At 42.7% G+C, this 72089-nt stretch overlaps 1 long non-coding RNA gene across 1 annotated transcript; it reads left to right on the top strand.

Moving 5' to 3' along the window:
- Positions 1-24106: 24106 nt before the first annotated feature.
- LOC149869126 (uncharacterized) lies at positions 24107-70236 on the top strand. The gene is made up of 3 exons (XR_016441133.1): positions 24107-24208; positions 38174-38237; positions 70103-70236. It is a non-coding gene; the product is annotated as an uncharacterized LOC149869126 (long non-coding RNA).
- Positions 70237-72089: the final 1853 nt, after the last annotated feature.

The following is a 72089-nucleotide window of genomic DNA, read 5'->3' as shown; positions in this document are numbered from 1 at the left end:
TTATTAAATATCAGGTGCATTTTGGCTAATACTTAATTGCTTCAATTTATCCTCATCCATATTGTATTGCTAGAATCCTCATTGGACCTAGAAAGAGAGACTGGGTCTGCTGAACGCTAATCGGGGAACTAAAATAATGATCTAGTATGAGCTAAGTATAAACAATGAAGATGAAAAAGAATCCCACATATGGACCTGTCAAACAGCAGACAAAATACTCTGATGGGTTTGTAATTTGAAAAGAATTCAAATCATCAGTAAAACAATAGGAAGCCTGGGACACAGTTTATCCCCTCAGACTGAAGCATTGATTGTATTAACTATGGAAAGTAATACATGGAAGGGAGGGGGAGAGAATGGCAATGCAATATTGTGAATAAAAGAGTGATGGAAACACAAATGACTAGAAGCAGCACACAAATTCCTGGAAGGTGTAGATTAATATACTCAAATTGTTGGAGTAGATTCATACTGAATGTCTGATTATTTCAAGTCACACAATGAAAGATCTTACGTCAGTTTAGCAGCCAGCACTCTACTATATAGTAGCCATCATTAGGCATAAAGATGGTCCTGAACCATTTTACCAGTTATCTAGTTATACTTTTAATTGTAATGCAATTACTAAAAACCTTCATTACTTTGTATGGGAATATGGTGTGGCTGGAAACAAAGTTCAGAAGAAAAATGGTGATCTTTCCATATTTTAACTTTTGCAGTTCATAAGCTTCCCTCTCATTTTCCAAAAGAGAAGGTTGTAACTCCAACTTTGTGCAACTTTGGGATGCAAATGCTTCAGACCCATCCCCTTGCCAGCTCCCTGCCTCTCAGCCATGGGGGGATGGGGGAGAATGGACCTCTGCTTTGGCCGTCCAACTGGGGTCTGCACAGTGGGGGAGAGGAGAGGGGGCTGCAAGGTGCAGGGGCTTTCTCCCCCCTGCAGCGCAGCTCCACCGGGCTGAGACTGTCGCAGCCCCACCCCCCGTGTTAGCCCCCTTCCTGCCAGCCTCAGGGGCTTTCCCCACACTGTGCAGACTCTGTTTGGGGAGATGGAGTGGGGGTCTTTTCCCCCCATGTCCCAGAGCTGACAGATGGGGGGCTGGCAAGGGGGTAGGATTGGGGCATTTGCAGCCTGGCAGAACCACATGTGGGAAGCCCCTGCCTCAGGGGCTTTCCCCCACCACCCACTCTGAAGAATCCAGCTGAGGGGGGGCTGTTCCCCTCTACCCACCCTCCCTGCGGCTGAGGGGTGGGGGTAAGGAGCTAGTGAGGGGGGGGTCTGGGGTGTTTGCAATCTGGCAGGGCTGGAAAGCATGTGCCAGCACTTCCTACCTTCTGGCCAGTGCAGGCATCTGCCTGTCTTGGCCAGCTGATGAGTGAACGTGTATTGCGTTCACCAGCAGTCCAATCTATTACGCTTAGAGAAAGTGGCATAGATTGAACAGATTCCCCCTTGGGCTTTTTGACTGTCTGTACTTAAAGCCATGGCATCCAATCCATGGCTTATGGGCTGAATCCTACTCAGGGCTGGAGGCCGAGCACCACCAGTTTTGTGAATAAATTTCAAAATAGTGAAGTTGTTCTCTGTCTTCATGAAATTGGCTTAAAACTACATTAATTTGTGTGTAAATGATACATAAAAGCAGATGTATTGCAGTGTTCTTTTGCCTTAAAATATTTTTTCTATTATTCTCTATTTTCCACTCCAGTCAAGTTTTCTTCTGGGTTTTTGTAGCACCATGCACATGTAATTTAGGCAGAAATTGGTAAAAATTCTGTTTGGCTCATTTACTTCCATTTTTATCTATTTTCATTTCAACTTGTAGCATTTCCTTCTTTTTCCTGCAAATGATTATAAAATACTGCTTCAGCTACTATTATGTATGGTAGCTGATTCATGCAAGAGATTACTACTATTAGAATTTAATGAAATCCTTACTTTAGCTTGCTTTATGATTTCACCATTAAAAGCATTCTAAGGAGTTAGTGCAGTCATTCACAATAGTGCTGGGGATTGGTTTGTGTATTTTGAAGCTTGCTGTAATCTGGTCAACTGTCCTGGTTGCTGAAGTGGCCAAGAGGTGGGGGAATAACTTGGGAAACCTCAGAAAAAGGAGCATGAGTGGCCTGAATAGTGCTAGCTAGTGTCTGCGCAACTTGCAGTATTCCTTAATAAAGAAGCTTTGCACCACAGTTATCAGTGATGTGGCTGCTGAAAGCTTTGGTGGCATAATAACATAGCTGATGATGGATGTAAATTAAACCACCAGTCTGTCTTAAAGATGTAGCTAGAGGTTGAGCCAGATGGCAAAACTGAATCAGAAATTCTCCCTTTGGGATTTGCCTTGATGAGGACAATTTTTTGGTAACGTCTAATACGTGCAATTTAGGTGACAGCATTTGGTAACCTCCTGACATTTTCTTGTTTGCCAAAGAGCTTGCATTTGATTCAGATTGTCTACACACATTTGAGACATCTACCTCCTGCATTTTAGAGGTATTTATTCCTACAGAATGCTTCAACATTTTTTTTTAAGTCTAATATAACAGCAAAATAAGAAACATGATCTGCTTATTTTCATGGCAGAACTGAATCAGTCTTCAAAACCCTTGTTAAATCCTAATCAAATCAACAACATCTAGCTAAACGGTTAAGACATTCACAAACCAACAGACTTGTAAAAGTGCCAGATGCTATATGTTTCTAGATTATAAACAGAATTAACCCTTTCCTCTCTTCACAGACTACTGCCTGAGTTGCACTTCCATGTCACTACTACCTCCCTTTTTTCTTTTTTGTACAAGGACCCAATCCCCTTGAAGCATCTCCTCCTCTCATTGTTGTCCATATAGTCTGTTTTATATTCTTTTTTTGTCACCCAGACTACTGTTCCATCCCTCTGGGAGCTACCATTTAGCTGCAAGCCTTGTCCCCTGCTTACCCTGAGCTGCAGTTCCTCTGCAGTTACTAAAATGGGCTTATCATCTAGTAACTGCTCAGGCTGTCTTGTCCCTAGCCATTTAATTTCCCCTACTCCAGCCTGCCAGACTGATGGGTATTGATTTTCTTCCTCTGCCTGCTTTTCAAACTTGTGCTCAGCTCCTGTTACTTTTCCACCATTTCTCCTTCTAGCTATACCAGCCACTCCACCAACCTCTTTCTCTGGCTTCTGGGTATTTCCAGCATCTCGTTCCTTGTATTTTAGCTCTTTCCTCAGCTGCTCCGAAATCTGTCTTCAGCTATCTTTACTCACTTTATAACCTCCCAGATGTGGACAGATTCGTAACATTTAAAAGCAGGATCAAATAAATGCTTTATCTTAAGGATTCTTAAAGAGGAATAGGGACTGATCACTTCCAGGTTTCACTTTAATCTGACAAAAGGCTACCGCAATATGTTCTTCATTTGTAATTTTTACCATAAAGCTGGCAATTTACTTTCAGAAGCTAAGAATTTCCAAACAACAATCCACAACTCACTAGAAGTAACAGCTTCTAATGCCCTGGAGTTTGAAAGCAGCACATGACTGTGCTGGGGAATGCTGTGGAAGAAAGACTGTGTGTAAAACAGCTTTTAACATGTAAATAGTGCAGAGAAAGGATAGTAGAAGACATTTGGCCCAAAGTGCACATTGAATGGAGAGGTCTGATTCCAAAAACTAGTTCTCTTTCTCCTGTCGTTTACTATATAATTCAAACAAGGATATGGGAAATAGAGGACATGTAGCCATGTTTGAGAACTGCAGTTGAACTGGGACAGTCTAAAACCACAATAGCTATCCAAGTGAGGACCTTTTCCACCAGTTCGTATTAGTTGCCTAAACACTCCAAACATCTGCAATTGTGAGTCCCCTCAGCTACAGGGCTCCCAGCCCCAGCTGGTCATGGTGCGCCCCTGTAGCTGGGAGCCCAGTCAGCTGACAGAGCTCTCAGCCTCGGGGAAGACCCTGCTACATGTGCAGAATTAAAGCTGGTTAGCAACCAGCTGTAAAATTAGTACACATTTTTGAGCTCTAACATTATAGTTGGTTACACTTTTTATGGCATGATGAGTACTTTGTATGTGTAGCTGGCACTGGTTAGTTGCACAATAACTGTAAGATGTAGAGGGGACCTAAGAAAATCCTGGCCACCATTTATAAAAAGCATATTGAATCTCATTCAGTGTATGAACATTCAGGAAAAGAACCGTGACTATCCATTCTCTGGGATTTTAGCTTTTTGAGGTAGAATATGACTGGGGAAGATGAATCATCATGACTGAAATAAAGAACATGAACATAATGCTACCGCAGGAAGTATTAAATGAATAGGGACATATTTGCATCCGTAGTGATTCAGTTAACTCCAGGAAGGAATGTGGGGAGGACTCAGAAGTGCAAAAAATGCATTAAAAGCTGTTGCAGGGCATTTGCCCATACTGCATCTACGTGGAAATGTTTAAATTTTTTTTCCAAAATGTGTTTGACTTCCTCATGCTCTCCAATGGATGTGTTAAGTATGTAGATGAACTCAGCACAAATACTTTGCTGAATACATTCTTCAGGACAGAAAACAAAAACATGATGATTGTAACAAAGAGACAAAAATATAGGTTTTTTTCAGCGCCAAAAACCAGACACATTTTTTGATTTATAAATGCTCTCTAGCGAATGGATTCCTTTCCTATAACATCCTAATTTGATAAGAAATGTGAACGCCTATATTCTAATATCAAGAGAGAAAGGAAAAATTCCACTCTGTGTTCTCAGATGCTTCAAATCACAAGATTTCCACAATTGCAGGATGTGGCTTAAATCAAAAGATGTGTCCTACACCAAGAACCAAATTTCCTGGTTCTGTGATTCCAACAGACGCTGATATAAGAGTTACACCAGCAGATAATTTGGCCTGAATGTGTTATGCTAACCAAAATCTTACTTGACAGTATATGCAGGGAAATCTTGGTCTGCAAACAAATTTCACAATTTGCCCTGGGATAAACCATTTTATTCCAGGATACAATGCAATTGTACAGGTATCCATGTTCATTGTCTTAGGCTAAATCTTAAAAAATATAGTTAATCCTGGAATATTGCGAAGTATATCTGTACAGTTTTCTCCGGATTGCATTACTGAATCAATGGCAGGAAGGTAGCACTGCATTCAGCTGCTCACTAAGCTCTTAATTAGAAGGGTGATGTGTGTGCATGCCAATCCTATGGTATTTTTGTTTTGGACCAAACACAGGTGCAAGTTATCCAGGGACAAATGCAATGTCTGTTCCAGGACTTGGTGGATCAGATTTTGCTGTGCTTACATTGGTAGATGTATAGTTCTAATGAAACCTACAGAATCTCCAGGGTTTTTGAATTTGGCTTCTTGGGCATCATCTGGTTCATTGAGCATCATTCTTCACATAGTTCTGTTAAGGAAAGGTTATGTGTAATGTGATCAAGCATGGTAAAAATCTAGTTTGGTCTCCCAACAAATTCTCCAAGGCCACAATTTTTGAAGAAGCGGTTACCAGGCAGACAAATTAGTGGTCACTGCCATTGGCACATTGGATGGATGTTGCCAATTTGGAAAAAATGACCATAATGTCCTAGTGACTGTGGTTGGACTGCCTTGAAAATTCTGCCCTGAGAAGGACTATTAGTGGAATATAAACTCTTTTGAAAACAGATTCAGTAGTCTGCCTGCCATTTAAGCTCTTGGAGTACAGCTCTTGTTTCTTTTTACAATAATACATAATACATGACCGACAATAACATATAATCCCTTACCAGTTTGGATGTTTGTAAAACTTTGCTGTGGTACTGTTCTTAGATAAACCATCCCTTCAGGTAAGATTTTTTTGCTCAGAATTTTAACGTTTTGGTGCTTCAGAAAGCATTTCCTCAGATTTTCACAGAATCCTGAACAAAAAAAGGAAAAGAAGAAAGATAGAAGATCATTATTTTTAGAAAAGAAAATTCCAGTAGTAACCAGATGTATTGTGAATATATCACACTTTTGATCTGTCCAATATTTTAAAGATATCTGACTCTTTCAGGCTTGAAACACAATTTTAAAACTTGATTTAGTGACTTTCTGTGTTTTGCTAACATCACTGTTTGTGATAATTAAACCTGTTAATCTTGTACTGATGTCATTTTTTTAAACAGTACAAGTACCATTTTTATAAGTATGTAATCTTGAACATACACTTAAACCTATAAACCATAATGTCTATTCTTATGTTTTATGAACCAGTTTAGCCACCTTCGGATTTTATGTGACTAGTTACAACTTTTGTGCTTCCATCTGTGCATTCATTTAGGTGATTTCTCTGGGAACCTTGTTTGTTGTTGTTGTTTCTGCTATATACCATTCTTCTAAATCAAATTACTTGCAGATGCAATATGAGACATTTATTCTTCGTCAGTTACAGGCATATTTTCTTATTAGCCAGCCTACACAGCACTGTCCTGTCGATCTGCATGGGAAATACAAAGGAATGATTAAGCACCATTTTACTTTTGCGAAACTGATTGGAAATGCCCATTTTCAGTGACTGGCCTTTACTGTATATTTTTTGTTAATTGATGGCTGCTAAGTCAGTTAACATCTTTAGTTGTTTTTGCTGTATTTGAACTGCTTTTTGGGTCATGATTTCTTGGGATCACCTAGGAAGTACTGACAACTTTTGATGCTGCTTGTTCTGATCTGAATTTTTTTTTAAAAGTAATTATTTTCTTTCCTGAAGGTTAGATGTCTAGGTCAGTTGTTCCCAAAATCTGACAGATTGTGCTCCACCAATTAAAAATGATACAACCTTAAGTACCACCAGCACCTAAGGTCGGGTGTGGGGCATGTCTGTGTATGGTGGGGGGGGTGTGTGTGCATTTGTGTGGGGTGAGGTGTGTGGGTGTGTGTCTATGGTAGGGTGTGTGGGAGGTTTGAGGGGGTGTGGCTGTGTGTGGGGAGGCATAGGGTATGCTGGGGGCTTGTGTACAGGCATACCTCGGAGATATTGCGGGTTCGGTTCCAGACCACCTCAATAAAGCGAATATCGCAATAAAGTGAGTCACATGAATTTTTTGGTTTCCCAGTGCATATAAAAGTTATGTTTACACTATACTGTAGTCTATTAAGTGTGCAATTGCATTATGTCTAAAAAAAAATGTACATACCTTAATTAAAAAATACTTTATTACTAAAAAATGTGAAGTGAGCAAATGCTGTTGGAAAAATGGCGCCGATAGACCTGCTTGAGGCAGGGTTGCCACAAACCTTCAATTTGTCAAAAACCGCAATATCTGCAAAGCCCAATAAAGCGAAGCGCACTAAAACGAGGTATGCCTGTATATGTGGATTGTGGGGGCAGGGTGTGGGTGTGTGGGATTTGTGGGGAGTGACTTGTGGAGACTTCCCTCGTGGTATGCATGCCCCTCGTGGGAGGAAGATTTGGGTGGGGCATGCGTACTACTGACAGGATGTCTGCATACCACTGGTAGTATGCATACCACCGATTGGGAATCACTGGTTTAGGTTGCTAAGGGGAAAGTAAAGCTCTTAGGGAAATTTGGTTTGTTCGGCTGGCCTAGTTTTGGTCTCATTTTACCTCATGTAAATTGAAGTATTTTCCCGTATTTTACTGGAGTTGCGCCAGTGTGAAATGCATATATATTAGCACTGAATTTGTAACCCAGATACCTTGTTATGGGTGGACCCAAACCCTCAGACCAGCCACGACTTCTCATTTGATAATAGGCTAATTTTATTGATATGCAGTGATAACAGATAATAATGCAAGCCAGGCAAACAAAACAACCCACCCCAATTCTATTTTTACCAGTTTTAGGGCTGTCACAGGGGGAAGGTACATCTGGACAGTACATGAGTTTCACCCTGAAGTTCTTTCTTGAATCTTGGAAGTCAGCAGCCTGGAGGTCCCCTGCCCCCAGTGGAGTGGATGAGACAGGCTGGTGATGTGTCCTCTGTCTGTGGTGGCCTCAGGTTCCCCTCTCAGGGACCTTTTGGTGCTCTGAAATCCCTTCTTTTGTATCCTTTTTCTCCCCTGATGACTTTTTATTCCTAGGCATCATTGACTAGTCTCCCTGTGGTCATCGTACTGTTTTATCAGCATCACACGCATGCATCTTAATTTGGTTATTTACCAGTCTCCTAATTTGTTCTATCTACCAAAGCTGGAAATCCCAAGGGCTCTGCAGCTGTGTTCTGTGACCTGGCACCAACGCTGCAGAGTCCATTATGTTTGGGTGCAATGTTCATGTTATAGAACAGTGTGGTAAATATCTTCAGTTTCCCAGGCTGTATGTCTACTGGCTTCAGACACAGTGGGCCTTGAAGGGAACTTTGTCACAAACAGGGTTTTAGAAACCAGTTAACTCTTGCTGTTCCCTTGGACAATTGTGCTAATGCATCTCTACTTTACCTACAAGCCAATTCCCAAAAGCAAATCTCTAAATATTATTTTCTAGCTATCAGTGTACTTGAGATCAAAACTGTTTGAAAACCTTCATGATATGAGTTAGGCAAGAGCCCTTTGATAGTGCTTAAGGGTAGACCTGGTTAAAAAAAAATAGAAGAAACTATTTTCTGTTAGGAAATGCAGTTCTCAAAATATAAAACTTTTGGAGGACCCTATATATTTTGAAACATTTCAATAGGAAAACAGTAGTTTCAGTTTTCTCATTAAATGTCATCAGATTGAAAACATTTAGCATCATCAAAATTAAATTTTGATTTTCGCATTCTGAGTCCTTTTTGCTTTTGGCCTTTAAATCATTTTAAAATATTCATCCAAATATTATGCAAATGTCACATGTTATATTAATTATAAAAGTCAAAATGAAATTAATCAAAAAGACCAAATTGAAATTAAACATTTTGGGCACTGACAGACATGTTAAAAAAACAAATAACTCCCCCCCCCACCCAAACCTCCCACTCTACTGGAAGCAGCAGCCCATTACTTCAGCCTGGTGCCACAGTGTCGGTATAGACTGGGCCCTTCAGCAGGGCTTTTTGGTGCTCTTAGCTAAAGATGAAAGCTCCAAAGAAGCCTCACCAACATGCCTGATCTTTACAGGTATTGGGAAACTGGGTGCAACTAAGGCATTGCCTCTTTTGGGCATGTTCTGGGCTCAGCACTGGAGCACACAGAGTTTCAAGTAAAATTCTTCCCCACCATGTCTGCAAGCAGTCTGTGACATTATAAACCGGAATGTTTTGTCACTAGTGAAATAATAAAATTACAGTTATCCTAAATGAGTTTTTATTTCAATTTGCAGGATTTTTTGGCTTTTCTTTTTTCTTTGGAACATTTTTGCTTTAAAATAGAATTTCGTGTGTCTGACCAGCTGACTAGAGGTGATCTGTTACTGCAAGGAGGCACTGTGATAAAAGTGTTTGGTTATATGATCTCTCTACTGTTGGATAAGGTCAAGATTAGGAAAATGTGCTTGTATTCAGTGTGTTTGAAGACTAGAACAAGCACAGTGCTCCATTCTTGGCATTATTCAACAGCAAGAAGGTCATGTAACAGCAGCAGGTTTTTGCAGTAGCACTTTGCAGCATGCTGTAATGATTCATTATCAAAGGGCATACTTGGTCTTCCATCTGAACCTCACATAGCTGTATATGTGCAAGGGACAAATAGGCTAATAGAAAAGTATCTGTGATTCATGTTCAGTAGTTTTGTATCTTTTTAAACACTGTAGATACAGATTTTTTGCTGTGGTCATCTCTTAGTATACCTCTTGCTATGTTACTGATTGAGTCCTAACTTTCATCTGTTTTTCTTAATGAAAAATGTGTATCTATCCAAATTATGCTCTCTTTAAGATGCATTATTATCAAGGAGAGGGGAAGCAACTTTTAAAACATTTTTGGAGTTCCTTCTACAAAATGGTTACTCTCTCCCATAAGCAGCCTATTCAGTGACAACGTTAATTAGACCTCCAAGATGCATTTACCAATTGGATTATATCTTTTTTTTGGCTTTGTTGATGGTTACCAGAGAATAACAGCTGTAAGAATATTTGTTCATAAGTAATCTCACTCTGTTAGAAAGTTCCATCACAGAGAAAATTGTATGTAATCTCTGTGTATATATTTAATATTTTGAAAGAGTTCAAAATCATGGCCATTTTGGATATTCTATTATTTCATGGTATACAATGTTTTCTGTCTTAGTATTTTCACTGTATTTTCTCACTACCCCTAACACTCTCATAAGCAGAGAATACCTTTTCATTACCATATGAGAGAGAAATTTAAATAAACCTTGTGGAGCACAGTTTTGGAATGTAAAAATAGTAGTAAATCATAGATTTCCTCTCACCTCTCAGGAATTTAAACCCAGGATATTTTAATGCAATAGTCCATTACAAAACTATGATTTTCCAATTAGGCTAGGGACAGCAATTACACACAAACTGGTGTAAGTGATTGGCAACTGATTCAAATCTGGAGCACAAAGGAAGTTCAATACACATAAACTGCTTTCAAGATGGACAAAACTGGTTTAAAATAAATCTGGATGGATTTAGTAACAGACTTAAATGATTTAGATTAAATTGATTAATTGAACTTCTGTCCCAGATCCCCTCCAGATTCAAGTTAACTCAGTGCCCCACAGCATCCCACCGCCAGGCCTAAGATCTGGGAGGATTGGGTTAGAGAGCTTCTGGAGGGGCTGGATGTGTTCAGATCAGCAGGTCCAGATGCTCTCCACCCCAGGGTGTTGAGGGAACTGGCAGGAGTTATTGTGGGGCCCCTGGCATGGCTTTACAAGCACTTGTGGTGCTCTGGCCAGGTGCCAGATAACTGGAAGAAAGCCAACATTGTCCCCATCTTTTAAAAAGGGAAGAGGGAGGACCCAGGCAACTATAGGTCTATTAATCTTACTTCAATCCTGGGGAAACTCTTTGAGAAGATTATTAAGGTGCACATCTGTGATGGGCCAGCAGTAGGGATGATGCTCAAGGGCAACCAGCACGGTTTCATTAGGGACAGGTCCTGTCAGACCAACTTGATTGCCTTTTATGATTAGGTCACAAAAGCATTGGATGCAGGTGTCGTGGTGGACATGGTCTTTCTGGACTTCAGCAAGGCCTTTGACACTGTCTCCCACCCCATTCTCATTAAAAAACTAGGTAACTGTGGCATTGATGCCTACACAGTCAGATGGATTGCAAATTGGCTGAAGAGTTGTACTCAGAGGGTAGTGGTGGACGGGTCTTTTTCAACCTGGAAAGAAGTGGGCAGTGGAGTCCCCCAGGGCTCACACTGTTCAATTTCTTTATTAGTGACTTGGATGACGGGGTGAAAAGCGGCCTGTTTAAATTTGCTGATGATACCAAGATTTGGGGTGAGGTGGGCATGCTAGTAGGGAAGGACAGATTACAGCAGAACCTGGACAGGTTACAGGGGTGGGCAAATGAAAATAGGATGGGTTTCAATACTGACAAGTGCAGGGTGCTGCACTTGGGCAGTAGGAACCAGCAGCACACTTATAAGCTGGGAAACTCCCTTCTTGAGAGCACGGTGGCAGAAAGAGATCTTGGAGTCATTGTTGACTCCAAGATGAACGTGTGCCGACAATGCGAGGTCATGGTCAGTAGGGCGAACCGTACCTTGTTGTACATCCACAGATGCATCTTAAGTAGGGCCAAAGAGGTGATCCTCCCCACTATCCAACACTGGTCAGGCCGCAGCTGGAGTACTGTGTTCAGTTTTGGGCGCCACACTTCAGGAGGCATGTGGACAACATCGAGAGTGTCCAGAGGAGTGCCACTTGCATGATCAGGGGGCAGCAGGGCAGACCCTATGAAGAGAGGATACGGGATTTTAACCTGTTTCAGCCTTCACAAGAGAAGGTTGAGTGGGGACCTGGTGGCCATCTATAAACTCACTAGGGGGGGACCAGCGGGGTTTGGGAGAGACCTTGTTCCCCCTAGCACCCCCCGAGGTAACAAGGAATAACTGCCACAAGTTGTTAGAGAGTAGGTTTCGACTAGACATCCGAAGGCACTACTTCACAGTCAGGGCGGTTAGGAGCTGGAACCAACTTCCAAGGGAAGTGGTGACAGCTCCTACCCTGGGGGTCTTTAAGAGGAGGCTTGATGTTTACTTGGTTGGGGTCATTTGAGCCCAGTTTTCTCTCCTGTCCAGGGCAGGGGGTCGGACCTGATGATCTACAAGGTCCCTTCTGACCCTACTTCTATGAATCTATGAATCCCACAATGCTTTGCACCTCCCCTGCAAACCTGCCCTCACAGGGTGGCAAGCTAGCCTTGGCCCAAGCTGTTTGCTCCAACCTGGCAGAGAAGTGTGCTGTAGCACCCTCTGGCTTCTGGCTTGAGCTACTGCAGGCATGTGGCTGCATTTTTGGAATGAAAAGTGAATTTCTGTTCCCTTGCTTATTGGTTCAAGTTACACTTAGACTAGCCTGTGAATAGTGAATTGATTCAGTATTGGGCTTTTTGACTGTCTGTACTTAGCCTAAAAATCTGTGCCACCTACCAGAGATAGAAGAACTCCTTTCTGTATTAAAAAAAATGTCCAAATCCCATAATAAGCTCTGTATGGGCCAGTTCTGTATTTTGACTTGTGTTCAACCGCACAGAACTCATTGTAGTGCAACCACTCAGTCTCTATATAGTGCAAAGTTTTATCTTATTTATTTTTTGGAATCTAAGTCCCCTTCTCCAGTTCCAAGCCAGGTTTTTTCCTGCCTGCTGTTCTCTGCTCTATTCTCAAACTCTTCTTTTGAAGGCTTTTTATTCTTTACATTGTATTTAAGTTTTGCTTGCTGCCTGGTTTCTCCTTAGCAGCAGTTAGGCTTTCAAACCTATATTTTCCCCTAGAAGTTCAGCAAAATGAATCCACCCACTTCTCAATTCAAATTCACAAACAAAAGATATTTCTATAGTGCAACCTGCATGTGTCTGAGAAATGCAAACTCCACAATATATGCAGATAAAACTAATCCAGGAAAATGTGTCTACTTCAGATGTCTCCATAGACTTTTACTGTCAGAGGTCAAATAAGTTAATTGTAAATAACTCCTTCCTCTTCCTTACACTGATACATAGACTTGTACAGCCTGAAAGCACTGAAATTATTGTTCTTTTCTTCAGTTCCTTACAGAACATGGTAGGGTAGTTAACTTTTTCTACCACAAAGTAGTTGGTTTCCAGTGGGTTCAGTCACAGTCCCACAATTCCTGACTCTGGAACCAGCTCTACTTAGGGTCTGACAAACCAGGGATAATGTTAATATTGCTGAGGTTTCTTTGCAGTGCAGGCCAGTAGAAAGTCTTCCCTGCTAGCAAAAAAAAAAAGAAAGGTTTTTTTGGTTTTTTTCCCCTGAATAGTGGGTAAGGTCTACACATTTTATTTTGTCATCTATGAAAAGAAAAATTAATCTCATGAAACAAAAATTTTTGTAACATTTCTAACTATTCAAAATTCAGTACAACTTTTTACAAGAACACATAGTATTCTTGTAATTTTTATGTTGAGAAATTTGAACATGAAAAAGTTTAATAAAAAAATGAAAAATATAAATCATAGCAGGCTGGCTTTGCTCCTACTGCCCCTAGCTCTTGTCACCTTTGATGGGGCTGTGTGAAGTTTCAGTTCCTGATTTGATTCGGCAGCATTTCGGCCCAATTCAGTGGCCAGATCTCTGAATCTGAATCAAATCAGAAGGCCCTTTAATCCCTCCAAATCGAATTGGAACCCTCTAAATTGATTCAGAGAGGTTCAGAAAGATTTGGCAGTCGGACATAGACACAGCTTTAAATGTTTTTTCTACATACCTCCATACCTCTAGGTAGCAGGCGGCTCATGAATGCTGAGATGCTGGGGTGGATGAAGCATCCGACAGGAGCATGGGGGAGGTCCCCAGCATGCTCAGCAGCAGACCTGGAAGTGAACCAGAAGCATTTCTGGTCCATTTCTGGATCTGCTGGAGAATGCACAGGCCCCCCCGCCATATCCCCGACTTGGTAACTGGTGCCTCCTGGGTCTGGGGGGGCACCCAGTGTCCCCCCACAGCCAATTGCCAAGACAGGAGGGGAGAGGCCCCCCCCTTGTGATCCCTGGTGGACCCAGAAGTGGATTGGAAGTACTTCCAGTCCACTTATGGGTTTGCCGCTGAGCACGTGGTGGGGCCCCTCTGTGCTTCTGTGGGATGCTCCATCCACCCCAGCATTGCAGCATTCATGACCCACACTGGTACCTTGAGGTATGTAGAAAAAACGTTTAAAGCTGTGTCTATGTTCTAATCACTGATTCTCCGAATCAGCTTCAAATCTTCAGATTGGATTTGGCTGAAAAATTGGGGATAGTGATCCGAATCAATTAATTGAATCACTGTCCCCAATTCAGGCTGAATCCAAATTGAATATTGCCCATTTTGTACACCCCTAATCTTTGACAGGAAGCCAGGAGCAGATAGATATTAATTTTCTAAACTTTTTAGATGCCCTGTGGGCTGAATAGAACGGCCTGCAGGCCAGATCTGACCAGCAGGCCGTATTTCCCTCCCCCTCCCCCCCTGCTATAAGGTGTCTAATTTGTTTTCATACTATATTTTATGCATTTAACAAATCCTGGTTTGCACTGAAAACAAATTTCATTTAAAATTGATATTCACTTCAAACATTTTTACTAGTCAAGTTGCTTTTTCCAACAAGCCCTACCAATAGACATTTACATTCCTATTGCTATAAGTGAAATTAAATGATATATTAACTCAAACTTTGAAAATCAAATAAATCAGTTGTTAAATCCCTTCCAACTGGATTTATTAATAAAAAAAAAAATTGCAGCAAAGTTAGTGTAGTTATATTATAGCTTTATAAATAACAGCCTATTAACTTCTGGGTGAATGTAACCTTTTATTTTGTCAGTCTTTAGACTAGAATATCATTTCTCTTGACCTGAAAATTGTACAGAAATCAGTGAAAAAATGGAAATGGATTCAACAAATTAAAACAAATGGAGAATTTTTTATTTTTTGAGAGGAAGGAAAAAAGACACAAGCAGCTTAATTTTGGAATAATTTATTTATAGAAAAATAAAGAAAATCTACAGCATTCACCTTCCTATACTTTTATATTGTACTAGTGAATTGCCCATCAAGAATGATGGGGGTGGGGAGGGGCAGGGAGCCTGCTAACTCTAATTCTGCGTGCTGCTGCTGCGACCCAGGAGCAGGTGGGGGGAAGCTTGCCCCTCTGTCCCCCACTGTCAGCACCCCACACTGCCACTTCCTCTGCCTCCAAGAAGGTGGGGGCGAGGCCAAAAATTACTGCGCAGCATGGGTGTGTGTCTGCATGTGCGCACCCGTATTGCACAGTAATTATGGTGACCATTGCCAGCTCAGGAGTAAATTTGCTACCTGCATGATGCAGGTAGTTACTGGGCAAAAAGGCCAGTGTAGAGACGTTAGTGCACAGTAACCCTGTTTGTATGGACTGACTTGGGAGTAACTGTTGTTGCACCATAATGGCTACATGTGGAGATGGCGTTCTAAAAACCACTTACTGTAAGTTATTCCACAGTAAATGCATGTGTAGACACATCCAGTCACATGGTTAGAACTCAATATTTGAACTATGATTCATGAGAACAGAATCATAGTATGTGAACGGGTAATGTGGGGCCCCTGCAGGATATGCTTGGCAATCTGGTGGTTGCACCACAGAAGAAAGCAGACCTCTTTAACAATTTCTTTGCCTCTATTTTCTTGTGCAGGGACTGGGACTCCCTTACTGAGATTAGGAACGGACTCAGGAGAAACTCTGCCAAGCCTAGGGTCAGGGAGGACCAGGTTAGAGAACTTCTGGAGGGGCTGGACGTGTTCAAATCAGCAGGTCCAGATGCTCTCCACCCCAGGGTGTTTAGGGAATTGGCAGCGGTTATTGTGGGGACCCTAGCCCAGCTTTACGAGTACTTGTGGTGCTTCTGGCCAGGTGCCAGATGACTGGAAGAGGGCCCCATGTGGTTCCCATCTTTAAAAAAGGGAAGAGGGAGGACCTGGGCAACTATAGGCCCGTTAGTCTTACTTCAATCCTGGGGAAGCTCTTTGAGAAGATTATCAAGGAGCACATCTGTGATGGGCCAGCAGCGGGGATGATGCTTAAGGGCAAGCAGCATGATTTAATTAGGGGCAGGACCTGTCAAATCAACCTGATTGCCTGCTACGATCGGGTCACAAAAGCATTGGATGCAGGTGTCGTGGTGGACGTGGTCTTTCTGGACTTCAGCAAGGCCTTTGACACTGTCTCCCACCCCATTCTCATTAAAAAGCTAGGTGACTGTGACATTGATGCCTACACAGTCAGATGGATTGCAAAATGGCTGAGGGGTTGTACTTGGCGAGTACTGGTGGATGGGTCATTTTTGACCTGGAAGGAAGTGGGCAGTGGAGTCCCTCAGGGCTCAGTCCTTGGGCCCGCACTGTTCAATTTCTTTATTAGTTACTTGGAAGACAGGGTGAAGAGCAGCCTGTTTAAATTTGCAGATGACACCAAGATTTGGGGTGAGGTGGGCACACTAGAAGAGAAGGACAAGTTACAGCAGGACCTGGACAGGTTACAGGGGTGGGCAAATGAAAATAGGATGGTATTCAATACTGACAAGTGCAGGGTGCTGCACTTGGGCAGTAGGAACCAGCAGCATACGTATAGGCTGGGGAACTCCCTTCTCAAAAGCACGGTGGCAGAAAGAGATCTTGGAGTCATTATTGACTGCAAGATGAACATGGGCCGACAATGCGAGGTCACGGTCAGTAGGGTGAACTGTACCTTGTCTTGCATCCACAGATGCATCACAAGCAGGGCCAAGGAGAGATCCTCTCCCTCTATGCGACACTGGTCAGGCCACAGCTGGAGTACTGCATCCAGTTTTGGGTGCCACACTTCAGGAGGCATGTGGACAACATCAAGACAGTCCAAAGGAGGGCCACTCACATGATCCAGGGAGAACAGGGCAGACCCTATGAGGAGAGGCTATGAGACCTTAACTTGTTCAGCCTTCACAAGAGAAGGCTGAGTGGGGACCTGGTGGCCATCTATAAACTTACTAGGGGGGATCAGCGGGGTTTGGGAGAGACCTTGTTCCCCCGAGCGCCTCCTGGAGTAACAGGGAATAACGGAAATAAGTTGCTAGAGAGTAGGTTTAGACTAGTCATTAGAAGGCACTACTTCACAGTCAGGGCGGCTAGGATCTGGAACCAACTTCCAAGGGAAGTGGTGATGGCTCCTATCCTGGGGTCTTTAAGAGGAGGCTTGATGTTTACTTGGCTGGGGTCATTTGAGCCCAGTTTTCTCTCTTGCCGAGGGCAGGGGGTCAGACTAGAACATCTACAAGGTGCCTTCCGACCCTACATCTATGAATCTATGAACATGCGAGGGCTGAATTTTGTTTAGGACATCCAGCATCTGGGAGGGCTAAACTAGCATATGCCTGAGTAATGCTGTCAGTCAGCCCCAAGTCTCCCTCTCCCAGTGTCCCAAAATTTAACTGCTTTATTCTGTTTGGAGGAGCCATGACTATCTCAGGAGTATAGAGCTGAGGGCGTCTGGTAGGTTTCCTATTTGCTTTGACAGCCATGATCTGTTGGCCAGATTAATTTCTTACTTAGTTAGCCTGTACTATGAGGAAGCCTAGGAGAAAAGCTCCTCTTTATTTGGGTTGTGTGAGCATGTCAGTAGCATAACTAAGGTGTGGGATCCAGTGCAGCAGCCCCAGGTACTGGGCTGGGGAGGAGGCATGGAAAAAGGACATGGTACCATTAGGTGGAAGTCATGACTACCTCATGCATTGTAGCTGCCCCAGGCACCCAACTGTCCTCATTATGCCCCTGGAGCATGGTCTCCTAAGAGAGGGTTGTTTAACACCTGTTGAATTAAGTGTTTTTGAAGGAATCGGGTAGATTATCATGAGCCACGAAGTTAGTTGAGTCTCCCACTGATGCCTCAATAGAAATGCTGCTGCTGCTGCTGCCAGGCAATTAGTTTGAAACTTTGGGTGGACCAGGAAACAAAGCAGGATGCAGTTGCCCCACTGCAACCACCTGGATCCACTTCTGCAAGCTGGCATACTGAATTGATTGTTGAGCTACTAATTTTAGGTGTAGGTCCTTTCATGCTGTGTATGTTTTGTTGTAAAGCATTGATTCTTAAGGAGGGTGCCCTGCCTGGACTGCCACTAGATCCTTTGAAGGGTGCTGTGGAAGTGTAAGGAGATAAACAGATTAGCTAAGCAGATAAGCCAGGATCAGTCTTGTCTGTGTCTGAACAGTCCCTCACCCCTTCTGCCTGGGCCCTTTGCAAGGAGGTAAACACTATGATTTATAGATTAGGTTTTTTTTTTAATTGGGTGCTACTCAATTCACAAAACTTGTCCTCGAGTCCAATGAGGGGTGCTGCGAGTCTGGTTAGCAGTGCCTCAATTTCAAAAAGAATGAGAACCATTGTTGTAAAACCAAGGGTTCATAAAACAAATGTATAGTGCAGACAACAAGTGGGCAAGAACAATCCCTGCCAAGGCTGTATTGATTCTATATTAGAGGTATAGCCTTGGAGGCTTGACATTTTTTCCATCCCATAGGCTGTTCTGTACCATGCAAGGATGAATTTAATTGCATAATCTTAACTAATGAAATGTTAAGGGTTCAAGCCTTCAGGTGAAATGGGACAAGAGGAGACATTTTGGTTTGGGGAAAATGCAAACAAGACAACCTTTAATTTACATGCACAAGTTTCAGCAACATAGTTGTTCCTCCTTTGGTACATAAGACAGATGATGTTTACTGAACAAATCATGCTAATGAAGTGAAAGAAATGACTGTTGGTAGGATCCTGTCACAGGGCACTAGGGTGCCCTGCTCCTTTAAAGAGCTGAAACTACTAGGGGAAGAGCCCAAGTGGTGAGTTGGAAGCCCCAGCTGCCGGTTACCAGAGCAGCCAGAACAAGCCAGTGGCTCACACCTGCCAGCGGCCAGCTGATGGGAAGGGGCAGGGACTGGCTCATATATAAACCCCAGGGCTGAGGCCAGGAAGGCGGTTCCCTGCCAGCAGCCAAGGGGGAAGGAGCTTTCCCAGAGCAAGCACAGGGGAGAGGCCTGACTGCAGGAACAGCTTCTGATAGTGTTGAGGGATGGAGCATTCCCCAGTAGGGTCTGAATGATGTTATAGCCAGACGGCTTGAATTTGTTACAGCCCAGGGGCTTGTGTTTTGTTTGTTGTTGTATAAGACCGGTGGTTTGGGTGAGGCTATTAGGGGAAGGAGGAGGCCTCATAGGGGGCCCACAGCAGTGTGGGAACCCCGATGCCAGAGAGGGTGCAGCATTTGGGTGCACCGACCCCAGCGCCAGAGAGGGCGCGGCGCCTTGCAAGGCTGTGGAGAGTCCAGGCGCCAGGGAGGTGCAGAGTGAGACAGGGCTGTGGAGAGCCCACGAAGGGCAAGGGGGCCAAATTACAATATGGCCCAGACCAAACAATGTTAGTACCATCTGCGAGGCTTGGGGCGTGGAAAAAGGGTGGTTGGAGCCAGGCATAGCCCATAAGGCTAGGGTGCCCTGAAACACCTGTTGTGACATCTATTTTGGAGCGGGACCCACTAGAGGTTTGAAAATCCATGGGGTCCAGAGAATCAATCAAGACCATGACCAAGAGGACTTAAAGGCAGCCTCCCTATCATTCATACCATCCAAGACATGGTGAGAATAGAGGGTGCCCATTGGGCCAAGTTGGCATGGTAAGGGGGCCTTGGGGAGATCATGGCCATCCTGCAGGACCCCATCCCATGACAGATTCCTACCTTTGAAAGATGTGTCATAAATGAGGAAGGAGTTTAGGCATTCTGCTTCTCTTCCAATATAAAACCTTATACTTTTAATTTAAAAAACAGATATTAAATTGATGCGTAGTATTACCAAGATGTTAATGTCCAGAATCGCTACAGACAGACTGTCCAACTGTGTAGTTGGGAAAGATTTAAACACACTTTCAAATACAAGACTTTTTTTTATCAGGTTTGAAGTTGGAAAGCTAGTCTAACTCTATCCCAACTATATAGTTGGTCCAATAAAAGATATTGCCCTAAGAAATCCTCGCCTTTCACATAATTTCTGGACCATCACAACTGCAGGATTACTCCAACACTACCACAAAAATGTTCCTAATTTAATGGTATTCTTCAATTTGTAAAGTAAAAGCTTTGCCAATCTTAACTGGACTTTCTTTAGATTTTCCTTTTGTGTTTTGTGCAGCGCATGAAAAATCAAAGGTTTGCAGTTATACAGGACATTTCTCACATACTGTTGTATATAAGTTACCACAGTTTTAATGATGTGACTTCCAGCATTCTTACAATTGTTGAATTCTTTAAAATATAAATCTCTGAAAAAAGCTAGAGAAATGTGTTAGCTCTTGTAAAGAGAGGCTTTGCAATTCATTTTGTGCGATGGATAATTTATAAAGTGTACATTTGGAGAAGGTATGTCTATCTTTTCTTTGTGGAAATCATGCCATGCAGTGCAGAAACCATTATTTAAATAAAATAAAAATTGCATCTAAACTGCAAGTATATCATTAACACAGTGTTCACTGAAGAGAAAGGAAAGTGAGATTTCGTAACGCACGCCTTTTGCCCACTATAGTCCTTGAGTAATAAAATTTCCAATTGCTTCATAGAGGACTCTCAGCTTTTCAGGATGGATTTCATGGAATACTTCTGAGCTTTCTCGAACAATATCAACCTCTTCTAGTAGACCAGTTAGTAGTAATCCCAGTTTAAACCCAAGCCTTGCTACTTTTATTCATAAGGCAGGGCAGTGGGGCACCTTAGAGTCGATCAGATTGCAATATATGATGCTCTTTTATTTGCCCATTCATAAACATGGACCGAGGAGAGAAATTTGTAGCTCCATGGAGCCTTTTAGGTATCTGAACCCCCCCCATAATTAAACTTCTAATCTTGAAATAATTCACTTACGCTTCCTTATTACTAGAAGTCTCAACTCTCCCCTTTGAAGTAAGAGGCAGAATCAAATATTAGATACAAATATTTTTTTTGCATGCTGTGCAATTTGGAGAGCAAGAAGTGAAGACTTTTGTGTACTAGGTTTAATCTTATCCAATACAGATTCCTTTACTGAATTAGTGCAATATGGTAAAATTTCCCAAAGCCTCCCCAAATGGATTGCTTCAGGTGAGATCCTGGGCTTCTAAATAATTTCCTAAAGGCAAAAATCTTATTAAACAGCATAAGACCTCTCTTGTTCTCTTATGAGGAAGGTACATGGATGTCGTGCCTTGCTTACCTACATTATTTATTTGTATTTTGGCTACAGCTACAGATGACTATACATTCAGGAAACTGATGCTTCTTTCTGAAAAGTCAGTGTTATCACATGATAGAACAGTGAGAAAACAAACAAAGTACAGTTGGATGAATAATGGATTTTTCAGTTTGGCCAAAACGAAACAAAATGTTGGGGTGGCAAGAGGCAAAGAGAAGTCGGACTGAACCAAGACAAAAGTGTTCTTTCGATAAATGAGGGAGTGAGTAGGGGGAAAAAGGTGGGGGGAGGAAAAAAGCATTTTGTATTATCCTAACATGTTTTACTTATCCTGAAATAACCCCCAAAAGAAACAAAATGTTTTATTTGACCTTTTTAAAAACTCAGTCACTTTGAAATGTAAAATGCCTTTTGAAGTGAAAAGTCAACATTTAGTTTAGAAAATGTCCAAAAGAGCAATTTCATTTCAAAATAATATTTCTGACATTTCCTTCCTCTTCCCTTTTCCTTTTGCCATTTTTTGCACCAATTATTTGGCTGAAATTTGCAAATGCTATTGCCATGACACTCCTTTTGTTCAGAAAATTTACTGTCCCAATGAGAAAAATATTGCCCGGCTTAAAAAAATAAGGTACTTCTTACCAAATGCAGAAATATTGAACATAGAATCAAATGTCAGCTGTAAGGCAGAGAAGTTAGTGTTCACTTTAAAATACAGAATTCAGTCATTAAGTTAAACTTTAGTAAACTTTGGAACTCTTATAGCGTATATCTATTAAGTTAAATCCACAGTGTACTGTATATGTATATAAAGCATATGTATGTACACACATATTGTATATTGTGTGTGTGTATCTATACCTATTTATTTATATATTTATTACTAGCAAATTGCCCATCAAGAATGATGGTGGGGGAGAGGCAGTGGGGACAGAGCCTTTCATCTGGCCCCACTCTACTCCCATCCCCTGCTGGCACTTTGGCTCTGACTCTATTTCCTCCTGCTGCTTTGGGTCTGGCCCTGCTTCCTCACTCCCCTCCCTCCTTGCCTCCCCCCGACCTTCCGGCTGTTCTGGTGGGTGCCTGGGCCAGGGGGTGCCGCTGCTGTGGTTCCCTCCCCCCCTTGGCCATCAGGCAGGGAGGCATGGGGAAGCCCTGCTGCTCGGGTGTCTGGGGCGTGTTCTCTGCTGACAAACTTCCCCAGCAGCAGTGCAAACTTGGGTCCACACAGCCCGGGCCACCCAGCCAATCATTGCCCAACCTCTTGGGTGTGCATGCGCAGTTGTCCAGAATCGCTACAGACAGACTAAGCCTTTTATTATATTAGAATTATGTGTATGTATATGTGTGTGTGTCTATGTATATATGTGTGTGTGTCTGTAATATCATGTATGTATGTGTATATAATGTAGTAGTGAATTGCCTGTCAAGAATGACGGATGAATTTCAAGGAACAAAAACGAACAGATAGATAGATTTTACTTTTTATATTTATTAAATATTTATAAAACTTAAATTAAATAGGCTGAACATTGGACGATACCAATCTCTTCCTGCACTTGCTCTCATCCAGCGGGCTGGAGGTGGACCCACTCATGCTGCCACCTGGTTGCCCCCTGCATGCCTCTTTGCTGGGCAAGGGCAGGTGAGCTCTGCACCTCGCAACAGCTGCCCATGTTCTGGGGTTTCCTCTGCACTGCTCCAGGGCTTCCTCCTGTTCAGGGCTTGGGATGGGCCTGCTGCTGCTTGCCCACTGTCTTGCGCCTCTGCCAAGCTCCCTCTTTTCCTCAGCTAGCTTCTCCCTCTGCCCTCCCTGCTGCACCGGGCTTGCCCCGGGCGCCTCCTTCCCTGCTTGGGGTTTGGGATGGGGATGCTGCTGCTCATCCACTGCCTCGTGCCCAGCTCCTACTTTTCCTCAGCTGGTCCCTCCCTTTGCCCTCCCCTCTCTCATGGGCTCCTGGTGCCCTCCCAAGAGGAGCTCAGTAGAAACACCTGTGGCCCCTGTCTTTTTTTCCCAGTTCTGGAAGTTGGGATCATCCTGACATGGTCACTAAACAAATGTTAAGGTTTAGCAAAGGGGTTTTTTTTTTTTTTTTGCAATTTCTCAGTTGGTCTAATAAAAGATATATCATTTTGGAACCAAGAATTCTAGATTTTTTGCATTTCTTTTTGTCTTAGACCAACACAGCTACCACATACATCCCTGAAACATGGAAGATGCCAAATTTATCTGATTTTGGATTATAAACTTCATGACTGAACAACAAGAAAGATTTCTACACCTCCCTGCCTGACACCACTAGGGAAGAACTGCTGCTTGATCTACACAACAAAGAGCAAGTTCACAAAGAGACTGTCATGGACCCAGAGGGACAGTTTTCCAGTTTCTGCTTCCTGTGTGTAAAAATGAAGTTTATTTCCTACATATGGGGACTTTTTACCATATTAAACTTTTCCTGAGCCTGATGAAGTGTGCATGAGCCCAAAAGCTTGCAGAAAAAGGTATTTTTTTGTAATTTCTCAGTTAGTCTAATAAAAAGTATCATTTTGGAACCAAGAGTTCTAGATTTTTGCATTTGAAGGTTTAGCAAGGAAATTTCTCTGAAGACACAAATGTTTTCTATCTATTCATGTTTAAAGAGCATTACAGACAGATGGACTAAGCCGTGTGTGTGGATAGAGAGAGAGATTAAAAAGATAACTGTATAATTAAAGTAATTCAGGCATTAAGCAAAGCTCTTATTTATATTAATTTGTAGAAGTTAACATATGAATTCAAGAATGTATACGTGTGGATAAAAGGAATGAATTATAACGACACAAATATGAATGTTATCATCAGAAGTGCTTACATGCTCATGAAATAGAGGCAGAAATGATGCCATGAAAACTCTGAAAGGTAAGGATGATATCCCTTATTGGACCAAGTGCATGCTTAGGATAGACTTAGACAAGTTTTCAAATACAAAGCATCCTTCTTCAGATTTCTGCCTGGTCAAAGGTACCTGGCCAATTGCAGTTCCAGATTGTATAAAGGGAAGCAGATGTGCATCGTCACAATAATATGTGCAATGATGTAGGTTACATTCTTGCTTGTATCACAGTAAACATGGTTTTGTATGCATTTCAGGGATCCAGCTTCTGTAGGTGAATTTTAGCCATGGATAATACCTATAATGTTATGGTATGCTGGAGAAAAAATATCAGTTGTAGAAAGATCTCATCAATCATAGACCTTTCCAAATAAGGGGAGGGAGAGGGAACTATGATGAAAACAACAGCAACTCTAAGAATTTTTCTACTCAGTGGGAACATCTACATGTCATTGTATGACAATGTGCTTCTGGACATATTAAAGCACAACACAGTAATCGCCCATAGTGCTCCATGAGTATGGTTAGATTTCTCTGCCGCTACAGTGAAGTAGCTGACATTCACATGTAGACTTATGTGATCGCTGTATCACCATGGCATGTCATATGGCAACATACATGTGATGTGTAGACATGCCCAGAGAAGCTTATTTAGGTGAAGGAATAATGGCAATTTAAAACAGAATAGCTATTCTTCATAAACTCCCTCTGGGCTAAATAGCTCTACTAAAGTAGCAGAGTTTGTCAGATAACACTTATCGCTATGTTAATGTAGCTCTGCTGCTTCTGATTCCAGAGTTGGTACATGCAGAGTGAGCTCACATATCTCCACATGGCAGTGTCTTACATTACATAAACTTTGATATATAAACTACCATGCTCACTGGATTATGATGTGTAGATATACCCTTTCCAACCTATATAGGAGCATCTACATAGGGGAATTAATCAGGAATAACTTCCTATGTAGGTATGTTTAATTGGAATAGATATCTAAATAGATGATGTATAATATAGGCAAATGCATGGGTGGATACAAGACTTACGAAGTGGGGCTTCTCAGACGAGGGGAGGACATGGGCCAGGCATGGCTGAACACCCTGTACCATCAGAGGACACTAGAGAGCTGGGCAAGGAGCAGGTGAACAAAGTGGGTGAGGAGGGACCAGCCTGCTGCCACTGCTGTCCCCAGGTAGCCTACTGCCTGGGATTGCCCTAGAGTCTCTTCTTTCCACTCCAGCTGGGTGCTGAGGGGAATAGTTGTGTAGGGAGCTGGGCTTAGCTAAGGACAGTGGCAGCAGTGTATAGGTTGCTCTTTTCAGTGTCTGCTCCTGCCCTTCCTCCCTACAGCTCCCCCTGTATGTCCTCTACTGGCCAGGAGGAGGCACTAGAAGGGAGCATCTGTGCCCCACTACCACTATCCCCAGGTAAGCCTGGCTCCCAGTGTAGCTGTTCCCAGAGCCTGTGTTTGGAACAGGGCAGGAGAGGCTTTAGGGCTCTCCGGTGTCCCTGCATCAGCCAGGGACAGTGACAGCATTAGGTTTTTTCTTACAGCTAGTGGGGAGACATGGAGGGGTGGGGGAGGTCAGAGAACAGGTGCAATTAGAGGAAACCTGCTTGCTACTGCTGCCCCTTGCTAAGTCCAGCACTCCGTAAAGCTACTCCTTGAAGCCCAGAGTTGGAACAGGGCAGGGTTGGCTCTGGGGCTCCCCTTGTGCAAAGGTCAGCCAGGGACAACAGTGGCAGTGGTGGAAGGGAGAGTGCAAGTATATCACTGTAGCCCCTGGATCTGCCCTTGGACAGATGTACCATTTGAAGCATTTCAAGTACCTGGGGCGGGGGGCACTTTGAACTACTACAAATGTTGCATCTGTCCAAGGCCTAAGGGAGAGAACTAAAATATTTGTTTGCTTTGATCTTTTGTCCTTGTTTATCTGGAATTTTACTCTCTCATGATACTGATGGCTGTTTTGGAACATTGATCATTTATTATAATTGACCATAGGATGTGTTTTGTTTCCCAATAATTGAAGTATGTTAATTGAAAATACAAATGGAAAAAAAAAACCTATTTCATAATAGAATGAATAGGAATGGATACTTCATTTATAACTGTTAATAATGTATTATAGAAAGTACTGAAAAAGAAGCAGCAGTATTGAAAAAGATGAAGAAATTATGATACTTGTGAATATACAGAAGTAGGAAGTAAGAGAGTGTTGGAAGAAAACGATAAATAGTTAATATAAAGAAAAAAAACTTTAAGAGGTATTTTAATGGAACCTAACTCACGCCTTCAAAATCCCACACCCACACCTACACCCACGCACACACTGGAAGTATATGAAAAGTTACTCATAGTATACTCCTTGATATCTCTTTTTTACTTCACCCAATTTTCACACCAGAAATTAAATCTGCACCTAGCCATTACATTTGAAAAATTGTTGGTCAAAAATTACAAATAACTAAATAAAAAAAATCCCATTTCTTATTAGAGTTCTTTTTACATGCCATGGGGCTGAGATATACTAAATATTAAAAAAAAGAAAAAACAAAAACCCAGATAAAGCAGAAGATCCTTACATATCACTGCACAGTTGTTAGACACTCTCCCCACACTATCATGTAATCTTATCCCTTATGTAGCCTACACAGTTTAAAATACCTCCATTCATATTTTAATCCAGCAAGACACTAATTCCAAGGCTTATCAAGTCAGTGTTAAGTGGCTTGCCTTGTGTCACAAAGAATCATGGCAGTGCTGCAACAGGGGCCAGATGTCCTGACACCTAGCACTCTTCTCAAAAATGTGTAAGCAGTGTGTCCAGAATGTTAATCTCCAGTATTATCTATGGACAATTTGGCATGGTGACTAGCAGTCACCCTTTCTGTAATGAAAACATTGCTGTGTAGGAAAATCCCCACAAAACAGATGCCTGATGCTTTCTTAGTACAGACAAGCAAACTAAAAATACATTCCTCTTTTCCTCTTCTCATGTATGTCTTCTGATCTATGTTCCTATTTGCCAATAAGGAAAAAAAATGGTAAATGTGGCCAGTCACATTCCTTTCTAGTTAAGCTGGCTTATAAAAACATGCCCTACCACTCTAAATATTGTATGTATTGAGCTTGATTTTTTTTTTAAACACTTAATGTTACTAGATATTCAAAGTATTCCTTAGTGAGTGTTTTAACTCTTTGCCAATAATGTATAAAGCTGACTGCATAATGTGCCCAGCAGGTAGACATTTTAACTGTTAAATTTCCTAGAGTTGAATTGAAACATAGCATCTTTATTTTATTGTGCCAAATGTATTTTTTCATTGGTTAAATATGTATAATTCTTCTTGAAGATGGGGGTACTTAAATGTTGGGCATAAATAACAAATGGTTTTTTAATGTATTTTTTTCTGAGAGTAAGGAATGGTAATCAGGAATAAGGGTTTACTAACTTTTTAATATAAAAATGTATGGGTTATAATTGTAACATACCTGTCCTTATATGTTCCAGGATACAGAGTCAGAAAATTAGGGTTGGTAGGGACCTCAGGAGGTCATCTAGTCCTCAAAGCAGGACCAACCCCAACTATATTATCCCATCCAAGGCTTTGTCTATGTGGCTCATAAAAACCTCTAAGGATGGATATTCCACAATCCTTCTGGTTAGTCCATTCCAGTGCTTCACTACCCTCCTTGTGACACAGTTTTTCCTAATCTTTAACCCAAACTTCCCTTGCTGCAACTTGAGACCACTGCTCTTTGTTCTGTCATCTGCCATCACAGAGAACAGTTTAGCACCATCCTCTTTGTAACCACCTTTCAGGAAGTTGAAGGCTGCATATAGTCAGTCTATTAAATCCTAGACTGACTATATGGGGCAAAGTGAGAACTGGGATGCTGCCTGGGTGCCTGCCCCAACTGCTCTATCTGCACTCTGACTCCCTTTATGGCCCATTAATGACCCATTGTTCTTTACTTCAGGGGTATTAACACTCACATGTGAAGTAACAATTAGTGTAAATAGGGCTTCCTATTTCAGAGCTACTGCCCCTGTGCCTGCATGCCCTGCATTCTGTGCCTGGGATGCACTTAAATTTTTACCAGCTGGCTAGGACTCTGTTGGGCAATCCAGGACATATGGTCACCCTATTAGGTTCCCACTCAGTTTTTTCTTTTCCAGACTAAATAAGCCCAGTTCCCTCAGCCTATTCATAAGTCATATTCCCCAGCCCTCTAACCATTTTTATTTCCCTCTGTTGCCCTCTCTCTCCAATCTGCCCACATCTTTTTTTAATGGGGGGCCCAAAACTGGATGCAGTACTCCTGATGTGGTCTCACCAGTGCGAAATAGAGGGGAAGAATCACTTTCCTCAATCTGCAAGCAAGCTCTTACTAATGCTGCCTAGTATGCTTGACCTGTGGCTCTGGAGCGAGACACATGGGTAGAAGCCTGTTGCGCTCCCATGAGCCCTGGGACCCCCAGGACTCCCAGAACTCCCAATGACCCCCAGCCTAGCCAGAGTTAAGTGGGGGCCTCTCGTGGGAGGGACATAGCCCAGCTGAGAGGAGCTGAGGAAGGTCATGCCCCTCCTGGCTTGTACTTTGCCCAGTCCCCCAGGGAACCATGCAACCAGAGCCTCACAAACAGGACGCACAAACAGGTGTGCTTCTAGGCTAGGTGCACAGGTTAGTGCAGAAGTGTGCAGGAGGGCACACGGGCCCCAGGCAAAGAACCTTAAGGTGGCGGTTGGCACAATAGTAGCTCAACTACTACCAATGCAATGGCGGGTGGGATGTGTCACACCCTGAGGTTCTTCTCAGTGGCTGGATTCCTCTGCTTTGGTACTTCTGAGGCCTCTACCCAGGTGGAACCCATGCTTCTGGCCACCATTCAGATGGAGCACTTGGCTCTCAGCTGTGGGGGCTGCCTGGCATGACTCCAGGCATATGGGATCAGGAGCATTGCAACCTCCCTATGTGAGGTTTGCTCCATATTGGAGTCTCTGGAATCCCAGATAGTGGAGCTCCAGACCATGGTGCAGAGGCTGCAAGCCATCAGGGATTGTGAGCAGGAGATTGACGCCTACTGCCAGGCCCTTCCAGCACAGAAGAGTGTCCTAGGTCCCCTGCCAGGATCAGGGAGGCCAAGAGGCACTCCCATACTGTCCAGCCAGGGGGCTAGACAAAGGTTGTCTCTGGCCCCCAAGGCTCACTGTACCAGGGTCACCATTCCCCTGGATCTTTGCAACAGATACAAACCTCTTGCAGCATCAGCAGAATCTGCAGAGCTGACAGCTGCTGCAGGTGACCAAGGAATACAACTAGCTATCATCCCCCAGATTAAATGCAGAGTGGTCATTGTGGGTGACTCCCTCCTTAGCGGGACTGAGGGAGTGATCTGTCGCTCTGCTCCCTTAGCCCGGGAGGTCTGCTGCCTCCTGGGAGCCTGTATCTGGGATGTGGCTGAGAGGTTCCCAAAACTTATCCAGTCTTCCGACCACTACCCTATGCTCCTTATCCATGTGGGCACAAAAGACACATTTATGTGTCTGTATACTAATGCTAGGAGTTTGGGGAATAAACAGGAGGGGCTAGTCCTTCTGCTAAACAGAAATGCCTATGATCTCATAGGGATCGTGGAGACCTGATGGAACTCCTCCTATAACTGGACAACTGGTATAAATAGCTATACCCTGTACAGGAGAGATTGTGTTGAAAAAGGGGCTGGGGTGTAGCTCTCTGTGTGAAGGAGAGCTACACATCCCTACAAGTTGCGATTGGCACCCAAGGAAGAAGACTGGAGACCCTTTGGGTCAGAATACTGAGGGAACATAGTGAAGGGGATACAATGGTAGGAGTCTACTACAAACCTCCAAATCAGGAACAAGTGCTTGACCATGAACTCACTAGGGAACTATCTGAGGCTGTACACTCTCAGTGCATGCTCATTATGAGAGACTTCAACTACCTGGAATTCTCATGGGTTGAGCACTTAGACAAATCTGATCAGTCACAAAGCTTCCTTATGTGCGCTGATGAGTTCTACCTGTCCCATGAAGTTTGTGGGCTGACAAGAGGCAAGGGTCAGCTGGACCTGGTACTGGCCAAAGGGGGTGATCTAATCAGCGACCTAAGAATCGGAGGGAAGCTGGGTGGCAGTGACCATGAGGTGATCATATTCACTATCCATCACAAAGCTGGCAAGTCAGCTAGCAATGCAGTAGTCCTTGACTTTAGGAAAGCTGACTTTCATACACTCAGGAGGCTTGTTCTTGAGGCCCTGAGAGGCCAGGATTTCATAGGGAGGGGAGTTCATGATGAGTTGCTTCTTAAGGAAGTGATCCTAGAAGCACAAGGGGAGTCCATCCCCACCTGTAGGAAAGGTGGTAAATGGGCTCAACATCTCCCTTGGCTCAACAGGGAACTCGTGGACCTCCTATATCTAAAAAGAGAGGTGTATAATGGATGGAGGACAGGAAACACCACTAAGGAGGGGTATACTGCACTGGCCTGCACTTGCAGGGAGTGAACTAGAAAAGCCAAGGCTGCAACTGAAACCCAGTTTGCAGATATGGGGGCCCCCACTTCATGGGAAGACCAGGGGGAAGCGATCAGAGACCAGGGGGAAGCAATCAGAGAGCTGTGGAATGGAACTGGGAATGTCCCTGAACATTCCCCTAGTTCCTGGTTGGATTCCCCAGCTCCCTGATCTTTCCCACAGCTCTCTGATCACTTCTGCCAGCTCATCTGGGGGGTGCGGAACCCTGGATGATGCGGGATGACAGCAGGCTGCTACTGCTGGCTGGAACCGGCGCTGGGTGCAGCTCACGCGAAGTGCTGGGAAGCCTTGTCATCCATGTGCAGATCTGGGGGCCTGCGCCCCCCCAGGAAGAGTCAGCAACAACACGCTTCTGGGGGGTGCAGGCCCCCAGATTTGTGTCTGGGATGACAGCAGGCTACCAGCAAGTGATACAAGTTTTGCTTTGAACATTTTTTGAGGTTTCCCATAAACCTCTGCACCTATCTCCTTGAAACTTGGCAGGCTTCATGCCCTTAGATGGGGCTACCATCTCTGCAATCCTCATGTGAATCAGACAAGAAATGACAAAGTTATAGGCATTTTCAAGATTCCTATTATAGCCTATGGGCTAAATGTCGAAACAGCGAAACAGTTTTGATGAAATGAAATGGAACAGTGTTACGAAACAAAACACTGTCCTTTCAAAATGATGAAACAGAAGTCAAAATGAAATGGTGCTGTTTTGTACAGCCCTAGCCAGTCAGTCATCAGCATTGACCAGTGTGTGGGATTGTTCCATCCTAAGTGTAGGATGCACTTCTCCTTATTGAACCTCATGAGATTTCTTTTGGCCCAGTCCTCTAATTTGTCTATGTCTCTCTCAATCCTAGCCTTACCCTCCAGTGTATCTGCTATAGTACCCAGCTCGGTCTCATCTGTAAACTTGATGAAGGTCCACTCCATCTCATTTTTCAGGTCATTGATGGAGGTATTGAACAAAACTCCTGCCAGGACCAACCCCTGAGGCACTCCATTTGATGCTGGCTGCCAACTAGACATCAATCCATTGATTACTACCCTCTGAGCCTGATGATCCAGACAGTTTTCTATCCACCTTACAGTCCATTCAGCCAACCTGTGCTTCCTTAGCTTGCTTGCAAGAATGTAGTGAGAGACTGTATCAAAAGAGCCAGTCATTCTAATATAAAAAAGGACTTAGTCTGTCCATCTGTCTGTCTGCCCGTAATGATCCTGGAACACTTTGGTTACTGAAACAACCAATCAGAATGCCCCAAGAGTGTTACGGACAGGAGGCGGAGGCGGTGGAGTGCTGCCGTGACGGCAGGGACAGAGGGGAGTGGGGTGAGGCCAGCACCTGACTCAGCTCCCTGGAGGCAGCCGAGCACTGCTGTGATGGTAGGGACAGAGGGGATGGAGTAGAGGAATGAGGATAATTCTTGGAGGCATGGAGTGCTTGTGGATGAGCACAATGGGGCAAGCTCCCCGCCCCCCCCCACCTTTCCCTGTCATTCTTGGTGGGCAATTTCGTAGTATCATCCTAAAAAGCAATCAGGCTGGTCAGGCATGACTTGCCCTTAGTGAATCTATGCTGACTGTTCCTAACCTAACTGTCTTCTCCTGCAAGTGCTCTGAGTTGGATTTCTTAAGCATCTGCTCCATGTTTTTTCCAGGGACTGAGGTAAGATTGACTGGTATATAGTTCCCCAGATCATCCTTCTTCCCTATGTTCAAGATGAGCACTATATTTGCCTTTTTTCCAATTGTCAGGGACCTCTACCAACCACCAAGAGTTTTCAAAGATAGTAGCCAGTGGCTCTGCAATCACATTGACCAACTCCTTCTGCACCCTCAGGTGCATTACATCCAGCCTGGACTTGTACATATCCAGCTTTTCTAAATAGTCCTTATCATGTTCTTTTGCCACTGTCGGTTGCTCATCACCTCCCCAAACTGGGCTGCCAAGTGCAGTAGTCTGGGAGCTGACGTTGCATGTGAAGACTGAGGCACTGAGTTACTTCAGTCTTTTCCATATCATCTGTCACTAGGTTGCCTCCCCCATTCAGTAAGGGACCCACACTTTTTCTCTGATCTTCCCCGTTTTGCTGACATACTTGTAGAAATCCTTCTTGTTACCCTTCATGCCCCTTGCTAGCTGCAACTCCAATTGCACTTTAGCCTTCCTGATTTCATCTCTGCATGCCCAAGCCATACTCTTATACTTCTTCCTAGTTGTTTGTCCAAATTTCCACTTCTTGTAAGCTTCCTTCTTGTGTTTTATCTCATTGAAGAGTTCCCTGCCAAGCGACACTAGTCTTCTGCCATACTTGCTAGTCTTCCTGTGCCCTCAGTAAGGTGTCTTTAAAATACAACCAGTTCTTCTGCATACCTTTCCCCTTTAGACTGGCCTCCCAGTGGATCCTGCCCATCAGTTCCCTGAGTGAGTCAAAATCTGCTTTTCTGAAGTCCAGTTTTCTTACTCTGCTGCTCTCCTTCCTTCCTTTCTCCAGGATCCTGAACTCAGTCATCTTGTGGTTGCTGCTACCCATCTGCTTCTACATTCCCCATCAATTCTTCCATGTTTGTGAGTAGCAGGCCAAGAAGAGCATGGCCCCCATTTGGTTTCTCCAAAATTTGCACAGGGAAGTTGTCCCCAGCTCTCTCTAAAAACTTCCTGGATTCCCTGCGCACTGCCCTCCCAGCAGATGCCAGGGTGATTGAAGTCTCCCATGAGAACCAGGGCCTGTGATCAGGAAACTTCTGCTAGCTGTTTGAAGAAAGCCTTATCCACTTTATCCTCCTGGTCTGGTGGTCTGTAGCAGACATCTGCCGTGACATCACCCTTGTTGCTTTCTCCTCTGACTGTATCCCAGACACTTTCAACAGGCCTAGCTCCAGTTTCAGGTTCTGAGCAATCATACAGTTCTTCTACATAAAGTGCAACTTCTCTTCTCCCCAGGCTCTCCTTCCTGAATATGTTATTCCTGTTGCATCATAGTTCCATGAATGTGTAAGGACTTCTAATTTTTCCCACTTGTTTCCCAGGCTCTCTGCATTTGTGTACAGACACCTGCAGTAACTAGCCGATTGCACTGCTTTCTTAGGAAGAATGAGAAGGCCTTCCCTATTGTCCCCCTTCTTGTGCTTCCTCCAGGTTACCCGCTTCCCCACTTACCTCAGGGCTTTGATCTCCAGCCCTCCTCACTAGGTTAGAACTTGTGAACACAGAACTTGTATCCCTTTGAACAAAGTTCACTAAAGGAAAGTGAAATGGGCATCAGCCTGAAGGAATGCTGTACATGATGTCTATGGGTTTTTATTATGTTTTATACTTAAAGTGAAGGAAGAATTGCTTTTTCTCTTATATTATGGGAAAAGTTATGAGCAGAGTTCTATGATGATTGGATTAAAAGGGCAGAGATTAATGTTGGTCTCTACTTTCCATCACCTCTGAGAAACATTGTGCACTTATATGGCAGCCTACCCAGAAATGTTGAAAATCCTTCATTTAAAACCCATTTTTATTGAGGATAGAAGTATACATGGTACAGTAAATTGGGTGACTCACATACTGAGGGAAATGATTATTTTTCACCCCCTGACATGAATTCTTATTTATCCTAAGCAAGAAACATGGCAGGCAGTAACCACCATTCATTTCATGTCTCTTTGTGCTCTCTGTGTTATCTGCCAAAGACCCTCAGAAAGAAAATGTGATATAATATGAGAGGAAAATAGAAATTGTCAACAAGCAAGTGGTATAACAGTTTTAAAAATGATATACTAAAAAGCTTTTGGAGCAACAAACAATTGAGAGGGAAGATGGGTTTGTGGTAAAAGTACTGTGGTAAACCCCCAACAGACCAAAGGCTGTGTACAAGTATTTGCTACAAATGTAGTAGCCAGTAAGAACTGACCTAATTATTTTGTTTCATGTAGCAAGAGAGGTATTCAGCAACAATCAGATAACTAAATTCAGATTAGCGACCCAGTAGGTAATTTGAATGGGAGGTGTGTAACAGCCAGAACCAGAGGAATTAATAAGCAATAAATATGTGCTTCTTGGAGGCATTTGGTATTTTGCCTAAACAGGTAATATTAGTTAATATAAAGCTTGTAAGTTTGTAAACTGCAACTGTAACTTGTCTGTCATAAATTTAATCAAAATGAAAAAAATTAACTGTTAATGGAACTGACTGGGCCCCATAGGCAAAGCTGTAGCTATAAGATTAGGTGACCTAACGTTTTTTGCTCAGGGTTCAGCCTTGATGATAAAACTGGATCTAACTGCTTGGCACACCCAACACATTCCAAGAAAACATATCCCAAGAAAGCATATTCAAATGAAGCCTAAAAGGGGTTGGAACTTAGGCAGAGCAATGTCAATTTCAGACCTAAAGGTGCTGAATCATAATTTGCTTATTAGATAAACCCTAGTCTGGGTAGTAACCTTTTATGATAATTTTAACACCTTTCCATCCCATAGGGTAACAGCTATAGGGCAACATTATGAGTGGCTCTGAGGCCAACAGATTAACATAAGACTAGGTATAAAAAGCACGTGCATCAGGTAACCAGCAGGGAGGAGGGAACAGAATGGTCATTTCTGTTCTACGCCTGGAACCAAGACTGCTGGTATGAGTGAGGATCGGATCCTGATCCAGGGACCTTCCCTGCTAACCCTCTGACAGCGTCGATCAAGGAACGCCTGACTTCGCTGGAATCGCTTGACATGTACCTGGAATTGAGGGACTATTGATAAGTTGCCAACCCATGTCTGTCTATCTGTTGTTTTGAACAGCCCAGTGGCTAATACCCTAGCAGTGCCCAGTTGGCCTGCGAAAGAATTGATCTACCTATCTGTTGTTATTATCTGTTGTTATGATTTACTATTAGCTCTTTAATACTACATTATCTGCTTATCGCATTTATTTTTCAGTTAACTAATGTGTGTGTGTAAGCTATAATAAATGTGCCTTTGCTTCACTCCCAAATTTGCCTCCTTGATCCGAAACTGAATCAAACAGCCCAGTTGGCCTGTAATAAAATTGATGCACTCACAGTGTCTAGCTAGCCTGTGATAGTAGTGTAAGTCTTACATGCTGCTGGCAAAAATATCAAACCAGGCATTGATTTGTCATGTGGTCCATAGTTTGTTACTGGTATATTATCTCTTGTCTTCCAAAGCTCTGTGCCATGCAATGTTCAGAAGCTTTTCAGTGTAGATCTTTGTTTCCACGACAGCCAATTCTACAAAAGATTTTCTTGCCTGAGGTCTATCAGGTGTGTGTTTTTAGAGCATTACTATTATCTCTGAAGTCTCAGTGGATTTTAGGATTGAATGAAGACATGTTAAGAGTTGCAGATTGATCTTACAATGGCTTGCAGAGTTCAATGTGTGTCTTTAGAAAGCTCTGGAGATTCTCACAAATAGATAAGTTCAGGTGGACTGTGGTTTGTTTGTACGTGAAAGCTTCAAGTTGGGTGCCTATAGATCTTGGATGATGCATATATGCCATGGAGGCAGTTTCTAAATGTATAGTTAATTTTGATGTTCTAGCAATGATTGTCATCACCTCCTTAAGTTGTGTGTCCAAAGAGTTGATATTTATGCCACTTTCCCAGACAGTGAGCAATATCAATATTTGAAATGTGTATATATTGGTGTACATTTTATGCCTTCAGATGATGCTAATCCTTGCTTTTATCTTTTCTTGTGTCTTTAAAAGTTAAGGTTTTTATCCAATGGTAGATCTGAATCTTAAAGATAAGGATTATTTCAAACCCACTGATTGCAAAATGTGACATTTCATAGATTTCATAGACATTAGGGCTGGAAGGGACCTCGGGAGATCGAGTTCAGCCCCCTGCCCACAGGGCAGGAATTCAGCTGGGGTCATAGGATCCCAGCAAGATAAGCATCCAATTTACTCTTGAAGGTGTTCAATGTAGGTGCTTGAACCACCTCCGCTGGCAGACTGTTCCAGACCTTGGGGGCTCGGACAGTAAAGAAATTCTTCCTTATGTCCAGCCTGAAACGGTCTTGCAGGAGTTTGTGACCGTTCGACCTCGTCATCCCTTGGGGCACTCTGGTGAACAGATGTTCCCCCAGATCCTGGTGGTCACCCCTGATAAACTTATAGGTGGCCATCAGATCACCCCTGAGCCTGAGCTTTTCCAGGCTAAAGAGTCCCATGGCTCTCAGCCTGTCATCGTAAGATCTGTTTTCCTGACCTCTGATCATGCGCGTGGCTCTCCTCTGGACTCTCTCAAGCTTCTCCACATCCTTTTTGAATTGTGGAGCCCAAAACTGGACGCAGTGTTTGAGTGTTTGAGTGTTTGAGACATTTGAGTGTTTGCGTAGTGGCTTTTCTGCTTAGGTGAAAATTTTAGGAACTACTGAAGCAGAGCTTCCAGTACTGAAGGTTTTTCTCCATTCTTTTACATTTTTTTTTAAGAACAGCAGGAAAGATATCATGGATGATGGTAGGGTCCTTGCTTTTATTACAAGAGCTATGTTATTGGTATAAATTAATTTAGCAAAATTGAATCTAGTAAGAAGGAGTGGGCCCAGATCCTTGAGAGAAGCCATTATTGAGAGTGTGAGCTTTGCTGATCTGCCACTTCAAAAAGGCACAGTCTCTATAGTTGCCCAGTTTTTTTTTTCGTGTTTGTAGCAGTTTCTGTGCTTGATTTCTGGTACATATGTTTAGTGCATGTGAAAGACCCTAAGGCTTTCACGGTGTTTGTGTATGTGTTTCTATATGTTTCTGATGTTTCTCTCTCCCCTTCCACTTCCCTCCCCCACCCCCAACCATATGCACAAACACCCTATGGAATTCTTTTTAGGCTACACCAGGTCCTTGATCTGTGAAAAAGATCTGTGAGTTCTGTGTATAGATGGTACATGGAGAAAGTAATATATATTTCTGCTGAATGTCCACAGCGCATATTTTACCTCCCTGCACAGAGATTTATATGTACAAATTTGTGTACAAATCTTATTTTCCATCCTTTGTATCTGAATGATGATACTTCCACTGTTCTTCAATTATATGTTGCAGGAGGTAGGTAGTTTACCTCTGTGTTTCTATAGCAGCACCTAGTGCTATAGATCTGGGCTTCAATGTGACCTGAAGGAAAATCGGTAACTAATAATAAAAGTTAGACTTCTTAGCAGGAAACTCCTGAACGAGGGAATATTTTATGACCTTTTTTTCGCTTTCAATGCACCTTAATAAGCTTGTTGTCATGAAGAATCACTTGGCAGCCTGGGTTACTTTAATGGACCTTGCCAAACTACAGTAAGCGTCTCCATCTGTCTCACCCTCTAATTACAAATGAGAAAAGAACATTATCCCCTGCTGCATCATACAAAGAAATGTCGTTTAAATGTGTATGTTACTTATTCAATGCAATGTGCATCTGTTGTGTTCTCTTGTATTTTAGACACAAATCGGGGAGGAGGAGCAAATGATCTAGCCTGAGAATGTACATCCTTTTGACTTCACTGGTAAATACGTTCAGAGCATTTTTTTTTTTTAGTGTTCACACTTGTTAAAGACAGTTTTGCTTACAAATCATAGGGCAGGTTGCTTATGTGGGTGGGGTGGGATGCTATTTTATGAAGTTATGCTGATATTGGAAATAACCACTCAACACTAGGACTGAAACACTTGTTTTGGAAGCCCAGCCCTTGTATACCCCATGCTGATTCTAGGGACAATCACTGCTTCAGTGCAGCTGGTATCACAAGAGAGCCCTTCTCCATGCCTCCCCCCTTCACCCACAACCATGTAACACTGGGGAGACCCTCCTCTTTTTCAGTATGGCAGAACTGGCACTGTGTGAAACATAGCAGGCTGTGGGCCAGGCATCTTTGGCAAATTGAAAGGTGATATGTAAGGTGGTGTAATACACATGTTGGAGTTGGTAGGTATGAATGACTGGAACTAGTCATGTGGATGCTTTGTACCTGGAAAAGAAAGACGTCCTACCTTCTCACCTCTACTGAATGCTATTCCTTCTCTAACCCCATTGCTCAGCTCCCTCAGCCTGCCAATTTATGCAATCTAATTTTTGGTTATCCTAACTTATAGGCCATGTATTTTATCTTTAGCTTAGGCAACTAGTGCTCTAGACCTTCTCTAGAGTTCTATGATACTTTACTATATAAATAGTCTTCAGTAAAAGCATTTACTGGGGCAAAGGCCAGTCAGTCAGCTCCAAACAGACCCCTCTATCCCCAATCCAGTCTGCACAGCTCTGAGCAGATACTCAATTGTTCCCTCCTTAGTCTCTCCAGTTCCCCAGAGCTCATATATTTACATCTGCCCCAGACTTTTCTCTCTAGGACCTACCAGTTTTCAGCCTGCTCTCTCACTTGCCAGACCTTATGCTATAAGCTGAACAAAACTAAATCAGCTTAGTGCTGTTTTGTGGAGTGGTTGCATGGTAAGGCAAAAAACCTGCTCTCACTTGTACAGCTGTGACTTGCCACTAGGGCTAGGGAAAGACATTCAAAAAGCCTGAGCCTGAATTGATTCAATCTTTGCAGGTTACTCTAACCTGCCTAGGGTGAACCAGTTTGCAACTGCCCAGGTGTTGCCGGCACAAAGTGCCCGAGGGAGGCAACAATTGGGTTTGTTGCCCGGTGTGTGTTGCGCTAAATAAACACACTGGGGGAGAAGCAGACAGAGTTTATTTGAGCTTAAGTAAAAGGCACAGGGAGACTGTATTGTCTTAAATCCTGCACACTTAACTCTGCAACAGCGAGATCTTTATATTTCGGTCAGTTTTACTGTCAGTGTTTTTTTTCCGCTAGCCCTTTTTCCCCTCCTTTCTTCTCCCTTCTCCCTTCGAGCGGTGCCCTTGCATTTCACAGATAATAGTTTTAGCTCGCCTGCTTTCCAGAAGGACAGGAGATTTGCAGGTGCCAGAGAGAAAGGGTTGCAAAGGTTGGGAAAGGGGGGCTTTGGCTCATCTGAGCCTGGAGCAGAAGGACTTTCTCGATACTCGTGGTCTTCCATTCCTCTGAGTTTATCCAGGTTTATGCCCAGTGACATCAACACAGGCATTCCCTCCAGACTGAGGAAATGCCAGCACATGGCTGCAGTGGCTCAGGCTAGAAGCTAGGGGTGCTAGAGCAGTCCTCCTTCCCCTTCTACAATGCTGATCTGAGGGGGGACATGGGCAGACCCCAGCAGCAAGCTCTGATTTAGGGAAAGGTGTAAACCCCCATCCTGCCTGCACCATCCCAGGCTTTTCCCCACTCACTGCTCAAAGGGCAGGAGTGTTGCCAGACCCCAGCCCTGGTCTAGCACTCTGATGCAAAGGGGAGGTGTGTGTGGTGTGTGTGTGTGTGTGTGTGCGCGCACAGTGCATGAATCTCTTGGTGATACTGAGCTTCTCAATCTCCCTCTCCCTGCTTCTTCATACTGTCTCCAAATCTGACAGGCGAGGGAGCCAGCAGGGGGCTGATAACAGGTTTTTTTTATCAACTTAGCAGCAAAACAAAAGCCTCTCTCATTAGTTCAAGCTCTTCTTTAAATAGTTTTTTTCTAAGGAAGAAATGGAGGGATGTTTACCAGCTGAACTGTTGATTTATCTCCCAAAAGCCCTAAGCAGAAACTGTTCTTGTTTGCCTGGACCAGTGACATTAGAAAGCCACAGCCACATAGAGACCTTTCAGCATTAGCTAGTATACTACATGCCTGGGGTCTGTGGTGTGGGAGATTGGAGGGAGGGAGTGGGGAATACCTGTTTGAGCAGCGAGGGGTGTGGGGTAAGGGAAAGCAAGGCAGCTATGGCTAGGGAGTAGAGGGGTGGAACCAGCCCTGTTCTTTGGAGCAGACAGTACAGCCCAGGGCTTTAAAGCATCTGGGATGCTGGGGGAGTCTGATTTAACTTAAACCAGGAAGGGGTCTGGGACAGACATTGCATAAACTGGTTTGACCCAAATCAGTTAAGTGTGATACTACATTCAACCAGGTTTATCTGAAACCAGTTTTGGCCATTTTGCAACTGGTTTATGCGCATTGAACTTCTGTTCTGTTACAGGTTTAAACCAGTTTCTGATCACTTAAACTGGTTTATATGTAATGGCTGTCCATAGCCTAGAGGCTTGGTGAGCAGGATCAGGACTAGGAACAGTTACTAGGGAAAGGACAGTCTCATTGCTTCTGCCTGGCAAAGCAAATGCTGCAGCTCTAGAGTGCCTGGCAACTGTAGTGCCTCCTGCTGCCACTCAAACTGGCTCTGATCCCAGCTCTAGCAGGGCAGTCTGAGCAGGGGGCATTGTCTCCCTGCTGCTGCTCACACCAGCTCTGCTCCCAGCCCTGCTCTAGGAGCAGAGTGAGCCAGTGGCGGGGAGGGTGGGGGTGTTCACCTCCCCACTGCTGCTCACACCAGCTCTGCTGTGGGAGCAGAGCTGGTGTGAGCACTGTCATCTTCCTTGATATGTCAACAAAGCCATTCTTTCAAGACTGTGTTGATACTAAGGGTTCTTATCCTGTAAGTAGCCAACCCAGGAACTTAATCCTTCATTCTCTGTGCACAGGCCTGAGAAGTAAACTGTCGCACAATATAACAACACAAATACAGTTAAACACAGAAATATCACAGTAAAACCTGTAGTTGGGGACTACGTGGGCTGGAACACCTACCTAATTAAGGTGCTGTGAAAAGCAATTATTAAGGTTTATAAATTGCTCTGGAGATAACAAGCAGTGTATGAGTACTCAGTATGTAGCGACTGAACTAGGAAGCATAATGCATAATAACTTTTAGTTTACTTCTTGCATATTTTGAGGCAAAAGCAAGTGACCTCAGTGGGAGCTGAGGATACCCAGCACAAATAAAAAATAAAAACCTAGGCACAAAATTTCTTTTCATTATATCTGTGAGCATCTCCCATCTGCTTGCCCAGGAGGAAACTTCTTTTTGGTTCCCTGGGAAGTGCAGTGCGCTGTCTATAGATCGTGCAGCTATGCATTGGAACGTGCATTCTGTTAGCTGGGTATATGCTTGCTATACATTTCTATTGATGTTAACGGGAACTGAGTATAAACATTCTTTGTATGACCTGTCCTTCTTCTCTGTTCACTATTTGGAAAATAGAAAGAGAATGATGCAAGTTTCTCTATCCAGCACATGACTGGAGGAAAATGTAAGCATAGCTAAATGGAAGCATAACAGTTTTGACCTACAAGAATCTATTTCTTTTTTTTACTTTCCCCCCCAGCTACCTAGCTCTTTTTTTTCAGTTAAGGAGTGTTATTGGCTTATTTGGACCATAGAAAGTTATTATACTAAAGGACAGGGAGAGAAAACCAGGTTTCTTTTTAAGATTTCCTTTTGTTTTTCACTTGGAGGCGTAAGGCCTTCAAGTAAAAAACTTCTCTTATAGCCTCACGCTGAGAAGACATGAGAGAGAGTTAGCACAACAGGTGAAAGGACTCTCAAAATATGAGAGGACTGCATGCTGTATGTATTGAATAGAATACAGGCAACATTGTAAGATAGTCTGTATATGATTTTTCCTACGAAAGATGTTTTTTTAATAATAGAAAAGGAACTGTTCTGGGTGCCAAGTACTTCTCATTGCTCCACAGGTATATTCCCATATCAAAATCATAGTGCATTTAAATGATGAACCTTTCATATGTACAGAGAGAACTGAACACACCCTGGAAGCTGCAGTCTCATAGATTCATTGATTTTAAAGCCAGGTGGGAACACTGTGATTGTCTAGTCTGATCTCTTGGCTAACACAAGCTGTAGTATTTCACAGAGGTGTTCCATTAATTCCTATCTCAAGCCAAATGACTTGTAGCTGAACTACAGCAGATCTCTTAGATGGGCATCTACTCCTGATCTGTAGATTTCAGGTCTCCTGGTGTGCAAATGCAATTTTAAGAAACTTGGAGGGTCTGCAGCAGTACACACAGAATAGTCTTGAACTCCAGTGAACTTAGTAACACAAAGAGCTTTGCAAGTCTCCTGTAACCATTCGCTGTGCTCCTCTTGGATTTCTCATTCCTCACAAGGTATGGATCTAGAGGGGGTGCAGTGGCACAGCTGTACCCTTCTTTCTGACAGCACCACAGGAGCAGCAGCTGGGGATTTTTTTAAGCCCCCAAGCAGGTAAAAGTTTCCCATCTCCCTTCCCCTCTGTGCTCAGAGACCTAGAATCATAGAAACATAGAAAATTAGGATTGGAAGGGATCTCAGGAGGTCATCTAGTCCAACCCCCTGCTTAAAGTGGGGCCACCCACAACTATATCATCCCAGCCAAGGCTTCATTTACGTGGCTCCTAAAAGGCTCCAAGGATGGAGATTCCACAGCCCCTCTGGGTAACTGGTTCTAGTGTTTTACTATGCTCCTCATGGAAGAGTTTTCCCTAATTCTAACCTTAACTTCTCTTGCAACTTGAGATCATTGCTCCTTGTTCTGCCATCTGACACCACTGAGAACAGTTTAGCTCCATCCTCTTTGGAACCATTTTTCAGGTAGTTGAAGGCTACTGTCAGATCTCTTCTCAGTCTTCTCTTCAAACTAAATAAGCCCAGTTCCCTCAGGCTTCCCTCATACATCATATTCCCCAGCCCCCTAACCATTTTCCTTGCCCTTTCCTGGACTCTCTTCAATATGTCCACATCCTTTCTTTAGTGGGGGCCCAAAATGGGACATAGTACTCCAGATGTGGCCTCACCAGTGCTTAATAGGGAGGAATAATCACTTCCCTTGATCTCATGACAACCTTCCTACTAATACAACCTAGTATGCTATTAGCCTACTTTGCAACAAGGGCACATTTTTGGCTCGTATTCAGCTATTGTCCGCTGTAACCCCAGGTCCTTTTCCACAGAGCTGCTGCTTAGTCAGTCAGCCCCCCAACCTGTACTGGTGCATGGGATTGTTCCATCCTAAGTGCAGGACTTTGCAGTTCTCCTTATTGAATCTCATGAAATTTCTTTTTGGTCTAATCCACCAATTTCTTTAGGTTTCTCTGAATTCTAGCACCACCATCCAGCATATCTGCTACTCCCCATAGCTTGGTGTCATCTGCAAACTTGGTGAGGATGCACACAGCATCTTTCAGATTGTCGATTGCAGATTGTTGATGAAGATATTCAACAAAACCAGCCCAATTACAGATCTATCGAGTACTCCACTTGCTACAGGTTTCCAACTAGATATTGAGCCATTGATTACTATCCTTTGAGCCCAAAGATCCAGCCAGATTTTTATCCACCTTACAGTCCATTCATCCAACCTGTACTTCCTTAACTTGCTTGCAAGAAGGTTGTGCGAGACTGTATCAAAAGCCTTGCTAATGTCAAGTTATATCACATCCACAGAGTCAGTCATCTCATCAGAGAAGGCAATCTCTCATTGAGCACAATTTCTTATTTTGAACAGCTCACATAAAACAAGATGGTGCAATCTAAGTTGACAGTGAACATATTCAGTACTAGTGGGAAATGGTATTACATACTTTTGCATTTTGTCTTTTTTGTAACATGCTGTTTTGTTTGCTCCAAATCACTGGCTTGGCAAATGGAAATTTCGGTGTTCTTACAGACGATGACTAACCCCTTTCTATAGTAGTTAGCTGCATTTGCTATCATCATTTGAGTTTACTCTTGGAAAAAAGCATCATATAAACAACAATAAAAGCCAACCCCATAATCTGATTTTTGGCTTCTCTTTGTCTTTTAGAAATGGGCTACTAAAGCTTTTCTTAGGGGAATGAGGCTCTTAGTATCGTTTTCAGATTTATTTCTGTTGTTTTCATAATCATAACATTAAACTACAAAGCTAGACAAGTATTTATCCAAAAGCATTTCTTTCTGGTGAGGAAATATGTTTCTGAAATTAAATCTCAAGTGCCTTGCTTACTCCAGTTGTGCAAGTAAACATGCCTTGTATATGTAAAATTAGGGTTGGTACTTTAGTATTGTAAACCAGGGCTGTCCAAATGGTGGCATGTGGGGGCTGGGCCTGGCCTGGTGCAGCAGTGGAGGCAGGTGGGTTCCACCTCCCTACCTAGCTTACCATGGAGCTCTCTGTGAGCCCAGGGGCAAGCACTGGGAGGGACATCTCTCCCACCACCACCACTGTCCTGGGCTGAACCCATCCCTTGCATGTCTGCTAGAGCTGGTGGAAGCAGCTCTGGAGCTCACCTTGCCCTGAGGACAGTGGGGACAAGTGGCATTGGTAGGTGAGGGAGCAAAGGAGAAGCCTCTGCAGCCACTTCCTCCATAGCCTCATGGTAGGAGGGTAGTGTGTTGCCTGTGTGCTGGTTGTGGGGGAGGGACAGAGAGGAAGAATCTCAGGGGCCTGCTCCCTGCACCATATGGCTGGTACCCCTGGCCATGGGGAAGTTAGACAGCCCTGTTCTAAACTAAAATGCTGCCTTTAAGCATGATGTCAAGCTTATATGCACAGTAAGTGGAACAGCCAGCTAATATAGTCTTTCTAGGTATTGCACAAAAAATGATTAAAAAAAAAAACCTGGTAAGAGAGAAACATGTAAAGAAAGGCCTTTATTTGTCTGTGTATTACATGCGAGAGGCAAGGATTTTTTAGGGTGATATCTTGTATTGGACCATCTGTGTAATTGGAGTAGAGTTAGACAAGCTTTTGAATACACTTGAGGAAGAATACCCTGCCTTCCAAATCTTATCTAACTGTACTCCAATTACATAGCTGATCCAATACAAGATATCATTCTAAGAAATCCTTGTTCCTTATATAATTTCTGGACCGTCATGGCTAGAACATCAGTTTTACTCTGTCTATAATATACAGCTTACCTTGATGTATGTGGCCTGCTTTTACAGACTACATGGAATTGGGTTGCTGGCTTGAACAGAATCATGCTACCTTTCTCATTCACTTCATATAATATTTTTACCCACCTTCAGAAATAGGGGCTAGAGAATATCTTTAGGAATTAATAGAATTATCTAAAGCAAACGGTGTTAAAAATCCTTTAAGTAATGAACGCCTTTTATTAATCTTTTCATTTATTGAAAAGACTCAGGTAAAAGCAGTATCTAAAATTATTCTCGAGTAATTTTAAACTGACAGTCTCAGCTGAACATTTACTTAGATGCTGCTTGTAATGTGCTCTTTTTTCATGACATGCTTAGCATTTGTTAGTAAAATGGATCTCAACAGGTTTCAGAAAGGGAATTTGGGGTTACTGGTTATAGACCTAATTGCTGTTTATTTTCATGCATCAAGAATGCCTTTATGGTTTATGATTGATAATTTCTCTTTACATTCTGCATTCAACATTTGCAAAGATTTTTAGGTCTTCAAAAAAGCAGAATATGTGGTAACATAGTTCCTGGGTTAGCAATCACTGTTGTTCAGCTTGTAAATGAGCCCACCTGCCAGCTTGACTTGATAGTAATTGCCCTGAATTTTTGTGGCATTTTTGGTAACTGAATGTGGGTGACTCAGAGAAAAGTCATTGGTGTGATCTACTGTGTTGCATGGCAGTAGTGAGAAACAAAAACAGAGATTTAGACAGGGGCAGAAGTATATAGAGAATTGGAAGCTAAGGATAAGAAACTTGATTTGTTTTTTGCACAGGGTGTGAAGACTCCAGTAGAAGGATTCGAAAAGGGCTCGGACATGGGCCAAAAGCAGATAAAGATGCTTTCAGCAATGCTGTCTGAATAGAACAGTGAGAGCTGAAGTGGGGATTGGAATGGCAAGAGAAGTTTCAGTAGATACCGTAACTAAAGAAAGACAGATTTAGACTTATTAAGAGTTAAAAATGCTCAGCAGAATAAAAGTATATTATTTTTACATCTTTTATATTGCTATAGAGAGAGATACTAAATTCAGGAATTACAGATTTCAGGTTATGTTTGGTGTGATTGGTCTTACTCTATTGACAGTCTGTCTCTATGGTGATTTTTCTCAACAGATTCACACATCTTTAAGCAGTAACATTTTCAGCCTCCTCTCCCTCTTACAGGGTTTTCTTCCCTCCTCTGAAGCTCTTTTCAGGCTGTATATGATAATGAAATACATAAATATATTCTAGTAATTTATGTTTACAAACAGATGCAAGTGTCTGGCAGGATAGATCATTATTTTAGGCCTCAGACATTACTAATTAACACCAGAAGTGCTGTGAAATGAACTTGAAATCAAGCATTCCCCATCCTGAAGCATTGTGTGCAGTGAAGTACTCTGCATATGTAATGATAACAGAACTCCCTCTCTTACTACAGTGTAAAGCTGTATGAATAATAAGTTAGTCATTAATAGAAATGTGGTCTGGATTTTTAAAAAAAGCCTGTGTATATTAGAACAGTGTATAGGAAAAGTTAAAGTACTTATTTCCTCTCCTTGACTCTGATTTTGTTTGGCAGAATGCCTTCGGGGCTAAAATTCAGTGAATTAAAATTCTATCTAATCCCCTCCCCACGTACAATTTCATAAAACATATTTTAGAGGTACAATTCTATTATATTGTTCATATAAGTTATTTTGCTAATTATAAGGTATAAGATCTTAGGATCTGATTTTGTAAGATCTTTACTCCATTCATGGACGTCTCATTAATTTCAAAGAACATGGTTACAGCTGCTCCTTTATTCTGTAAGGAAACATAGAGGGGATTGCTCAACGTGGGCTCTCTCTTCTAATTAGTATTTTCCCATAGGATTTACATAGAGGTGATGTGAAATTATATCCTGTGTCAGCAACTAGGATCTCCAGCACCTTGTTCCTCAGTGTTCACAAACAAGAATAGAATGAGTTAAAAAATGCGTGCAAAGGTACGGACTTCTTCCTCATCTAAACTCCCTCTTTTCATCAAGCCATGCCTGAAAGTGAAGTTCTCTAAGTTTCTAGACATCTCCTACATAAGCATACTGTCTGTCTTCTCGCAGTGAGTCACCATACCTGTGACTGAATTCTAAACAAAAAACCGTGTAACCGTCATCCTTAACATAACTGTATCAGTGAGGACCCCCTTTGGCTAGTTCCATTAGCATGCTTTACAGAAAACCCCATCAAATAAATTTGGGCAGAAACAATTATTCACTTAATCTCGTGTACTAGCAGGGCCATGTATAATAATATGCTTTGTTGCCAAGCTTTTTTTGAATGGTTGTGTGGGTGGGTGGCTTCTATGTTTCTGAGTGGTCAATATGTTAAATATTTCAATGCATTTCATAGTTTGCTATCCATTTTAGCAGCTTTGATCCTAGTTATGTCTCTTGATATTACATTCATTATTGTTACAGTGCAATCTCTGTCTCTCTGCATTTATAGAATTCAAAAGCCCTGATCTAAGAAATAGAAGAAGCAGCAGGATTCAAGGATGTGCTTTTCTTCCTTGTTTGCAAGGCACCATCTTTGCTTTTAGGTAGCAAAACCATTTTTTTTTCATTGAATTTCTCAGAAAATAAATGAGTAAAGCTAGAAAAAGATTACACAAAACAGAATCAACTTCTGGAACACAAGCCATTTTCTAGATACTGCTCGGGTAGTAAAAAACTTGTATATCTGCATAGCAAGTGACTAAAAAGACAAAATCTCAGTAGGTCCTCCTGTTAAATGAATTAGCAGTTGAGATCATTTTTTAATTTTCTTCTTGTACTCACAGAGCATGCTAATAAGATGTAGCCATTAGACTGTCCTTAACTGAGATAACGTTTCATTTCAGTTACCTGGCACACTGCATAAAATGTCAAGGGAAAATCTTTCAGGCTTTACTCAGGCAAATAATCCCATTCACTAGAATAGAACTGCTCATGTGAGTAAAATGAGGAGGTTTTGGCCTGTTGGCTAAAAGGAACAAGTAAAACAGACATCTGGTTAGCACATTGTTAGCACAATTTTGTTGGAGGCTTCTTTCCTGACCTGGCGACAGATGGTTTTGTGAGACTGCATCATTTAAATGACTTACTACATACACTCTGTGGGTAAAGAAGGACTTGTTTAAAATGCTTGGTTCTGACTTGAAAAGTGACCGGGCAAAGTCTCCTGATTAGAGCTACTGTGGCTATCCGGTGTCAGGAAAGACAATTGTAGCTTAGTTAGCACATAGAAAATATATTTTTTTATTTTTAAAAGTCTGTGGTACAAATGTCATTTCAACAGATAAACACAAAAATAATCCTCCTGTATTACTGGTATTTGTTGTTAATATTAACTGTTGTATGTCCATAGTACTCAGTTTTTTACAATCTGAAGTGGAGATACTGTTGGGTTAGAAATCATGAATTTATCAAAAAACCATTCCTACCCTGAGGCATGTACAGTGCACACAGACAAAAGAAAGCAAGGAAGAAATGGTAAGCAATGTGTTAACAGAGTGGGAGCAGTATAGGTGACAAATATCATTTTCCACTTTGCTGTGTGAAGTATTTGTGATTCATGATTACATTCTAGTTGTTTGCAAGACATTGAAAGGAAGGCAAATGGGGAACCAGAAAATAGTGTAAAGATAGCAAGACAAGAAATTAGGAGTGCAGACAGACTGAGGGAGAATGGTAGGTATATGTTGGGGTGTACATCAAAGAACCTTGTCTGCCTAGGTCTAGGTGGAACAGCCTGCCAATTGCCACACTGGAAATAACACTGTACATTCAAGCAAAGCAGATGTGGACTGAGGGCTGCTTGGTGCCTAGCAACTTTGTGCTTGAGCTCCAGGGGGTAGGTGGCTAGTGGATCTAAACTGCTTTTTTGACTTCGTTTTGTTCATCCTGAGTAGCTGCTGCTGCCTTCTGTCGGATGTCTCTCTACTTTCAAATCTCATTCTGGTATGCTGTTGTCTTTCCCACCTCCCCCAGTCCAGAGGGGTCCCTTGGAGCCTGGTGCTTTAAGTGTGTGTGTGGGGGGGAGTCTCCTTATATAATCTGATGGTGGGGAGGGAGATCCCAGTTGATTATGGATTCAAGAGAGTGTAAGAGAAGTTAGTGAGACCAGAAGTCATCCATAACTAGTCTTACACATGATCCTTTACACTTCCATTATTTCTATATTTGCCATTTAGTTTAAAATATCATATTTGAAACAAAATGTCTATTGCAAAGCCTTGTACCTTCAGTCTTTACTTCCAAGTGAAAAGGGTTCTGCCTTGGAGACAAAATGCTAAGAGCTCAAGTACATTTCCAAAAGCAGCCTCTAGTCCCAAAGTGCCACAGTAGCCTCAAAGAGTATCTAAACCATAACTGAAGTCCATCACAGATTAGTTGGAGAATTAAATGCATCTTCCACATTTTAAGAAAGTGTGTCTGGCAGACAAACAGCTTTTTTTCTTAGATGGAATGCATATTAGTGCAAAACCTATATTTTTACAGTTTGCTTGTCAAGAAAAAAATTCCTGGCAAAGCCATTTAGAAATTAGATTCAATATGAACAGTTGCGATGTTTTTGAAGAATTAGTTATAGCATACAAAGGGAGCGATTCCTTTGAAAAAAATTTAAACAAAACACATTTCAGAGATGGTTAGTCATGAATTTTCATTTGTGTGAAGGAATTAAGAAATAAGTCTGTAAACTAGGAACATTAGTAAATGAAATTATTTGAGAGCATTTTGTCTGTCTTGTTTTTATGATTTTCTTTCACTCACATTTTCCTGCAGTGACATCTCTGTGTGAAATACATGTTCACATTGGAATTCAACCTAGTGGCCTGAAAGTCATGAGCTGACTATATAAGCTTCTTAGACTACTCCTAATGTCACTGAAGCAGAAAGGTTTAAATACATGTGAGACCATTGAAACTATTCATGAGTTTGGAGTAGGCACTTGCTGTCTTACTGAGGCCTTATTCAGGAGATCATCTTTCTTCCAGATAGCAATTTGTTATATGGATGGGACATAGAAAGCTAATGTCCCCATGGAGACTTGGAGCATAAAGAAAATATAAAGAAAAAGAAGATTAATGTGCCTTGGTCTCAGAGTTAATTTTGTACAGGTAAGCTGCTAATGTGACCAGCACTAGTTGTACCTGAAAACAGTATTATGTAGAGTTAGTAGAGGTCAAATGTTTCAAGAGAAAGGAACCTAAGGGCATAACCTTACAGCATTAAGCACTAGGGATCAGTCATGAAAACATAGCCATCCCACCTGCTCCTCCACATATGCTACCTGTTGAAAAAGCAGCATGTAGCTGTTTCTGCTCCATGCAAAAGTTATCCTCTGTCTTGGGCTGGCTCATGAGAGCATGTCCAGTGGTTTTACAGCAGTCACATGATGCTGGCATGCAACATGCATGGAGTAGGAGTGAGTGGACAGTGACCTTTTTTTTTTAGTGAGGCTTTTTCCAGAGTAGTGCTCTCTAAGCACTGTCTAAGACACTGTAAATGTCCTCTTATGATTGTTAAGTGCCATGGTAATACAAATATTTAATAATATTTTTAAGTATGATTGAATATGTAGTTATTCTTGAGTGTACTACTTGTTTTCTATCATATCAAACTGCAAACGGCAACCTTCAAAACAAAGTAACATGATTTCTCCATGAATAAAATAACTTGCATGTTCAATTTTGGTATGCCTCAGGAAGCCAGCTGGAGTGTAAACTGAGTACCCTGAGGCTTCCCCTTATACTTGTTACAGATAACAATATGTTTAATGGCAATCATTCTAAAGGCTAATGGTAAATAATAAGGATGATCATGTTCTGTGTTTTAGCTAAAATTTTCCCATTCATGTCTGATGCATCCGACAAAATATTGGGGTTTTGCTCCAGATCATAACAGTCCTAGTCATATTTGCTGGCCTGCAGATATTCAGGAGGTATCTGACTGCTACCGGGTTTTCTCGGCAGGGTGGAAGCACAGTTTCTCTGCATGTGTTGTGTCCTGCCTCAGTTTTTGGCTAGCTGTAGTTTGCATGCATCTTGCTTTTGTTTTAAGAAGGTTTTGTGTATGTTGATAATAATTTTGGAAGGTTTGTTTTTAATGCCTGGTAATAAAGAATTCACAAAGAGAGATATGTTCAGGGAACTTTAAAAATGAATGTCCTAAACTTAGAAAGGTGAGAGTGAATTAAATAGGCTGAACAAGTAGTTGAAATCCACCCTCTCAAATATAGCAGTGCAGGGTGATAAACATACTGAACATGGATCCAATGGGCACATTTACGTAAGACACTAAATACTTAGTAGACTAATTCTACTGTATATTAGCATGTCACAGCAAAAGCCGTGCTAATGCATTTATGTACAGTAGAATCAGTCTACTGCACATTAGTACCTGTAACGACAGGTGCTAACTCAATGCACAGTAACCAGTGCTACTGTGCAGTAGCACCAGCACATGGTCTTTTAGTCACGCTAAACTTAACGCTCAGTAACAACAGCACATTAATGTACGTGTAGACATGCCCAATTTGAATTAAAACTGGGTGCATCTACATGTGTGCTTTACTGCAGAGTAGATTAATTACCTCTGCAGTAAAGCATCATTGTCTACATGAATACTGGTATTGAGGTGCAGTAAACTAATTTAACTCTGCCATCAGGGACAGTACTATCCTACTGTGGAGTAATTACATGCACTAAAATGCATGTGTAGATGGTGGCCAGGCAGGGGCTAGACTCTTGGCTGCTGCCTAGCCACACAGGTCTGCAGGTTCAGCACCCTCATGCCCAAGCCAGCCTCTCTGCTACCCAACATTGCAGCCCAGAGCCTGGGGTTGAACCCCTCCCCCCCTTCCCATGCCCCCTGCCAGCTAAGGCCTGCTCTGCCCTGGCTCAAACTGCTGCTGTCCTGGGCACATGTGTAGACACTGCACCCAGGAGCAGTTTGCTCTGGCTCAAACAGCTCCAGAGTTTATTGCTTTGCTTGAATTTCACATGTAGAGGGACCCACTGTGTACTGAGTCTGGGGCAGAAAGTACTAGTACACTCAGCACTCACTATGAACCCATGGGATCATTAAGTCTGTCCCTGTAGCTGATGAAATAGTTCAAAAAACCACTGCTGGAGGAAAAGTACCTCTTCACAACTCTAGCTCAGGGTCCCTAAGACCAAAAGGTAAGATGAATTCTCCTCATGAAATATTTTTCCTGCATTGCACATGCTGTATGATTCAACAGAAATAATGGTGACTTACTGAAATATTTGAATGCATCTATTATTACTATCTTCAGGGTTAGATGCATGACTCAGAACCACAACAGATGTTATGACTCAGGGAACTGATGCTGAACTTGGCAGCTTGTCTCTATGTACAAACATTGCTAGGTACACTTTCAGTTCAGCGTATGGATAAAGGAGGCACACAATACCTATTAACAAATGGAAGCTACATACCTAATTGTACATGCACTATTCTCCAGACATTTACTTATAGATACTCACTAGTGCTGCCACAGACAACGTTTGTCAGGATTAACAATAAAATACTATTTAAATAAGTTTATAATTTTTCTCAATGAATTAAGAGCAGAATTTTCTGTTAAACAAAAATTGAACTGTGAAGCTATTTCTTAAAACAGCTGAATCATAATGAATTGCATATTATATAAAAATGTATATGAGGTCAGACTAGATGGGCTTGAAGTATTTTCTAGACTCCAAAATCTATGAAATAACATCAAAGAATAATTTTGCCTAATGTTATATATATTCATATAAATGGAGTCACATTATTGTATCAAATTATGCAAGTGATTAGCTCAGCCTACAACCTAATTGCTTGTGAGATTTTTTTTTTTTTTAAGATACAGTACTTAGTTTTGTCAAGAAGCTACTAGTGGTTAATAATGGGCTGCTTTTACCCAGCTCTTCCTTTTTATCAGGGTTTTGTTTTTTATAGAAAAGATTGCATTGTCCAAGTTGATTATACAGTTAATGGACTGAATTTTCAAAACTGAACAATGATTTCAAGAGTGCTGCAATTTTGAAGTGCTGCAACTTGAGAAAAATGTTAGAAAATAGATTTCAGAAAGCACTGAACAGAGAAAAAGCAGCTTTAAAATATCTGAAGTTGGATAACAAGATTCTTGGAAATTAAGGCCAGGATATATTTGGAGTTTAAGAAAACAGTCTGAAAGATTAAGCCATGTTAGAACAAGTAGTATCTTAGTTGCGGCACTCACTTGGGCTGTAGGAATTCCAGGTTCTAGTCCCTGCTTTAGCAATTATTTTAGGACCTGGGTCCTGTGCCCCTTGTGTGTGAATCTACATGATGCTTTACTTGAGATTTGAGCTAATTACTGCTCAGTAAGTGTCATGGTGTACTTGTGCAGATGCTTACTGTGTAGTAATTGGCTATAATCACAAGTAAAGTTGCTACCTGCAAATGCAGGTAACAAATTGTCTTGTGTACTTACTGCACAGTAGTGTACACAGCCCCTGCATACATGTAGATACCTGACTGGGAGCATACTTGCTGCTGGACAGCAGGGGCAGAAGATTGCTTCCTAATTCTGGGAACTGCCCGCTACTGGGACAGGCTCTGCCACCAGAGCCCAAGTAGGGACAGGGTCCCCCTGCCCTGGCAGCCGGGAGCTCCCGGAGAGCTCAGAGGGGCTGGGAGAGCCACAGATGACCATAGTTGGGTGTGGGGCCTGGGGCAAATCAGCCTGTGCCGGGGCCAGGTGTAGCAGTTGCAGGGTAGGGTGGGGTGGGGAGGGGCAAATGGCTGGATGCAAACGTGGCCTGGCTCTGCAGGGCCCCCCAAAGCACAGGGCCAGGGCAGTCACTCTGATTGGCCCCTTCCAGGGTCAGTCCTGCTCTCAGTGCTCGGAGATTCTTCTCTCCCAGCACCAGCCCCATAACCGTGGAGCTGGTGCTAGGAAAAAAGGATCTCCTGGTCTTCTGAATGTGAAGTGAGGCCTGGGAGACAAAGATCTTGCAGCACCAGGCCCACAACTTCAGAGCTTGGGATGGGAGATAAGAATATCCCATCCTCCAAGCTGCAGGAAGACATTGTCCTTGCCTGGGCTCCAGTGGCAGAACCCGCCCCAGCAGCAGACAGCTCCCAGAGGCTGTCTCCTGGCACTGTGCTCCCTTTCAGCTTCTGGGTTAACACCCAGGGGGAGCCTAGAGCTCCTCTTGGCTGCAGGAGGGAGCCAGTGCAGGACCGGCAGGGGCAGAAGTGGATTGCTGCCATGAGCAGCAAATCTACTCTTGCATCTCTGCACATGTAGACACATGCCAAATACTCTTGAGTAATTTACTTTAGAGTAAACAACTCCCAGATTATTTGCACATGTAGATATGCTCACAGTGAATGGCTTAACTACAGGCTTGCTCTGCAATGGAATGCTTGCTCTCATGTTGATCTAAAAATCCATCCTAAACCTCAGAAATGTTTCCAGCAAAACTTGTATAGAAACCAAGTGTGTCCCACAAAACATTGCACCATAGGGCTGCAAGGGCACCTGCTCATGCTGCTGACCCCATTGTCCCTGTTTGAAGGGAAAGGGGAGTGCTCCAGAACCATTACTTCACTCCACTACTCCCTGCTGCAGCTGTGAACAGCAGCAGCAGCTGTGGAGCAGCAGATTCATTCCTCCTCTTTGCCAATCCCCTGGTGTTTCCTGCTACTTTGGGGCCAAACAAAGGGCTGCTGCCATCCTCTGTTGAGCCCACTGCAGTAGCTCTAGAGCTCCTCCCCTCTATGAAATGAATTGGGAGAGCTGTGGTTTTGGAGGGTTGTTGGCAGAGGGCTTGAGAGCCTCTGCAGCCAAGCTCAGCAGGGAACACCCAGGAGGACTGAGTAGAGAAGGAAAACCCAACACTCCTGTTAAACCTGGCTGGAACAGGTAAGAGTGGCTCTGGAGCACCCACCACTCCCTTACCAGCCTTGGACAGTTGCAACAGTGGGTTGGGGAGGGGATGTGGTGCTGAGGACTGAGAGGGATGGAGGAGATGCTTAGAGCAGGGATGGTGGGATGGGAGATGGGATTCCTAACTGATTTGGGGACTTAAAAAAAGTTCCTGTCCCTAATCTCCATAACATGGAGTGCCTGCTTGGAAGTGGGGGAAGAGCATGGAGCAGAGAGTGTAGCCTCCATGCCTCCCTTTCACAAAATACTGGATCCACCCATGTTTCAACACACAAGTATTTTCCAACAACAGTTACAAAAAATCATGTCACTGAAAAACTCCTGATGAACTCTACTAGTAATGTTAGTGTCCAAAACTTACATGAGGGTTTTTATTTTTGTTTTTTTTTTTAACATTTCTCTCTACTGTATTTAGACTGTAGCATAGGAACTAACAGCCTTCTAAGGGATCCTGCTGCTGGATAACCTGACTTGGAGTTAGCAATAGACCGTGCTGGGTCTGTTCCACTTGTGCCAATCCACGTAAATTCATGCTTTGGCTACACAAATGCCTGCTTGATATTTTAAAACAGAGCTGTCCTGCTTCTAAAGCTGGGGCCCCCATGCCCCACAGGCCACACCACTAGGGGCTACATACCGCAGAGGTAGCGCCAGTGCAGGTCACAGCTTTCGCAGGCTGCACACTGCATACATGGGTGCTTTCACACCCTCTGCTGTGTGTGGGGGCAGGTACCTCCCACTGCTGTACTGTGTGCAGCGCTCACCTCGTCACCAGTGGCTGGGCTGTGGGCTCCCCCACTGTGCCACACTGCACAGCACTCTGGGCTCCCTGGTTTCCTGACACACTGGGCTGTGCTGCGCCTTGCATCATTGCTCCATCTCCCTGGGGCAGAGGAATACAGAACAATCCAGAGAAGGGAGGAAGCGCCCTAGGCCCCCAGAGGCTGCTGGCGAAACCCCAGTGGATAAAGCTGACAGCAGCGGGGTGGGAGCCTGAGGGGCTACATGATAACCCCTTGCAGTCTGCTAGTTGGACAGCCCTGATTTAAAATAAAAAATCAAGAATCCTGAGAGGATCGTTATTTTGCTACGGATAGTTTTAATTTGTGGTGGTAATATCCATGTGGAAATGACCTCCATCAACAGTGGGTGGGTACTTTAGCAGTAAACATTTTCCAAGAATAACTTAACAATAGTTTGTGTTGGGTAGTGAAGAATATCTTTACACTGTGCTTGTAAAGCTACTGCTGCCATGTGGGGCAGAAGTAGGAGTGGTAGAAGTTCTGCAGGAGTGATTGAGTATATGCTAACGTAAGTAACAGATCAAAGAACAGTGGGTAAACATTATTCATTGCTTTCAAAATGTGATTTACTGGGGGGGGTAGGTTCAAAAGATTCAGGCTGTACCAATTGACTTGATCAGATTTGTTTAATTGGCAGTGCTGCATTGTAGCTGTTACCCTCTACTGCACCTTTTCATCAGTAGTAATACATGTCATGGTTGATTCAGCCTGCCTATTCTTTCTTATAATGGCCACTTAAAATCTCAAAGAGTTCTAACTAAGTTGGGACCATCCCTTGCTTCAGCTCTGAAACTGGTTGTGGATGTTTCATAATGCACATACTAATGCCTCATAGAGGGTACATGTCTGTCTTGTGGTTTTACAGCTTTTTATATAAAACTATAAAGGCAACTTGTTAAAGGGTATAGAAGGTAGATGTTAAACCAGTTTTAGCATTGTAATACTCCACAGGTGTTCATGCACACACACATTAAGTTCTTATTAGAGAAATAACTGCTGCATATTTATATTTTTTCCAAAAAAGCTTAATGCAGAATTTTCTTCAAAATAATGTGATTTTTCTGTGCTACTTGGATCAAAGCAGAAATGCATTTATCTTAATGGCTGAGTTCACAAAAAGTACAAGCTGATTATTAAACTGATGGTGTTTATCCTTATGCCATAACTTTTATAGTGCCCTGTTAACTAATGCTGGCTCATGCAATGTATATGGGACAGAAATAGTACGGTTGAAGCCAGGTGACTTTTTTTTTTATTCTTAAGATCAGGGAAATGCTGAGAATCATGAAAGTAAGAGTAAGGGATGATGTATGCATAAGATAGCATCAAATAATATTGCAGTGAACTATATTTAATTAAATTAGGCTTCCTTAGATCTACTGCCCCCTGTTCTATCAGAGTGGTATAAATTTCTATAAATTGAGAGATGAATAATGAGAGTGTGGCTAAGGTTATACATTCACTACTGACTTCATTCAGGATCTTATCCTGAGAGTATAAGCTTTCTCCTCCAGACTAGCCTTATATCAGTTTATATGTGCTTTGGAACCAGGTTTACTTGCCTGAGGGGGGGCATATGTTACATCCCAGGTTTTGCTTTACGAGATAATCTAACTCGCATACTTTGCAAGTGAGTATGCATATGAAGCCAGAATAATGGAACTTGATCTGGGTAAGTCCTCTAGTGTCTTCCCAGGGACAGTTTTCCAGTCCTTCCCTCCCTTTTTTATACACCACAGGCTGTCTACCAGTACATATACCTAATTAGCACTTAAGGCAGGGGTGGGTAAAATATGGCCCGTGGGCCGGATCTGGCCTGCCAGAACATTCTGTTTGTTCCATGGGGCCCCTAAAAATGTTAGAAAATGTATATTTATCTGCTTCTGGATGCCCGTCAAAGAAGACAGGAGCCAGGGGCAGTAGGACCCTGGGGAAGCTGGCAGGACTCAGTAGCAAGGCCAGCCTGCCCCGCCCTGCCCCCAGCCCCTCCCACCCCTGCCTCTCCCAACTGGAAGCCTCTGCCTGCTGCAGCTTTCACTGTTTCTATGCAGCCTGTCTGCTGCTCCAGCACCATATGGCCTCTGGCTGCATCACTGGACTGTGGCAGCACAGGCCCTGCACTCATGCCCAGGGCCATGAGCAGGAGGGTCTGTATGTGTGTGTGTGCGCACATACCAGTACATCCCTGGAATGAGGGAGGGGGAGAGAGAGACAGAGAGAGCAACGAGGGAGGGAGAGACTCTCGGAGGCAGGGAGGGAGAAAGAGACAGAGAGAGTGTTCCTAGGGTGAGTACCACATGCACACCTGACCATACAAATGCACCCACACCCCCTTGCACTGCCATACATGCAGACCCCCCACACTCCTTCACAAACCCCAGCCACCCTTCCCCTCACACAGCCCCCTCACAAGCCCCACACCCCACATATCCCCACACATGCACCCACAAGCTTCCTCACCCACACCCTCCCCCACATACCCACACACCATCAGCCTCCCACAAACCTATACCCACCCCTCCATGTCCCCCACATCCCACAGTAAACAAAAGTAAGACTTCATTTTAGTCTTCATTAAGTTATTGTCCAATCACGTTTGTGTACAGTACATAAACGCATGTAAATCAGGGAAAAAATATTTTTTGAAATCAAATTAACAAATGTTGTAGATGTTCACTTTCTAGAATATAATGTGGTATTCTTCAGGTTCTGAGATGGCAAAACCCCTTGCTGAAGGGAGTATTCTTGGGGGTAAGGGGAGGGATTTCTGATGGCAAAGGTCAGAGGCTAGGAAGCGGGACAATAACAAGATAGTGACCAGGGGGCAGGGAACCTGTCAAGGGGCAGAGCTACCGATGCAGCCCTTTACAGCTTGCCTAAACTCAGTAAGCAGCCCTCTATCCGAAATAATATGCCCACCCCTGAATCTTAAACCATTCGCTCCATGCAACCATCTCAATTCCTGCAAAAGACTGAGATGGAACTCTGACTAGCTACAAATATCAAGGACAATAAAAAGTCCTTTTTTAGCTTTGTGGGGAGCTGGAGGAAAAGCAAGGGCAACATTGGACCCCTGCTAAATCAGATGGGACAACTGACAACCATGGCAGGGGGCTGGACTCGATGATCTGCCCAGGTCCCTTCCGACCCTAGAAACTATGAAACTATGAAACCAGGAAAAGGCAAACTTACTAAATGGGTACTTTGCGTCAGTTTTTCACCAGTCCCATGGGATGCCCCTGCTCACTATAGGACAGGGAGGCCTGGGTGAGGGAGATTCCTTACCTTCCATCAATGCTTACCTTGTGAAGGAACACCTGGAGAGGCTGGATACCTTCAAGTCAGCTGGCCCTGATGGTTTACACCCCAGGGTACTCAAGAAGCTGGATAGCATCATAGCCCAGCCTCTGCCATGGATCTTTGAGAACTCCTGGTGCTCTGGTGAAGTGCCTGAAGATTGGAAGAAGGCCAATGTGGTGCCTATCTTCAAGAAAGGGAGGAAAGTGGATCTGGCAAACTACAGGCCCATCAGCCTGACCTCCATTCCGGGGAAGATCCTAGAAAAGGTTATCAAAGAGGTCATTCTTAGCAGACTGGCTGACGGCAACATCCTGACGGATAGCCAGCACAGGTTTTTTGTGGGTAGGTCTTGCTTGACCAATCTTATTTCCTTTTACAACAAGGTGACCCATGACTGGGACAAGGGAGAAGAGACTGATGTTGTATATCTTGACTTCAAAAAAGCCTTCCATCTGGAATCTGATGATCACCTCTTGGCAAAACTGGCTAACTGTGGCCTTGACCCCCACCATGATCTGCTGGCTGTAGAATTGGCTCCGTGGTAGGACCCAGAGGGTGGTGGTTGACAGAAGTCAATTGTTGTGGTGCGCTGTGACCAGCAGGGTCCCTCAAGGCTCTGTCCTAGGGCCTATACTATTTAACATCATCACTGGACATTGGGGTCGGAAGTGGACTGGCCAAGTTTGCTGATGACACCAAACTCTGGGGTAAAGTGTCCACGCCTGAGGACAGGACGGTGATCCAGGCAGACCTTGACAGGCTCAGGAAATGGGCAGACATGAACCTGATTGTGTTTAACACTGAAAAATACAAGGTTCTCCACCTTGGGAGGAAAAACCTGCAACTTGCTAATAGGCTTGGCAGTGCTACGCTGAACGAAAGGGACTTAACCACAAGATGACCACAAGATGAATATGAGCCTTCAATGTGATGCTGCAGCTAGTAAAGTGAGCAAAATGGTGGCTTGCATCCACAGATGCTGCTCAATTCCAGGACGTCATTCTCCCACTGTACTTGGCCTTGGTGAGGCCGCAGCTGGAATACTGCATCCAATTCTGGACTCCACAATTCAAGAAAGATGTGGAGAAGCTTGAGAGAGTGCAGAGGAGAGCCACACGCATAATCAAAGATCAGGAAAACAGACCTTATGATGAGAGGCTGAGAGCCCTGGGACTCTTCAGCCTGGAAAAGCGCAGGGTCGGGGGGGACCTGGTGGCCACCTATAAGTTTATCAGGGGTGACCACCAGGATCTGGGGGAATGTCTGTTCACCAGAGTGCCCCAAGGGATGATAAGGTTGACTGGTCACAAACTCCACCATGACTGTTTCAGGCTGGACATAAGGAAGAACTTCTTTACTGTCTGAGCCCCCAAGGCCTGCCATCGGAGGTGGTTCAAGCATCTACTTTGAACGCCTTCAAGAGAAATTTGTATGTTTATCTTGCTGGAATCCTATGATCCCTGCTGACTTCCTGCCTCTGGGGCAGGGGACTGGACTTGATGATCTTCTGAGGTCCCTTCTAGCCCTATTGTCTATGAATCTATGAAAATTCAACCAAACAGGTCAAGAATGCTGTGGCTGGCCAGGGAGATACAACAGAACTCTGGCTGGTTCTATGTAGTAAGTCCTATGATTATGCTTTGGGAGATGCAACCAAAATCACCATCTCTACGTGATAATCTCCCAGAAAGTGGTGAAGGAGTGGCAATATGTGGGCAGCAATTCTGTATTGGGAGATAACTAAGCATCCCAGTAGCCTCTACTGCCAAGTGAAGGATGCCAAGAACAAATCTGGCAACTCCTTATGCAGCTGCTCCTACTACAAGGAGTTTGACTGGACACTTCAGCATCACAGCAATATAATACTGTTGTTATTGTTTAAAGAACTTTTGAGGGCTTGGGTTTAGATTGGGGACAGGCATGAAATGGGTGAGATCCAAGCAATAAAGGGAGAAGAGGAGTAAAAACAGACTCCAGATTTGAAATAGTACAGACCAAAGCATGTAGCAGCTATTTGGCTTGCACTAGATCTGTGTCTGAAAGTGGCTGAAATAGCTTGAAGTAAGGAGTATTCAAAGTGAGAAGTACTTTAATTTGCTGTGTTGGCAGATGTTTCTAGAGAAAGGCTTGAGGATGGCAAACCATCTTATAACATTGCAAAATAGTTCCAAGAGTGGCTAAGAACCACTCTTGGAAAGTACTCTAGAGATCCCTGTTAATATAAATTAATGCAGCTCTAGAATGGATGATGCTACCTGGTCAGGTGCAGTTCAGCAGAGTGGACATTTGCAGGTGGGTTGGTTAACTGATATGCCAGATTTTGTAAACTCTTTGAACATTGCATTATGGCAAGTCATGGCTGTACTCTCATGGAAACTTGGAATATGATTTTTGTATTTATTAGAATGAACTTGAACAGTCTCCTTTTTATGTTGTATTCTTATAGAATTCTAACACACAAACCATAATTTTTTTTCTGTACCTGCTAGGATCTTTGTAGTATTTTAGCAGTTACTTCCAAAAATTACATACACATTTTAATACCTACGTATTAAGTACTTCTAACCATTGTAACAAATAATTCTAGAATCCATTGCTAACTTGCTCTAAATGATTGTAAGCATTCTTTCTTTGATTACTTTATTTTCAACCAGAAGATAATGTGTCTGTATGGCAGACTCTAGGAATAACCAGATACAATGAGCAAGTGGTTGTTCTGACAGCAGCATTAACAAAGCACTCAGATGCTAGAAGACATAGAATGGCATTAAAACTAAAAACAGCACATGTTCTCTACCAAGGCTATTATGTGTTGAAAAGCAAGATTAGGAACAGGTTGAGAGCTAAATCAACAAAAGGCACATGATTATTAATCTAGGCTAGCATAATGCCTCAATAAATAATTCAAGTCCAATAAAAACAACAAGGTGCCTCATATGGATTTAACAACATAACTTTTTATCAAAGCAATATCATCACAGATATCTATTATCAATAGAAAATTCATGTCAGAAAATTCAGATGCATTAAATTGTGCCCCCCACAGGCATCTGAACATGTGCCTGTCGGGAGCAAACTTGCTCCAGATGGGAGAAGTTCAGTCTAGGGCTGCTCCTGTGCTGCTCTGCCCTGCTGCAGCAGCCAGGAGGAACTCTAGACTCCCTCAGGTGCCAGCCCTGGGCTGGCAGGGGGTCTGATTCTGATCATCACAGGGCAGGGGAGGGCTGTCCTGGCTGTTGGGCAGCTGCCTCCCAGCCATGTGGAGACTGAGATGGGTCCCAATCTCCACATGACTGGCAGACCGCATCCTGCAGAGCCCAGACAACTCAGCCTGCCCTCTTTGGCTTCCTTCTGTCTAGGCAGACCAGGAGCAATTTGCTCCCAGTCAACATCTACATGTGTACTTTGGTGCATTAGTTTAGTGTACAGGTACTAGAAAAAGGTGCATTAGACTAATCTACTGTTCAGTAATTTCTGTGCACATGTAGATGGTGATGCTTCACTGAGCAGCAGATTAGTTTAATGCACAGTAAAGCATCTTGTGTAGATGCATCCACTGAGACCAAAATATGGTCACAGAGGAAAAAAATATTTCTAGATCACCTACATAATTCCCACTGAATTAATTCCTTAAGCATGTATCCACAAGGAGACATAAAATGGATAGACAGTGGACTAGTAGAGTATGATTCACTGTGGGATGAATTCTAGATATAAAAGACAGTTTAGGTCCAGATTCACAACGTTAGATGTCTTTGGTATCTAGTTCTTATTGATTACATGGGCATTAGGTGGTTAAATACTTTTTTAGGATCTGGGCCTGGGTCCCTGAGAGAGGCAGGTCAAAAATACTCACTGGCTATGTCTACATGAGCAGTGGATTGTGCAGTTGTTACTGGGTAGCTGTTTAGTACTTGCTGTACTAAATGACTGTGCAGTAACTGGCATTACTGTGCCGTACCATTCTCACGTTTTTTTTTCTGATGTGACTGTGCAGTAGTTATGACTTTTAGTGCACACTAGCTCATTACTACTGTGCAGTATCATGCCATGGTTAGCGCCCGTCAGTGCTACTGTGCATTAGCAACGAGCTACCGTGCAGATGCGCCCAGTCAGTATATAATACTCTGAAGTCTAGACAAATCGCATCATGTGAACCACTGCAGTATTTAAATTTTAAAAATGATTTCTGATAAACAGGGAGAGAATAGGAAAAGCAGAAATTTGATCTGCAAAACTAATGCTTGTGAAATGCTTTGCCAAGTCATTTGGAGGCTTGAGCAGCAGCAGCAGCATGAAAGATTAAAGATGATAGATTAATAAAGGCTGCTTGTAATAGTAGCATGAATTAGCTTATATATGAAACACTAAGAAGAGTTATGCAAGTTTACCTATCATAACTTTGTACAGCATTACTTGAGCATAATTCTGTGTGGAATCCCTTCTCCCTGTTCATTTCTTTTTGACATGTTGTGGAAAAACACAGAATTGATTTTTGTGATCTTACTCTTGAATGGGCAATGCTTCATTTAGAAGAAGAAAGGGCTGTCTTGTGTTAGAGAAGCTGCTCAGATTTTCACCATATATCTCAGAAGCATACACTAGATTCATATGAGAAACATATTTTCTGTGTGTGTATAAAGTTGCAATCTTTCCTTCTGGTATTCCAAACTTCACCCAGAAATACAAATCCACATGGGTAAATTTCAGTCAGTGTGAGTAAGTGAATTAATTCATGTCCTCATGACCACTTGAACATGTAACCTATAGGGGACTGTTTTTCCTACATGAGATTTTAGGCATCTTTTATCTATAGAGATTTAATTTTAATGCCAGGCATTCTAATGAACAACCTATGGATTTGTGATTATTTCTGAAAGGCTCTTGGACCATAAACATATCTTTGGAGGGATCATGCACTTTATTAAAGTAATTTAAAGATGATCATATTATTAGTAGTTAAAACGATCTATAATGGATTGTAAATTCCTTTTTGAAAAAGATCTCCAGTTCACAGTATACACACACATGCATAACATTGGTGGGATAACTGCATTTTTTTTAACTGACAGCTATAAGTTGGACACAAGATATAGGAAAAAAGAACATTCTGTAAAACTGTAGGCGTAATTAGGTATTACATTGGCACATGTGATAGTGGAACTGTATACATTTATTTAAGCAGGGTTTTTTGTTTTGTTTTAGGTAAACTTTCAGTTGTGAAGTCATGATTAAGTGCTTTATATGTTTATAGGCCTTTCTTATTTACTCTGCAGGCGGTGGTATTGTTATCCCAGATACTAGGGCTGTGCCAGATTTGGCAGGGTGTTTCGTTTCAAAGCTGTTTCAACGTGTTTTGAGCTTGAAACAGTGAAATTGAAATGAAACAAAAGGCTTTGAAACAGCTTCAAAATGCAACAAGGGCACTCGGAACATTTTGAAAGTTTAGCACTGGTTCCAGGTGGCAGTGGCAGCCTCCTCTCATCTCATGCACAGATCCGGGGGCCTGCACCCCCGGGAGGGCTGAGGGGCCTTGCTGGACTCCTGGGGGTGACAATCCCCGGATCTGTGCACTGGGTGACAGGAGGCTGCTGCTGCCATCTGGAACTGGTGCTGGGCACAGCCCGTGCCCAATGCTGGGGAAGATTGATGCTGCCACTGGTCCTAGGTGGCAGAGAAAGCCTCTTCTCATGTGGCATGCAGATCTGGGGCCTGCACCCCTGGGAGGGATGATGGGCTGTGCCAGAATCCTTCTGGTGGTCCAGGCTCCCAGATCTGCATGATGGATGAGAGGAGGCTGCCTCTGATGCCTAGGACCAGTGGCAGCATCAGTCTTCCTCGGCACTGCACGCAGGCTGCACCCAGCGCTGGGCTCAGGCAGGAGCAGTAGCCTCCTCTCATCTGGCATGCAGATCTGGGGCCTGCACACCCAGGAGGAGTCCAGTACAGCCCTGCAGCCCTCCCGGGGGTGTGGGCCCCTGGATCTGCCCGCCAGATAAGAGGAGGCTGCTGCTGCCGACAAATGTCAGTAGTTTTTCATTGAACAGTTTGAGGTGCAGCTTCCTAGAAACCTCTGCACCTATCTCCTTGAAACATGGCAGACTTCATGCCCTTTGAAGGGGCTACCATCCCTGCAATTTTCATCCAAATCAGGCAAGAAATGACAAAGTTTTAGGCATTTTCATGATTCCCCATTATAGCCTATGGGTGAAATGTCGAAATGCATCAAAACAGTGAAACAGTTTCGATTAAACAAAATGGAACGGTGCTTCAAAATGACAAAACAAAACACTGTCCCTTTGAAGTGGTGAAATGGAAGTTGAAATAAAATGGTGCTGTTTCACAGAGCCCTACCAGAGATACCTTGTTGCATGACAACCTCTTTTATCACTAGAATGATACTGACTAGAAAGTAAGTAGTTAGATCTACCCTGGTGAGAGTTCCTTCTTCCCATGGGGGACTCTCCCAAGAGGTAGGTTGCCTTGGAGAAACAACTTTAATCAACCTATGCTGCACCATGCTTATTTGAGAATTCCCTGGAGAAATTCTCAACTGTGCAGAACCGTTGCAGACAAGCCCTCTATCACCCATTGTTTTGCTCAGTTCTGTCGCAGTGCATGTAACAAGGCAGAGCTGGAATGCAGTATGCTTCAGCTGTGCTAAGCGTGTGTAAAGCCCTTGAGGGATTGTTGTCAACTGATGGGAGTTAGACCAGCACTGAGGCTACTATAACCAGCTGTAAAGCACAGAGTAGAACACATTCATCTTAAAAATCTGGGAACTATTATGGCTCCTTGGGAAAATTCCCTGTTTCTGCTCCTTTCCTTCCTGAAATTCTAGGAAGTAACTGTTGAGGTTCTCTTCAAGACAAGATTAGTATTTGCTGATCTATGCTGAACTGCATCTACCCAACAAACCATGCAAAATAACTGCTTCTATAGATGTGTTTATTTAGAAGGCATTTTTAAAGCTTATACATTTCTTATGAGAATCATTTACACCTGAATGGAGGTTAATCAATTGAAGCATTTCATAAATAAAATAAGTTACAGGTTACAATAACCAATCTAACTCAGAAAGTGGAACAGTTCAGGCTTATATTTTCCCAGAGAGAAATAGTCAATACTCTTATGAGCATGTATTTATAGAAAAAACACAACAATCCAATTTCTGCCGCAACTTATTTTATTTCATAATTACAATATTCTGGTTTGCTGATGTGGAAAGAGGCAGTGTTTAACCTGGCAGTGTTTCCCCAGTACAGACCAATATGTTCAGATTTCCCAGATGACATATTTAGTAAACCTTTTGATTATGCAAATAGAAATACATCTGGACAAAGAAAAGAAATAGCAGAATGTAGGGGTGAATCTTCCATCCTTTTTTAGGGCTGCCTTCTTTCCTGATTTAAATGAAGAGTAAGTTTTTAAAATTCTGTTTAGTTTAATTGAATCACAGTTTGTCATACTGTGTCTCACACGACTGGTAAAGCTTAATTTGTTTTGTTTGTTGCATCCTTTTCCCCACAAAAAGGCTAGGGCATTTCTATAGTTGACTACATAAAAAGAGAAGCTGTCATTTTTCAAATAAGGGTTTTTTTTAACTGTATTGAAAACAAAGTAACACAACCGTATACAAAAGAAAAAGAACTATAAAAAAGCAGATTTGGCAGAAATGTTATAAGTAAGATTTTAAAAGCTTGCTTTTAGCTATTTGTGTTGCTGGAAATTTTCTTCTGAAATTTACTTCTTAAGATCTTGACATACAATACTTCAGAAAAGTGAAAGAAGAGGCTTGCTAAAAGGGACTACAGTACAGTTTTTAAACTCTTCCAGTTGCCTTTCCGTAACAAGATGATACTGAAAATCCAGATCAGGCAGGAACCTGAAAAGTGCTGAATAAGAAATGAGATTGGAATAGTACTAACACAACTGAGTTTCCTGGATCCATAAATGTTTAAATTCAGCAGGCATGCAAGTAAGCTAGCCATTCCTGAGGTGTACAGAAAGTTGATTGTAAAATTGGGTAGGATTATGTATACCTGAACCACTGAAAAATAATATTTATTGTTCAAAGACATAATGGGACCCAGACTAATGTGTCCAAATACTAAAAACTTAGTCCTTTGAGTTGGTTGTGAAACTTACTGTTTTAATAACCAACATTTTACTGAGAATACAATATATTTGGGATCCTTTTTCATCAATTTAATGAACACACATTACATATAAACATTCTAACTGGCAATTTAAAGTTGTTAGGAAATGAATGGTAATAGATGGCCAAAGGTAAAGGTTGTATGTTAATTTCATATCATGCCCATGCTCCCTAATCTCTTTTTCAGTAAACTATACATACCTAGTTTTCTTAAACTTTTCTTGTGCAGCTTACAATCCAACCCTTTTATCACCTTTGTTACTCACTCTTGGATTTTCTAGTTTCTCTACATTATTCTTAAATTGAAGAGCCCAAACTTGCACACAAAGCTGTAGCTGTTTATGATCCTCTTAATACAGCCCAACATTGCATTTGCTTTTTTTGCCAACTACCTCAAGTTGCTGGCTCATTGAGACCAAAACCCCCAGATTCTTCTCCACAATGCTACTGCTGGGCAAGTTATCTCCCATTCTGAATTTGTGCATTTACCCATAGATATAGCACTTTAATTCTGTCTGTCTGTGTTGGATACCATTTTGTTGTTTAGTGCTCAGTTTTCCAATCTTTCAAGATCCTTTGGAAATTTCATTTTCATCCCAAATATCTTTCCTTTCAAATACCTGTCAATTCCTTCTGTCTCACTACAGCTGCAAACCGGTATCACTTTTGTGTCATCATAAACATTTTTATGTCAGCACAAAACCTGAGTGAACAGACATCTTAAAGTTTTATTGTGCTACAAATGTCCAAATTTGTGAGTGTAATGATTCCTAGCCTTTTCATAGCCAACATCTCTTCACCTATGGTGGGAGGGTATGGGCAACCCAGGGATGCTTGCACCTTCCACTGGTCCTTGGCAGGTGCTCCTGGTGTTTAAGGGTCCCAAACCTGCACACCCTAGGAATCCCCCTACAGGGAAGTTTTTGTGGCATGTGTTTTAAGCAGCCGTTTCCCAAGTTGAGGTACAGAAACCATGGGTGTTGTCCTTCAGCATTGGGCCCCTCAAGCCCTGGTGTGGTAGGGGCCTTACCTTATAGGACAACATCCCCAGCAATATCTGTAGATTCCAGTGAAGTAGAACCTCTGTGCTAGAATATATCCCAGAACAGCTGATCCTGCTCCAATCACATCTGTTTATACCCTACGTTCCCATAAGAAGGCGGAACATGCCACCAGATGGTGTACCTCTATGCATAGGCTGTTTCCATACTGTGAACACAAGCTGAGAAAAGGCATCTCTTTGATACTCTTTCTTCAGCCCCCATGCTTTGCACAACAACATAGCTCAGAATTTAACCCATTGTGTCTCGCTTAGTAAACCTATAAATGAAAAATCCCCTTTTCCAGTGGTTGTTTTCAGAGCTGTTACTTCTCATTTTATGGTACATCAGAACTACTATTATTCACTTTCTGTTTTATGACATGTTTTCGATTGCATGTTGGCCTGCATGTATGAGGCCTACATAAAGAGCCAGTTTTAAAGACAGGAAGATTTCTATCTGCATATTTAGTGATAACAGAGCCCATCAGAGTAATGATTATTCTTATTGTTGTGGTAGAGCTTAAAGACCATTTATGGCTAAAATAGGGTCACTAGGAATGATGCAGACAATAAAACTTTATTGCTCCAGTAGTGACTTTTTTTCTCTTTGTAAATAGCAATTCTATGATCGCATTCCTCCCCCTCCCCAACACTTAAAACATCCTTAATTACATTGCTGCCCAAGTGATGACTGCTACACTTTACAACACATAAATCTTCTCCTGAACCAGTTTGTGGATGAATTGTGAAAGGGATCAATGGATTCATTCACACTGATTCTCCACTCTGTTACTGAAAACGTGTCTACACATGCAAAAGATGGGATTACCAGATTTGATTTACAGCTGCTCAGCTGTCTCAGTAACTGCACAGCACCTGGAATGCAGGGGACAATGAATGAAAAATTAAATTGGAAGCTCTGTTTGAATCTGCCACTCCCATCAGCACTGAACCATGAACATGAATGGGGCATGCAGTGTTTTGTTTCCCCTACCCCATTAACTATAATTTACTGTTATCTCTTGGATATTTTTTACTGTTATCTTCCTTGGATTTCTTTTTAACAATGTAATGTTTGTTTGGCCTCAAATAAACCTTGTATAATATTGCTGAGTAGTGGCTACTGCTGTTATTCCCATAGTATCTTATCTTTTCTTACAAGGAAAACACAAAGGCTAAGTACAGACTGTAAAAAAACTTGAAACTGATTCTATTCAATATTTGCAGGATAGTCTAAGCTGCATAGATTGAAGTGATAAGCAAGGTAACAGACATTCACTTTCTATTCCAGGAATGCAGCTGCATACCTGCAGTGACTCAGGTCAGAAGCCAAGGACTGCTAGAGCACACCTCCTGCTTGGCTGGAGTGATCACCTTGGGTCAAGGCTAGCTTACCCACTCTGTGAGGGGAGGTTTGCGGGGAGGTGCAAAGTATCCTGGGATGCTGGGGAACTGTGAGTTAACTTGAAACTGGAGGGGATCTGGGACAGAAGTTCAATAAACCTATTTAACCTAAATTAGTTAAGTCTGATACTACATTGTTGCTGGTAGGTGTTATATGGCCTATGTCCCTTCTGGACAGACACCCTTCTATTGAGCAATGACAGGGTGGGGACCTGGAAGGTGCCACTCAGGTGTTCTGGTGAGTTTCCCTCTCACCTGCCAGGACTTTGGTTATACCTTTGGTTTTTTTTGGGGGGGGGGTAGGGGGGGAGCTTATTTAGTTTACAGAAGAGGAGACTGAGAGGGGATTTAATATCAGCCTTCAACTACCTGAAGTGGGGTTTGAAAGAGGATGGAATTAGATTGTTCTCAGTGGTGGCAGATGACAGAAAAAAGAGCAAAAAGGGAAGTTTAGGTTGGATATTTTAGGAACAATTTTTTCAATAGGAGCATAGTAAAACACAGGTTACCCAGAGAGGTTGTGGACTCTCCATCCTTGGAGATTTTTAGACCTGGTAGACAAAGCCTTGGCTGGTGTGATCTGGTTGGAAATGGTCCTGCTTTGAGCAGGGGGTTGAACTAGATGATCTCCTGTGGTTCCTTCCAGCCCTAATTTTCTGTGATTCTATGATTTCTAGAATAGCTATAATATTGTCTAACTTTATAACACCCAGGAACTGCCCCATAATCCACCTTTCTGATGGCATGGAATTCTATAAAAATCAGAATGACTGTTGTTTCCTTGCCTGGGGAGCTGCTAAATTAGAGCTTGAGACCATTTAGGAGTTTTCTTTTGCATAGACATATGAATTTTGACTGATTTTACGGCCATAATTCTCACACCTGGTGCATGTCATACCAGTCATGTATTAGCAAAGCATCTCACAGGTTGTCTGAACAGTGGTTTTCAACCTTTTTCATTTGTGGACCCCCTAAAAAATTTTGAATGGAGGTGTGGGCCCCTTCGAATTGTAAGTGGGGGTATTCAGTCTGCAGACCACAGGTTGAAAACCAGTGGCCTGGAAGATTCTACAGGACACCTAAAGCCAGTGATATTGAATGAGGCTCTTGTGGTAGAACAATGGGTAAATTCAAGCTAAAGGAAGTCCTTCCAGATAGTCTAAAAGAGGTAGGACTGGAGTAATGAAAGATCACCAAGAAAAGAAAAAAAGAGGAGGAAGAGCTGCTGTGAAAAAAGGACATATTTTCTAAATGTACACGTGTGTGAGGGGAAAGAGGAATCTTTTAATCATTGGATCTATGCAAGCTTGTTAATTTAAGGGAGATAGAGACTATACTGGGAAGGAGAATGAATAAAAGAGGAGGATTTTGTGGGGACGTCTATGTTGCCCTGTGGGGACAGGCCAACTTTCAGGATCTGAATATTGCGCTGTTAGACAGGAGGGTGTGACACAATTTACATATACAAACACACAAATCAATCATGTGCATACACACGCACATTACCAGCTCAGGCACATACACATCCAAACCAGCCTAGGCACATGCATACCTGTCACCAATTCAAGCACATGCACTATACATCCCAGAAGTTAGACACAGATTACTAATTTGTATATCATGCACACACTGCCCCACACACACACACACTCTCTCACTCTCTCTCTCTCTCTCTCTCTCTCTCACACACTAGAAACTCAGATACATGCACATTCAAAATAACTAGTTTAGGTTTATGCACACCTATCACCAGTTTAAGCCCATATGTGCTACACACGCCAAATTCAGACATAATCAGTTACCAGTTACCAACACTGCACATCCAATACACATACATGGATTACTAATTTATATACCACACACACATACACAAA

This window comes from Crocodylus siamensis, chromosome 3, assembly GCF_052110815.1.
Source record: "Crocodylus siamensis isolate JL-2025a chromosome 3, ASM5211081v1, whole genome shotgun sequence".
Lineage (NCBI taxonomy): Eukaryota > Metazoa > Chordata > Crocodylia > Crocodylidae > Crocodylus > Crocodylus siamensis.
This window is presented reverse-complemented; position numbering and strand designations above follow the sequence as displayed.